General features: G+C 51.2%; 1 protein-coding gene across 1 annotated transcript; it reads right to left on the bottom strand.

Moving 5' to 3' along the window:
* Positions 1-30,998: 30,998 nt before the first annotated feature.
* On the bottom strand, positions 30,999-57,223 carry LOC119967881 (beta-1,3-galactosyltransferase 5-like). The gene is made up of 2 exons (XM_038800968.1): positions 57,202-57,223; positions 30,999-32,896 (listed from the first exon to the last, which is right to left on the bottom strand). The coding sequence occupies exon 2, from the start codon at positions 32,882-32,884 to the stop codon at positions 31,931-31,933; it is 954 nt and encodes a 317-aa protein (XP_038656896.1). The 5' UTR covers positions 32,885-32,896; positions 57,202-57,223; the 3' UTR covers positions 30,999-31,930.
* Between the last annotated feature and the right edge of the window lie 14,472 nt (positions 57,224-71,695).

The following is a 71,695-nucleotide window of genomic DNA, read 5'->3' as shown; positions in this document are numbered from 1 at the left end:
ACCCTCATCGAGGATGCGGACGATTTCGAGCCCGCGATGGCCGTGTTGAAAGGACAATATATTCGCCCAGTAAACCAGGTCTACGCCCGACATCTGCTAGCGATGGGGCGACATATCCCGGGGGGAATCGCTGGATGAATTCTACCTTGCGCTCCTGGTACTAGGTAGGAACTGTGACTGCCCGCACGTTTCAGCCAGCGACCACACAGAACCTTTTGCATCGTTGCAGGTCTGCTGTCCTCCCAAATCTGTCAGCGGCTGCCGGGGAAAGAGACACGAGGCCTCAAGGAGGCACGGGCCCTCGCTAGCTCCCTGGATGTGGCCGCTCGAAACGCCCGCGCGTACGTTCCCGACCGCGCGGCAGCTCCTTGGGCAGCGTGGACCCCCTCCCCCGCAGCCGACCCCGATGCACCACCCATCCCCCCACAAGCTTGTGCCGCGCGGCTACTAGGCAACCCCGGGGGGACCCGCTGTTATTCCTGCGGGCAAGCCAAGCATCCCCGGCAACGCTGCCCGTCCCGCTCCTCCACTTGCAAAGGCTGTGGCAAAAAGGGCCATTTCGTGGGGGTATGCCAGGCCCGGGCGGCCGCCGCCGTCTCCGGGGGCGAACCGGGGCCACCGCCACAACTCTCTCCGCGGGCCACGTGCAGGCAGCGGGCGCCGCCATCTTGGCTGGAGTCTCAGGACCCCGATTCGGATGACCACACAGCGCCCGAGGAAAATCTTCAGCTTCTACCACGACTCGCCTCGGTGACTCTGGACCAGTCTCGGCCCTGAACTCTCTCGACTGCGACGACGACCGTGCTCATCAACGGACACGAGACATCCTGCCTAATCGCCTCCTGGACCATAGAGAGCTTCATACAACCCAACACGGTAAGGCCCTGCTCTCTTCCCATCCACCCAGTTAACCAAATAATCTCCCTGGCATCTGGGTCTCACTCTGTAGAGATCAAGGGGTTCTGCGTAGCTAATCTCACAGTCCAGGGAAGGGAATTCAAACATTTCCCACTCTATGTCCTTCCTCACCTCTGCGCTGCCAGGCTCCTAGGGTTAGACTTCCAATGCATTCTCCAGAGTTTAACCTTTAAATTCGGCGGCCCAATACCCCCCCCCCCCCCCTCCCAACCCCCCTCACTGTCTGCAGCCTCGCGACCCTCAAGGTCGACCCGCCTTCCCTTTGTGCGAACCTCACCCCGGATTGCAAACCCGTTGCCACCAGGAGCAGAGGGTACTGCGCCCAGGACCGGACCGTCTTTAGGTCGGAAGTCCAGCGGCTACTGAAGGAAGGTATTATCGAGGCCAGCAACAGCCCCTGGAGAGCTCACGTAGTGGTTGTAAAGACCGGGGAGAAGCACAGGATGGTCATCGATTATAGTCAGACAGGTATACGCAGCTCGACGCGTACCCCCTCCCCCGCAGCATATCTGATTTATTCAATCAGATTGCACAATACAAGGTCTTTTCCACGATGGATCTCAAATCCGCCTACCACCAGCTCCCCATTCGCCCGGACGGCCGCAAGTACACTGCATTCGAAGCAGATGGGCGGCTCTACCACTTCCTGAGGGTTCCCTTCGGTGTCACAAACGGGGTCTCCGTCTTCCAACGGGAGATGGACCGAATGGTTGACCGGTACGGTTTGCGGGCCACGTTTCCAGACCTCGACAATGTCACCATCAGCGGCCACGGCCAGCAGGACCACGACAACAACCTCCAAAAATTCCTCCGAACCGCAAAAATCCTTAACCTAACCTACAACAAGGACAAATGCGTGTTCAGCACCGACCGTCTCGCCATCCTCGGCTACGTAGTGCATGATGGAGTTATAGGCCCAGATCCTGAACGCATGCGGCCCCTCATGGAGTTTCCCCTCTCCCACTGCTCCAAGGCCCTGAAACGCTGCCTGGGATTTTTTTCATAATACGCCCAGTGGGTCCCCAATTATGCGGACAAGGCCCGCCCACTAATTCAATCCACGGGCTTTCCCCTGTCGGCAGAGGCCCGCCAGGCCTTCAGCCGCATCAAAGCGGACATCGCAAAGGCCACGATGCACGCCATCGACGATTCCCTTCCATACCAGGTCGAGAGCGACGCGTCCGACCTAGCTCTGGCGGCCACCCTCAACCAAACGGGCAGGCCCGTGGCCTTCTTCTCACGCACCCTCCACGCTTCAGAAATCCGCCATTCCTCCTTTGAAAAGGAGGCCCAGGCCATGGTAGAAGCTGTGCAGCACTGGAGGCATTACCTGGCCGGCAGAGATTCACGCTCCTCACTGGCCAACGGTCGGTTGCTTTCAAGTTCGATAATGCACAGCGGGGCAAGATAAAGAACGATAAGATCTTACGGTGGAGGATCGAGCTCTCCACCTACAACTATGAGACATTATATCGTCCAGGGAAGCTAAACGAGCCTCCTGATGCCCCATCCCGTGGCACATGTGCCAACGCATAAGTGGACTGACTCCGGGCCCTCCACGAGGACCTCTGCCACCCGGGGGTCACTCGATTCTTCCATTTCATCAAGACCCACAACCTGCCCTACTCCATCGAGGAGGTCAGGACCGCCACCAGGAACTGCCGAATCTGCGCGGAGTGCAAGCCGCACTTCTACAGGCCAGAGAAAGCGCACCTGGTAAAGGCTTCCCGTCCCTTTGAACGCCTCAGTATGGACTTCAAGAGGCCCCTCACATCCACTGACCGCAACACGTACTTCCTGAATGTGATTGACGAGTATTCCCGGTTCCCATTCGCCATCCCCTGCCCCGACATGACCGCAGCCACCGTCATCAAAGCCCTCCACAGTATCTTTACCGTGTTCGGTTTCCCCACCTACATACACAGCGATAGGAGGTCCTCCTTCATGAGTAATGAACTGCGTCAATTCCTGCTCAGCAGGGGCATTGCCTCGAGCAGGACGACCAGTTATAACCTCCGGGGAAACGGGCAGGTAGAGAGGGAGAACGGTACGGTCTGGAAGACCGTCCTACTGGCCCTACGGTCCAGGAATCTCCCAGTCTCCCGATGGCAGGAGGTCCTTCCGGATGCTCTCCACTCAATCCGATCACTGCTGTGTACCACAACAAACCAAATACCTCATGAACTCTCCTTGCCTTCTCTAGGTCCTCCCCCCGGGACCACGCTCCCGACCTGGCTGGCAACTCCTGGATCCATCCTGCTCTGCAAACACGTGCGGGCGCCCAAGTCGGACCCATTGGTCGAGAGGGTCCACTCCCTTCACGCTAACCCTACGTTAGCGTAGACAGTACGCCTGGCGTACCCCGACGGCCGACAGGACACGGTCTCCCTACGGGACTTGGCGCCCGCTGGATCCCCACCCACACCCCCACCACCACCCCCACCCTCCCTCCTACCGGCGCACCCCACTGCCGCCCCCCTTCCCAGGGGGGGTCGGCCCTCCCACCGCTCCCATCCAGGGGTGATGAAGCTGCCGAAGAAGCCGAAGCCGTGGAGACGCTCCCGGAGCCACGGTTGCCCGAGTGGGCGCCTGCATCATCGCCGAAACTGTGACGTTCACAGAGGATGACCAGGGCCCCCAATCGACTAACTGCTTCATTTTGATATGTACATGTAAATAAATACTGGAAACAGTTGTGACATGTAACAAGGCAAAACACTGTACCACCGATGGAACCGCCATAATCTCAACCTCTACCACTGTATAACGCGAGACCACCACCCCCGCCGGACTCTTATTTTAAACAGGGGGTGAATGTGTTAGTCGGTATTCGGGGTATTGCGGTACCCAGGTTGAGGCTGTAAGACCATTGGTGTGGGAGGTACCTGAGACAGCAAGATCATTGGTGAAGCCTGCCTGCTGGTTCCGCCCAGTAAGGCGGAGTATAAGAATGTGTGACTCCCTAGCAGCTGCATTTTGTACCTGCGCTGCTGGGGGAAACATCTTGGGCGCGATTCTCCCAGAGAGGGAAAAATCGTAAGGCTGGCGTCAAATCTGGGCGGGTTTGACGCCAGCCCCCCCCTTCCCGACCAGATACCGATTCTGGTCCCCGGTCGGGGCTAGCATGCCGCCGCCGTAAACTCCGGCATCGTGGGCTTAACGAATTTTGTTAAGCCCGCTTGCCAGAGTTTGCGCCGGCTGACGCGTCACATGACGCCTCCAACCCGCGCATGTGCGGATGACGTCATCGCGCATTTGCGCGAAACCCGCGCATGCGCGGGCCGGGATGCCCCTCAGCTGCCCCGCGAAGTGATACAGCGGGGTGGCGGAGGGACAAAGAGTGCGGGACATCGGACCCGCTGCCCGCGATCGGGGGGCACCGATCGCGGGCCCATGGCACCCTTGGCACAGCCGTGGTACTGCCGTGCCAATCGGTGCCATGGTTGCCAAGATCGGGACTTTACGGCCGTTTTTACGAACGGCCAGACCAGGTGTGTTTGCCGTTCGTAAAAACAGCCGTAAAGGGCTGGGAACTCGGCCCATCGGCCAGCTGAGAATCGCTGCTGGCCGTAAAAAAACGGCCGCAGCGATTCGTATCGGGAGTCGGGCGTGGGGGGGGGGGGGGGGAGAATAGCGGGAGGGCGTCAGACTAGCGTGGCCGTAAAATTTTACGAACCCCGCTATTCTCCGCACCGTCGTGAGTGCGGAGAATTGCGCCCCTTGTTCAATAAAGCCTTTAATTGTCCTTCAATCTCGCTTCGAGAGTTATTGATCCTGCATCATCCTTGTTATAAGTGAGGTTGAGGGCTTGGGCGGTTTGGAGAAACGTCTGGAGGTTAGCGTCGTGGTCCTGCTGGTCGTGGCTGCAGATCGTTGTCCAGGTACGGAACTGTGGCCCGCATCCCGTACTGGTCCACCATTCGGTCCATCGTTCTTTGGAAGACCGAGACCCTGTTGGTGACGCCGAAGGGGACCCGGGGGAAGTGGAAGAGGCGGCCGTCTGCCTCAAAGGCCGTGAAGTGGCGGTCCTCCGGGCGGGTTGGGAGCTGGTGGTACGCGGATTTCAGATCCACCGTGGAGAACACTCGGTCATGAGTGACTCCCGGGTGGCAGAGGTCCTGGTGGAGGGCCCGGAGTCGGTCCACTTGTGCGTTGGCACATGTACCGCGGGGTAGGGCATCAGGAGGCTCGTTTAGCTTCCCTGGACGATATAATGTCTCATAGTTGTAGTGTTTGAGTGCGATCTGATTAACCATGCCCGCTATCCGGGGAAGCGGGTACGCATCGAGGTGCGTGTCCCGATTTATGGTTTGGCTGTAATCTACAACCATTCGGTTCTTTTCTCCCACGTGTCGAGCGGCGTTGCAGAGGGCGTCCAAGATGGCCGCATGTGTCGGGCGGCAAGGAAGATGGCTTCCAAGATGGCGACCCCCATGAATCGCACATGGTGGGCCGCGTGGGAGACGGTAGCCAAGATGGCGGCCCCCGTGGGTCGCACATTGTGGGCCGCGTGGGAGACGGTAGCCAAGATGGCGGCCCCCGTGAGTCGCACATTGTGGGCCGCGTGGGAGACGGTAGCCAAGATGGCGGCCCCCGTGAGTCGCACATTGTGGGCCGCGTGGGAGATGGTGGCCAAGATGGCGGCCCCCGTGAGTCGCACATTGTGGGCCGCGTGGGAGATGGTGGCCAAGATGGCGGCCCCCGTGAGTCGCACATTGTGGGCCGCGTGGGAGATGGTGGCCAAGATGGCGGCCCCCGTGAGTCGCACATTGTGGGCCGCGTGGGAGATGGTGGCCAAGATGGCGGCCCCCGTGAGTCGCACATTGTGGGCCGCGTGGGAGATGGTGGCCAAGATGGCGGCCCCCGTGAGTCGCACATGTCGTGCGGAGTTGAAGATGGCTGCCCCCACGGACAACATGAGGCAGATGACGTGTCCAGGAGGCGGGGGGAGGGTGGGCAGAGCTGACAGGCACACAGTGACACTGCGGGGTCTGCGGGCCTGTGAGTCCGAGGGTCGGGCCTGCGATTTGGAGGACTTGGACCTGGCCAGGCAAACTTTGGCAAAGTGTCCTTTCTTGCCGCAGTCGCTGCAGTTCGCGTTCCGAGCCAGACAGCGCAGCCTGGGGCGCTGGTGCTGGCTGCAGAAATAGCAGGGTAGCCCCCCCCCCGCTCCCCCCCCCGGGGTGGGCGGGCAGCCGCGCGGCACAGGCCTGGGGTAGTCTCTGGTCAGGGTCCGACGAGGGGGTCGCGTGATCGGACGGGAAAGCGTTGAGGCTTTGGAACGCTACTTCTAGGGAGGTGGCTAGTTTTACCGTCTTTCTAGGTCGAGGGCGCCCTTCTTGAGCAGGAGCAGTCTGACGTAGGCGTCCCGGACGGCGAGTTCCATATGTTGAGAGGCTGTGACGGTAATTGCAGCTCCGCACGAGGACTTTGAGGTCGCCTAGGTACTCCTCCAGCGATTCCCCGGGACGTTGGCGGCGAGTGGTGAGGAGATGCCGCGCGTACACCTCGTTCACTGGCCTCACGTATCGGCGCTTCAGCATCGCGAGAGCATCTGCGTATGTGGTCGCTTCCTCGCGTTGTACGGAGATTGGGTGGCTCCCCCGGGCATGGAGGAGGTTCAGCTTCCAATCGTCGGTGACGGAGGGCGAGGAGGAGGCGAGGTAGGCCTCGAAACATCGCAGCCAGTGTGAAAAAATCCCTTTGGCCTCCCACGGCCTGTGGGTCGAGTTCCAGTCGGTCAGGTTTGAGGGCTGATTCCATCGCGGTTTGTAGTTGATTAAATTGATGCGACCGTCAATTCACGCGAGACAGAGAGTAGAAGCGATCAGTGGCTTTAATCAACCGGAACAGTGCCTGCCTGCGACTGCTCTGTACTGAAAGCCGCCTACAGGGCAGCTGCTGTTTATACCTCCCCTCAAGGGGGCGGAACCAGGGGCAGAGCCCAAAAGGGCACCAACATGATACAATCGGTGTAGTACAGTACAATGGCCCATAGGTGGAGCCCACATGGGCAACAGCGCAGTACAATGTAGTACAGTGGTGAATGGTTACCATAATACGTTCACCACACCCTGCTATAGCCTGTTTACCATCTTGGGTCTTTAATCCTGTCCCCGGACCCTTTGTCACATCTACTGGTCTATTCTGATGTATATATTTCCCAAATCCATATTCCGGGTCAATCGCTAACTTTGTGCAACATTCCTTCTTCCCTTGTCCGATTGATTTGGGGGTACGATCTATCCCATGGCACGGTATCATTACAGTCATACACTCTCGAAATATGGTAAAGCAAACTCTGTGAACCTGTGCCATTCCAACATCATGCAGAATGTACACTCCCTCACTAATTGGGACTGTCACTCCTCCACAATCCTGCACAGCCTGTCAGAGTCACGTTGTCGTCGGCCAAAATTAACCTTGCGGTAATTACACGTTGTCATTCATCGACCATCCCACTTGGCATTGACACTTCCCGGTGTCGAAATCTACCCTGTGGTTGCAAACTTTAATCATTAAAGTTGCCGGATTTCTCACAAAACAATCGTGGCAACACGGAATGCTCCAAATCTCCGTGGGAGCCGCAGTATCTCCCCATCGCTGTGGTTGCAAAAGCATTGTGAATACCCAGTATCTGACAGTCGCCTGGGCTTCATATGACTCCTCCCTGTCAAAACAATTGGGCTACAAAATGCCCCACAGCCCTGACATGTTGTCTCCTGACGCTCACAATGAATCATTTTAAACTGAGGGCCATAAATAACCGCCCTTGATCTATTGTTCCGTATGCTTAGTTCCTTACTGATTATGTTCCTGCGCTCTGTTGTTGAAAGCACAACTATTTTTAGAATTCCCCCTATACCAAAAAGGGCCTGATGTACTCTGGATCTGTTGAGACTGCGTCTACCTCAGCAGTAACATAGACAAACTACCAACACTTGAAATAGTACAACACTATTTAATAAGCTAGAAACTGTTGAACATACTTTCACTGCGGGTCGACACTATGTTAGATTAAACTAAAGACCTATGCCTATCCTGACCAGTCTATGCACTCAGCACATGGTGAGGATCGGTGCTGTAAGCTGTGAGCTCTGTCCTTCTGAGAGGCTGCATCCCGAATGAGCGGGAAAACTGATGCCCTCTGTCTTTATAGTGAGTGTTGCTCTAACTGGTGATTGGCTGCTGTGTTGTGTGTGTTGATTGGTCTGACTGTTTGTCAATCAGTGTGTGTGTGTCTGGTGGATATTATGACACGGCCGACATTCTAAATGGTGAACAGGGATTCTCACTCCCTGACTCCGATGCAGGCTTCGGTGGGTACTATTCAGGTCAAACTATATTTTCAAGTTATCCCCCGGTAATCCCCCGGATTACCTTCACCGAAGATTTAATCTACTTACCCCTTAGTAGCATCGATCCTGGGTCCCACATTGCTAAGCAAGTAAAGTAGACTTAGGAATAACCACTGTTTCAGGTTAAATTAAGTTATTTTATTATTATATTTTTTCTTTTAAAAGCTGCAATCACTTTCTTTACAGAGAGGATCCTGCCAGTTGGTTGAAGGGACCTTCAGGCCCACCTTGACAATCAATCTTCTTTAAAGTCTGTTCTTCTTTCGATGTGGGCAGCACGGTAGCATTGTGGATAGCACAATTGCTTCACAGCTCCAGGGTCCCCGGTTCGATTCTGGCTTGGGTCACTGTCTGCACATCCTCCCCGTGTGTGCGTGGGTTTCCTCCGGGTGCTCCGGTTTCCTCCCACAGTCCAAAGATGTGCGGGTTAGGTGGATTGGCCATGGTAAATTGCCCTTAGTGTCCAAAATTGCCCTTAGTGTTGGGTGGGGTTACTGGGTTATGGGGATAGGGTGGAGGTGTTAACCTTGGGTAGGGTGCTCTTTCCAGGAGCCGGTGCAGATTCGATGGGCCGAATGGCCTCCTTCTGCACTGTAAATTCTATGTATTCGCTGGTTAGCTCGGTTGCTACGTCTTGTCGATCCCATGTACTGAGCTATGAGAGCTGGCTCTGCCGGCTATGAGCCTGAGCTGACTTTGCCTCCTGTTTAAATTCTAGTCCTCCTTAGATGTATTAGCTGTTTTAGCTCAGCTGCTGTCTTATCTTTCCCATGACCGAGCTGGCAATAAGCTGAATCTGCTTGCTTCTCTTGTTCCTTCTCTCCTTCTCTCTGAGCTCTGATTCTGGTATTTCCTGCTCTGCTCTCTGGGTTTATATTCTCTTTCTAACAGTTATTAAGTTTTTATGACCTTATTGTAAAGTAACTATTATTTCACTTTGATTGTAAAAAGTATCTTTGATCTAAACATTCTAATACAACTAAGTATTCATTTTCACCATGGCCTCACCTCTCAGGGTCTCTGATTATATTGTTTTCTTTGTGATGTTCAAAGTTCCTTTGTGATATTCAAAAAAGCTTTGGTTTCAATAGAGGTGTTTGGTTCCTGTTATTTCTAGTTTTATTTTCCAATTGTGTCCCCAGCTCATCATTTTGACTTTGATTTTGACTTTAAATTATGTTTCTTGTAGACTGATAGTCTCCAATTTTCTTGAATTTACTTGATATCGGCAGAACTTCACACTTAGAATTGTCAACAAATTCAGCAGATTCCCGTACCAGCCTGCTCGAACAGGCGCCGGAATGTGGCGACTAGGGGCTTTTCACGGTAACTTCATTGAAGCCGACTCGTGACAATAAAGAGATTTTCATTTCATTTCATTTCACCTGAACCACATCCTTTCCTTTCCAGCTGCTTACTAAGAGAGTTAATTTCAGTGAAGGTGTGAAACATTGCTTTTAGCTGTATGCTAAAATCCACTTGGTTATAACTTGAAAGACATAGAACATAGAACAGTACAGCACAGAACAGGCCCTTCGGCCCTCGATGTTGTGCCGAGCAATGATCACCCTACTCAAACCCACGTATCCACCCTGTACCCGTAACCCAACAATCCCCCCCCTTAACCTTAACCTTACTTTTTAGGACACTACGGGCAATTTATCATGGCCAATCCACCTAACCTGCACATCTTTGGACTGTGGGGGCACACCGGAGCACCTGGAGGAAACCCACGCACACACGGGGAGGATGTGCAGACTCCGCACAGACAGTGACCCAAGCCGGAATCGAACCTGGGACTCTGGAGCTGAGAAGCGATTGTGCTATCCACAATGCTACCGTGCTGCCCACTAAATCATATCCACTCATGTATATCATGAGATGCAGACAGGCAGTGATTGACACACAGGATAACCAATCAACACACACGACACAGAACAACCAATCACGAGACAGGACACCACCACTATAAAGCCCACAGGGCATTAAGGCTCTCTCTCTCTCAAAAGACATGACTAGGGAGATAGTCACAGTGCACAGGCCAATGAACATAGAATTCATAGAGTTTACAGTGCAGAAGGAGGCCATTCGGCCCATCGAATCTGCACCAGCTCTTGCAAAGAGCATCCTACCCAAGCCCACACCCTATCACCGTAACCCAGTAATCCCACCCAACCTTCTTGAACACTAAGGACAATTTATCACGGCCAATCCACCTAACCCACATATCTTTGGACTGTGGGAGGAAACCGGAGCACCCGGAGGAAACCCACGCAGACACGGGGAGAACGTGCAGACTCCGCACAGACAGTGACCCAAGCCGGGAATCGAACCTGGGACCCTGGAGCTGTGAAGCGATTGTGCTATCCACAATGCTACCGTGCTTAGTTTCTCTGTTCCTGACGGTCCCTTTCAGGTCGACTGAAATTAAGCGGTAAGTACCCGTCGTGGGCAGTTATCGTAAAGGTACCTGAGGCACTATCCTCCTGTGCTCATTAAGGGCCGATTGATTGATCCCCAAAGGTTTCTCGGCCTCCCTATTTCTCCTGGTTTCACCCTCACATCTGCCTGACTCCCAGGAGGATTTATTTTTGGCCTATTTCTACCAGTGATGGATGCAGAACACTCGGTACTTGTTACTAAGCCGCCCTGCAGACCTTTAGAACAAAGAACAAAGAAAATTACAGCACAGGAACAGGCCCTTCGGCCCTCCCGGCCTGCGCTGATCCAGATCCTTTATCTAAACCTGTTGCCTATTTTCCAAGGATCTACTTCCCTCTGTTCCCTGCCCGTTCATATCTGTCCAGATGCATCTTAAATGATGTTACCGTGCCCGCCTCTACCACCTCCGCTGGCAAAGCGTTCCAGGCACCCACCACCCTCTGTGTAAAAAACTTCCCACGCACATCTCCCTTAAACTTTCCCCCTCTCACCTTGAAATCGTGACCCCTTGTAACTGACACCCCCACTCTTGGGAAAAGCTTGTTGCTATCCACCCTGTCCATACCTCTCATAATTTTGTCGACCTCAATCAGGTCCCCCCTCAACCTCCGTCTTTCCAACGAAAACAATCCTAATCTACTCAACCCATCTGCATCGGCATGCTCAGAAAGCTCATCTGAAGAATACGACTTCCCCGGGCACTCACCACGCGGCCCGCAACTCAGCGCAGTCACCCTGGATCAATCCCGCCCCAAGCACCTACGAAGTTCGATGGCGGAGGTCCAGATCAACGGGTACAGCACACCATGCCTCTTTGACTCCGGGAGCACCGAGAGCTTCATACACCCAGAACTGGTAAGACGCTGTTCGCTTCCTATTTTTCCTGTGAGCCAAACTATCGCCCTCGCTTCGGGCTCCCACTCAGTCCAAATCCAAGGACGCACCGTCGCTACGCTCACAATTCGAGGCGCTAGCTATTCTAAATTTAAACTTTATGTCCTGCCCGACCTCTGCTCGCCACTCTTATTAGGCCTGGATTTCCAGTGCAACCTCAAGAGCCTCACCCTCAGCTTCGGCGGGCCCCTGCCACCACTCACTATCTGCAGCCTAGCCACGCTGCGCATCTCCCCCCCTCCTCTCTTCGCCAATCTCACTCCAGATTGCAAACCAGTAGCTACTCACAGCAGGCGATACAGCCTACAGGATAGGGTCTTTATCTGATCGGAGGTCCGACGGCTGCTCAGTGAGGGGATCATAGAGGCCAGTAACAGTCCCTGGAGAGCTCAGGTAGTGGTCGTCAAGACCGGGGAAAAATTCCGCATGGTCGTCGATTATAGCCAGACCATCAATCGCTTTACGCTCCTAGACGCGTATCCCCTCCCCAGAATTGCAGACATGGTAAACCAGATCGCCCAATATCGGGTATTTTCCATGGTGGATCTGAAGTCTGCATACCACCAGCTCCCAATCCGCCCGGAAGACCGCCACTACACGGCGTTCGAGGCCGATGGCCGCCTCTTCCACTTCCTCCGGGTTCCCTTTGGCGTCACTAATGGGATCTCGGTGTTCCAACGAGCAATGGACCGAATGGTAGACCAGTACGGGCTGCGGGCCACATTTCCGTATCTGGACAATGTTACCATCTGCGGCTATGACCAGCAGGACCACGACGCCAACCTCCACCGTTTTCTCCAAACGGCACAGAAATTAAATCTCACTTATAACAAGGAGAAATGCGTTTTCCGCACAAACAGACTGGCCATCCTCGGCTACGTCGTGGAGAACGGAGTCCTGGGCCCAGACCCGGACCGCATGTGCCCCCTCTTAGAACTCCCCCTCCCCCACGGCCCTAAGGCCCTCAACCGGTGCTTGGGGTTCTTCTCCTACTACGCCCAGTGGGTCCCTCAATATGCGGACAAAGCCCGCCCACTCTTTAAGGCCACACGATTTCCCCTGTCAGCTGAGGCTCGCCAGGCCTTCTGCTGCATCAAGGAGGACATCGCCAAAGCAGCCATGCGGGCGGTGGATGAATCCACTCCCTTTCAGGTTGAGAGCGACGCCTCAGAGGTAGCTCTAGCAGCCACTTTAAATCAGGCAGGGAGGCCCGTTGCATTTTTCTCCCGTACCCTATCCGCTTCAGAACTCCGACACTCCTCAGTCGAGAAGGAAGCACAAGCCATCGTGGAGGCTGTTCGTCACTGGAGGCACTACCTCGCAGGTAGGAGGTTCATCCTCATCACCGACCAACGATCGGTTGCCTTTATGTTTGACAACTCGCAAAGGGGCAAAATAAAAAATGATAAAATCCTTCGGTGGCGGATCGAACTCTCCACCTATAGTTACGATATTAAATATCAATTCGGGGAAGCTCAACGAGCCCTCGGATGCCCTATCCCGCGGGATAGCCATCCACGTTGATCTCTGCCACCCGGGGGTCACCCGGCTCGCCCACTACATCAGAGTCCGAAACCTGCCTTTCTCCAACGAGGAGGTAAAAGCGGTCACCAGGGACTGCCCGATCTGTGCAGAGCGCAAACCGCACTTCTATAGACCAGACAGGGCCCACCTGGTCAAGGCTTCTAGGCCCTTTGAACGCCTTGTGATCGATTTCAAAGGGCCACTCCCCTCCACTAACAAGAACATTTATTTCCTCAACATCATCGACGAGGTCTCCCGATTCCCTTTTGCCATTCCATGCCCTGATATGTCCTCCCACACAGTCATTAGGGCCCTGCATAGCATCTTCACCCTGTTCGGTTTCCCCAGCTACGTGCACAGCGACCGGGGTTCGTCCTTTATGAGTGATGAGCTGCGTCAGTACCTGCTCGACAAGGGCATCGCCTTGAGCAGGATTACCAGCTACAACCCCAGGGGGAACGGGCAGGTGGAGAGGGAGAACGCGACGGTCTGGAAGACCGTCCTACTGACCCTCCGGTCTAGAAAACTCCAAGTCTCCCAATGGCAAGAAGTCCTCACAGACGCGCTCCACGCAATCAGATCCCTCCTCTGTACAGCTACAAATCAAACCCCTCACGAGCGACACTTCATTTTCTCTAGGGGCACTACCACGGGAGTCTCACTTCCGGCGTGGCTGAGGACACCAGGCCCGGTCCTCCTGAGGAAGCACGTCAGGGGGCACAAAACTGACCCCTTGTTGAAAAGCTGCGCCTCCTCCATTCCAACCCACAGTACGCATTCATAGAGTTCCCGGACGGTCGCCAGGACACAGTATCCCTTCGGGACCTGGCACCCGCTGGATCCAGCCCCACCTACCCCCCGCTGAGGAACCCCTTACCCCGTTCCCTATGCTGCCGCCCCCTCGCGCCCCCGATTCTGAAAGCTCGCCCCACCGGTTCCACGCGCCAGCACCAGCCCGCCCCCAGCGCCCCCAGTCTCCGGTCGAGCCAGAGGTGTATAAAGTTTGGACGAGACCCGCCCCGGAGTCTGCCATCGTACCCCAGCTCTCAGCACCCACTCAGCCACCGCAAGAGGCTCCAACCCCGGTGCTCCGCAGATCGCAACGAACAATTCATCCAGCGGACAGACTAACTCTGTGAGCCACCACCCCCGCAGGACTCGATTTTTCCCAGGGGGTGAATGTGGTGAATGTGATTCACACCGGATTGTAATCTGTATATACATGTGTCTGTATTGTAAGTGCAGTTGCACTACCTGACCACAAGGGGGAGTAGCTCTGGGAATGCTCGAGTTGTATGGGGATTCTCCCTTGGCTCCGCACAGGACTCCTCCCCTGGAAGCTGCTGTATAAAGATCAGTGCCACATGGTCAGCCGGCCAGTTCACCGAAAGTTCAATGGCTAATAGGCTGGCTCATTTGTGAGTATATTAGAACCGCTATTCTAATCCTATAAGCACGTGTCCGTAGAATTGTTGGTTCCAGGACTGAGAGAGTGCTGCATTGTCAGAGGGTCAGTACTGAGGGAGTGCTGCACTGTCAGAGGGTCAGTACTGAGGGAGTGCTGCACTGTCAGAGGGTCAGTACTGAGGGAGCGCTGCACTGTCAGAGGGTCAGTACTGAGAGATTGCTGCACTGTCAGAGGGTCAGTACTGAGAGAGTGCTACACTGTCAGAGGGTCAGTACTGAGGGGCTGCTGCACTGTCAGAGGGTCAGTACTGAGGGAGTGCTGCACTGTCAGAGGGTCAGTACTGAGGGAGCGCTGCACTGTCAGAGCGTCAGTACTGAGGGAGTGCTGCACTGTCAGAGGGTCAGTACTGAGGGAGTGCTGCACTGTCAGAGGGTCAGTACTGAGGGAGTGCTGCACTGTCAGAGGGTCAGTACTGAGGGAGTGCTGCACTGTCAGAGGGTCAGTACTGAGGGAGTGCTGCACTGTCAGAGGGTCAGTACTGAGGGAGGGCTGTACTGTTAGAGGGTCAGTACTGAGGGAGGGTTGCACTGTCAGAGGGTCAGTGCTGAGGGAGTGCTGCACTGTCAGAGAGTCAGTACTGAGGGAGGTCTGTGCTGTCAGAGGGTCAGTACTGAGGGAGGGCTGTGCTGTCAGAGGGTCAGTACTGAGGGGCTGCTGCACTGTCAGAGGGTCAGTACTGAGGGAGTGCTGCACTGTAAGAAGGTCAGTACTGAGGGAGTGCCGCACTGTCAGAGGGTCAGTACTGAGGGAATGCCGCACTGTCAGAGGGTCAGTACTGAGGGAGCGCTGCACTGTCAGAGCGTCAGTACTGAGGGAGTGCTGCACTGTCAGAGGGTCAGTACTGAGGGAGTGCTGCACTGTCAGAGGGTCAGTACTGAGGGAGTGCTGCACTGTCAGAGGGTCAGTACTGAGGGAGTGCTGCACTGTCAGAGGGTCAGTACTGAGGGAGTGCTGCACTGTCAGAGGGTCAGTACTGAGGGAGGGCTGTACTGTTAGAGGGTCAGTACTGAGGGAGGGTTGCACTGTCAGAGGGTCAGTGCTGAGGGAGTGCTGCACTGTCAGAGAGTCAGTACTGAGGGAGGTCTGTGCTGTCAGAGGGTCAGTACTGAGGGAGGGCTGTGCTGTCAGAGGGTCAGTACTGAGGGAGTGCCGCACTGTCAGAGGGTCAGTGCTGAGGGACTGATGCACTGTCAGAGGGTCAGTACTGAGGGAGTGCTGCACTGTCAGAGGGTCAGTACTGAGGGAGGGCTGTGCTGTCAGAGGGTCAGTACTGAGGGAGTGCTGCACTGTCAGAGGGTCAGTACTGAGGGAGTGCTGCACTGTCAGAGGGTCAGTGCTGAGGGAGTGCCGCACTGTCAGAGGGTGAATACTGGGGGAGTGCTGCACTGTCAGAGGGTCAGTACTGAGCGAGTGCTGCACTGTCAGAGGGTCAGTACAGAGGGAGTGCTGCACTGTCAGAGGGTCAGTACTGAGGGAGCGCTGCACTGTCAGAGCGTCAGTACTGAGGGAGTGTTGCACTGTCAGAGGGTCAGTACTGAGGGACTGCTGCACTGTCAGAGGGTCAGTACTGAGGGACTGCTGCACTGTCAGAGCGTCAGTACTGAGGAACGCTGCACTGTCAGAGGGTCAGTACTGAGGGAGTGCTGCACTGTCAGAGGGTCAGTACTGAGGGAGGGCTGTGCTGTCAGAGGGTCAGTACTGAGGGAGTGCTGCACTGTCAGAGGGTCAGTACTGAGGGAGTGCTGCACTGTCAGAGGGTCAGTACTGAGGGAGTGCTGCACTGTCAGAGGGTCAGTGCTGAGGGAGTGCCGCACTGTCAGAGGGTGAATACTGGGGGTGCTGCACTGTCAGAGGGTCAGTACTGAGGGAGTGCTGCACTGTCAGAGGGTCAGTACAGAGGGAGTGCTGCACTGTCAGAGGGTCAGTACTGAGGGAGCGCTGCACTGTCAGAGCGTCAGTACTGAGGGAGTGTTGCACTGTCAGAGGGTCAGTACTGAGGGAGCTGCACTGTCAGAGGGTCAGTACTGAGGGACTGCTGCACTGTCAGAGCGTCAGTACTGAGGAACGCTGCACTGTCAGAGGGCCAGTACTGAGGGAGTGCTGCACTGTCAGAGGGTCAGTACTGAGGGACTGCTGCACTGTCAGAGCGTCAGTACTGAGGAACGCTGCACTGTCAGAGGGTCAGTACTGAGGGAGTGCTGCACTGTCAGAGGGTCAGTACTGAGGGAGTGCTGCACTGTCAGAGGGTCAGTACTGAGGGAGTGCTGCACTGTCAGAGGGTCAGTACTGAGGGAGTGCTGCACTTGCAGGGGGTCAGTACTGAGGGAGTGCTGCACTGTCAGATGGTCAGTACTGAGGGAGGGCTGTACTGTTAGAGGGTCAGTACTGAGGGAGGGTTGCACTGTCAGAGGGTCAGTGCTGAGGGACTGCTGCACTGTCAGAGGGTCAGTACTGAGGGAGTGCCGCACTGTCAGAGGGTCAATACTGAGGGAGTGCCGCACTGTCAGAGGGTCAGTACTGAGGGAGTGCTGCACTGTCAGAGGGTCAGTACTGAGGGAGTGCCGCACTGTCAGAGGGTCAGTAAAGAGGGAGTGCTGCACTGTCAGAGGGTCAGTACTGAGGGAGTGCCGCACTGTCAGAGGGTCAGTACTGAGGGAGTGCTGCACTGTCAGAGTGTCAGTACTGAGGGAGTGCCGCACTGTCAGAGGGTCAGTACTGAGGGAGTGCTGCACTGTCAGAGGGTCAGTACTGAGGGAGTGCCGCACTGTCAGAGGGTCAGTACTGAGGGAGTGCCGCACTGTCAGTGGTTCAGTCCGTGCCTTGGACAATAATGCCTGATACCCGCCCAGCCATCAAGCTACCCTCTCCAAATTGTCCACAATCGATTTGGTGATTGAAATCCTATCGATCCATTGGACCCCTACCTGACATCGCCCAAAATAGTGCGAAAGATCAAAAGATAGGAGGAACTACACCCCCAACATCCTGACTCTTTTGGGAATGGCTTCTGTCTACCAATTGCAGCACATTGACCAGCCAAGCCAAGGATCCGTGACATCGGCCTGAAAGACGACACTCAGCATAGAGGAACCAGCCAACCTTCAGCCGCCACACATGGGGAACCAGATAAAGGCCTTATCTGACCTGCACAGAGCCGGCCACTTGGAAGCTGAGTAATGGCCATTTCAACTCCTAGATGTGTAGTTGTGTGTAATTTATTAAGTATAGAACTAATTCTCTGTTCAGTAATGAACTGTGATTATACTAAATGCTTGTGTGGTCAATACACAGAACTTACTGGCACATTGTGGTTATTAATAAAATTAGAAGTCAACAACATGCATACACAGGTGTCCATGGCTCCCCTGATCGGACCCTCCAATTTGATTTGGTACCAGAAATTTTGTTTGAGCGTTTTTTTGCCTGGGGCACATTTTACTGACATTATGCGACAAACTTTAGACAAAACTAGCGGCAACTCCCCTCTATTTTTCATGTGTTTAGAAACCTCTTCTCAAGAACGTAATATTCGAAGATTGGCTGCAGCGCTGCTTTAAACAATAAATTAGGTAACGATATCTGGCCACTAGGTAACACAGGGATCTTGGAACTTTGACAATAGCATTGATTCAGAAAAAAAGCAATCTGGAAAAAAAAATGCCGCTTTCAAATTGTTTAATTTTACAGTGGAAAAAAAAAACAGTCCACTTAACACAACGAACAATCACAATGAGTTGGAGAGATTACGCCCGCAAAAGAGATATTAATGAGTGTCTGAACGGTAAAGCGAAAGATTGGAAGACTTTAAAATTGTAATGTGAGCTTTGGTATGGAAAACAGTCAAAATGATAAAAAGCAATTCGGCAATAAGAAACCTCCTCTCACCAGACAGATAGGGCTCGCTCGTAAGATTATAGGAAAGGAGGATCCTCCCAGTTGCTCTGGCATGCCGATGTTCCCATATTCAAGCGATACGGAAGACGAGGAGAATTTGAACCCTGGACCCCACCCTCATTTTGCGCTCCCCGATCTTGCAATTCCACTGACCTAAGTCCTGACTCTCACTTCTGATCCCATTACCAATGAAACTCCTGCTAACGTATCCCCCTTAGCGACACGTACTCGGTCACAGACGCAAGCCGTAAATATTGAACAACCCTTCTCTACGGAAAACATGATAATTGACTAAAAGGTGTTGATTAAAAGGTCCACAATAAGGAAATTATAGAAGTGAAGTTAATGAGCTATCAATTTAGAAGCATGCTGGCAATAATGACTAAAGTTTAACATTGCTTTTGAATGAAATTTAGTGGATCAGATGATGTAAACTGACTACTGCTTGGAATGTTGTGCTGGCCTTATTATGATAACAAGTGGTTCTTCTGAAGGACAACAAAATGCGTACTCGAATTGTTTTTAAACTAATGGCAAAACATTCATAATTCCTCTTGAAAATGTTCCAAAGTTGTTCAGTTCACACTATATCAGTTTAAAAGAAAGTAACTTTACGAATAAGAGTAATTGAAATATGAATAAGTTTTTAGATTGCGTGAAAAGACGTAAATGGCATCGCGCCAAGTTCTCCGCCCTTAGATTCTGCAGGAAACATTAACCATTTCAGCAGACAGTTGGTCTTTTCTGAATTGACAAACAAAGAAATACATCTCAGCGAACAGCTAATGCTTCTAAAATTAATCAGTGCAAATTGACTTAATTGGAATAACACAGATAAAGTTTTCGAAAGAGAATGAAAAATATTTGTTCAAAATTTGTCCCCGAAGGACAAGGGCTGAATCCAAGAGAGAGAAAGAGAGACAGAGGAAGAGATTGAAGGAAAGAGAGAGAGCCAGCGACAGAGACAGGAACTGTTAGAGAGAGTGAAAGAGAGCGAGTCCGGGAGAGGCAGAGATGGAGAGGTAGGCAGATAAAGAGAAAGAGCAACAAGAGTTCCAAAGACAGACAGAGTTATGTAGAGAGGGAGAGAGATAGATAAGAGAGAGAGGGAAAGAATTCATATTTCATTTTTCAGACTTTGACTTTAAAAATTATGTTTCAAGCTGTGATTATTTGAAAGAGGTAAAGAGATATCGATGCCAACATGGTCCTTGTTATTACCTGAAACCTTCGCGATAAAAGGTTCCCGTTAACTTTGTAAGGCGGGTGGCATAGAATCTTTACAGTGTCACCTTCGAGCTGTTAATTGGTTTGTACGGAGCGCGATTACTCCGTGATTTAAATTATAATCTCCTGCAGATGCGGATAACTCTGCTTAACAACACATAAACAGGGCAAAAGGCGTGCGGAGCCTGACATAAAACATCACACACATAATTTCCTTAATCAATTGTTAAAATTGTAATCGGAAGGACAATCTGGCATCAGACAAAGTGTGCAATGGGTAAAACTTTAGATACAACTTTTTAAAAATGGCAGCGTACTGCAAACGCTGTGTGAACAACAAAAGACCTATCAACAGTAATAGAAGCTCAACAAGTGATTTAGGAAAATAATAGGGCATCAACTACTAAAACGTTAGTTGCTCTATGGAGGGAATATTGTCCAAAATTGAAGGATACCTCCTTGTTAGCCAGCTGGCAGGATAAAGAAGTAAAATTGAGTATAGAATTGACAGGTCTTGAAAACGGAATGCGCATATGGAAAAGAACCAAGTTAGGCTATCCACCTTGATTAGAAAGTTGCTAAAACACTCCATTAGTTTTTGTTCAAGAATATCTGAGGATGACAAATCTCCCAAAATGAAAAAAAAGGGGAGCAGGGTCAAAACAAGATTACGGTTAGGAACTTAACAATGGATTCTTGTCTAAAATAACTTCAGATCGTTTCAGGCTGTCCAGATAGACTCGGCGGTGGTTCAGTTCATTTGAAATAAAAAGGAATAACAAACATCCAGTAATGTCTCTTTCCAAAAAAACCGGGTAAATAGCAAATATTGAAAATTGACTGAAATATGTCCCAGTCATAGTCTTCTCCCAGGAAGGATGTACCTCAACTAGCGACACCTGACCATATTAGGCAGACAGACACTGCAAATTCGGAGCGGTAATACAGTGCATTGATAATGGAATGTTTATAGAACTGTCTCAAATACGAGGTCACCAGCTGCAGAATTTAATAACTTCTGTGCCTGCGCCTTATTGCTCTGTGTTCTATGCTGGCAGCTAACGTTAACCCTGAGTACCACTGTTTAAAACACCCGATAGAGTCCAGATGAGAGAATATAGTGACCCAAGCCTTGATAACCGCATTACCATATCACCTATCCCGCAGACCCAGCTTCGAAACTTTCCCCTATTCACTACTCCACAGAGGTGGTCGATTGATTTTGATCCCTCACACTTTTCACCTCCCTTAGATATTCCCAATCCACATGTCACTCTTTGCTACGATCATACAGTATGCTCGTCCGATTTGGAGAGCATTTACCAAGACAAAAAAAGGGTCTGCCTTTCTTGTCGATTTACCCCACAGCCTATGGCGTCAGTCGAGACTTGCGTCACCCCACGTCCCTTTCTGTCAATGAAGGCTACAGTGCCAAGTCCTTGGGATTTCTGGCAGCTGCACTACGAGGACAAGCTGATCCTTTCCTTAATGATAGTCAAACCCTACCCGCAGGCACTTTAGATTATTTTAAACGCCCATTTGTCCACATTGGCACACTGCACCATCATCATTCAACCCAATTGACGACTCATGAACTACCCTCAGATTTATGGGCAGCCTCCAAACACGAAGTTGGTCTCACTAATGTCCCTCCCGTTGTTATTAGAGTCAAACCTGATATGCCCTTACCCTCTATTTCACAGTATCCTTTGCGGCCCGAGGCTGAAAAAGGAGTCTCGGTTATGATTCAATCGTTCCTTCAACAGGGAATTTTGATACCATGCCAATCGCCCTGTAACACCCCGATTCTTCCAGTTCCTAAGATAGGAAGACCATCCGAATAGCGTTTAGTCCAAGACCTCCGCCTTATTAATCAGATAGTTGAACCCTTACATCCTATTGTCCCAAATCCAGCGACAATCCTTAGCAATGTCCCACCGGAAGCGACTATTTTTACCCTTGTTGATTTGCAACATGCTTTTTTTGCGATACCCCTCGCCCCTGAATCACAGTATTTGTTTGCCTTTACATTTAAGAAGACGCAATACACTTGGACTCGACTTCCACAGGGCTTCATTCATTCTCCAACCCTTTTTCTCACAGGCATTGCACTCCCAGTTAGCGACATTAGCACCTCCTGGTGGCTCCACCATCATTCAATATGTTGATGACTTACTCCTTGCCAGCCCTGATTTCATCGCTAACCAGCGTGACACCGTTTACCAGCTCATCCGTCTCCATTTATGGGGATATGTGATCCCGCCCGCTAAAGTTCATAAAGGCCAACGACAGGTCAAATCTTTGGATGTCCTAATTAGTGCTACTGATCGCTCCCTTACTCAGGAATGCATTACTCCTATACTGCAGACCCCATTTCCTACATCGCCCAAGCAGGTGCGAGCCATTTTAGGATTAGTGAACTTTTGCAGACAATGGATTCCGAATGTTACTGTATATACTAAAGCATTAACTCCGTACTCCTCTCAAAATGCTCCTCTTAAGTTTGAACTACCTGATTCAGCAAAGCAATCTTTTATTACTCTGAAAAACACCCTGGCTACCGCCCCAGCACACGACCTATGTATGACAGACCTTTTCACCCAAATTCTTACTGCTGTCCATTTGTTAGTCCAGGCAGCCTCTAATCTAACCCTTCACCAACCAGTACAAGTGCATACTTCACACTCTATCGTGGCTCTCCTAACGTCTCAGCAAACCCAGCATCTGACTCAAGCGCGATCGAGCCGCTATGAGGTTTCACTATTGCAAAACCCCTACCTCTCTTTTCATTATTGTTCTACCTTAAATCCTGCTGTGTTCCTCGAACAGCCCCCCGATAACCTTAACCACCACACGATTGTTTACTTCGGAATCACTTCCTTACCGCACCTCGCCCAGATCTAACAGACAGGCCTATTGATAATCCAGATCTAATTTTTTATATTGACGGCAGTTCCTCCATTTCCCCATTTAGCGTCCCACAGTTGGGATATGCCGTGGTAACCGACACTGACGTGCAGGAAGCAGCAGCCTTCCAGACCCCTGTCTCTGCACAAAAAGCCGAACTATTTGCCCTTACTCGAGCATGTATTTTAGCCACTGACAAAATTGCTAATGTTTACACTGATTCTAGGTATGCCTTTGGCGTGATCCCATGATTTCGGCCGCCTCTGGCAACAGCGAGGTTTTCTCACCTCTGCGGGAACTCCCATTCAAAATGCTCTTTGGGTTAAAAATCTCCTCGATGCTATTCAGCTTCCCCGTCAATTGTTGTTAACGGAAGTCATTTCTCGTTTTGGGGTACCCAAAATGGTGAGCTCAGACAATGGACCACATTTTGTGGCTCGGATCAATACTGAATTGTGCAAAGCCCTTGTAATTAAACAGCAACTGCACTGCGCGTATCACCCGTAGGTAGCAGGAATTCTGGAAAGAGCCAACGGGACTTTAAAAGAAAAATTATCTAAATTAACTGAAGAAACTGGGTTAAATTGGCTAAAACTATAATCCTTGGCACTGTTTCACATGCGAGTGACTCCCCATTCGCGGACCGGACTGTCAGCTGCAGAGATAGTCTATGGTCAGCCAATGAGGACTCCCTGGGATGCCCAAGGAAAGCCCCTAGAGGGAGTAGACCTCCATGTGATGGGGGAACAAATGCAGAACTATTTGATGCAATTAACACTTTCTTTGAAGTTTCTCCACTCACAGGTAAAACAGGTACATCTCCCAGTAACGACAGGGACAGCCGTCCCTCGATATCCAGTGGTCAAACCCGGAGACCTCGTGTTGGTAGAAAAACTGGGACAGAAAGAAACTAGGACAACGCTGGAGCGGACCATTCCTCGTACTACTGACGACGCCAACTTCGGTCAAACTTGAAGGACGTTCAAGTTGGATACATCTATCCGATTGCAAGAAGATAGTCTCCAACCCAGACGAGAACACAGGATGAAGATCTTCAGTATAATTTTTGGACTTTCTGGACTACTTAGCCTTAATGGCCACTCGGTAGTAAAAAAACGAACTAAACGAGACCTGCCTTCCAATACCTATTTACATATGTCATATCTTTACGCCGAAAAATTGAATGTTAGCAAGTGTTGGGTTTGTACCCACATCCCCGTCCATTCGAGGGAAGGAATACCTCTCCAATCTCTCCCCTTTCATACCACAGAAACAGTTGAATGGATTTTACGACAAAATCAAACAGGCATCAGGGGAGATAGGGGGAATATGAAAATATGGAGATCTGTTGGCTATGACATGACTAAATTTTCAGCTTCTTATCAACCTACCTATAATCATGCCCTGACTCCACCCTCCCTCACTGTCCACTCGTATAATGTTCAAGGTTCCATATGTTTTAATAAATCAGGGAAAGGAAAGTTAATGGGGCAAAGTAGGTGCAACCTACCAATACAATCCCCTGGATGACATCAGCTGATGATTTTACAGCCTACAATGGAACCTATTTCATATGCGGCACTAAAGCATATCCGTGTCTCCCCATTGATTGGACAGGATCCTGCTTTTTGGGATATGTCGTACCCCAAATGCGCCACCTACCCACCCTTAAGCACTCCCCCTCGCGAGCAAAAAAACAATTTCTAAAACGGAACGGGCAAGGCATGAACGAACTGATCTACATGGCCTCAGCATTGGAACATCTGGCAAACGTAACTGCAACAGAAGCCAGGGACACTGGACAGGCACTGGCCGAGGTCTCAGCTGAGCTAGTGGCTGTCCGGACCGTGGCATTACAAAATCGACTGGCTTTGGATTATCTGTTAGCCTCGCAGGGAGGAACGTGCGCTATCATAGGCCAAGAGTGCTGTACTTACATTCCAGATGGCTCTGAAAATATCACTAACCTGGCCGACCATATTAAGAAACAGGCTGATCAACTTCAAGAGATTGGCAGTGAATTTCACGACTGTAACCCGCCGGGTTGGCTAGGGTGGTTGGGTCATGGATTATTTGATTGGATCTTTAAGGCCTTCATTCTACTACTACTAATGCTACTAGGGATAGGATTGCTTGGCTGCTTGTGTAAATGCATTTTCAAACGAATCAAATATACCTGTTTAGCTAGTTGTCATGATATGACAAAAGGGGGGAGTGTGGTATTGTGTGAAGCAAATAATGGCATGATGGGAAATCTAGTCAAGTCTTCTTGGTACAATTGAATTTAACCTAAGACACAGATTCAAAATACACAGATATACACGGCCGAGGTCGACTTGACCTAAGAACCGAGTGACTCTAAAATTCTAAGATAAGGTGTTTTCATCATGCGCCTAAATGTAGTCTCAATACATAACAAGCTGAACAACTGTCTCTTCCTGTTCCTAAACAACTTCTTCCCTTTCTTAAAACAAAGACAAGATAATGATATGAAACTCAAGTCCCCTGGAGGTCAGCAAGGTGACGCCATTGTAACGATTATTACTTATGTTTTACTTTCAATCAAATTCCTGACCAAGTTGTATTCATGTTATCTTGATCCTATAATGTATAAGAATCGCCTCCTTTTCCTGTAATATCGCAGACTTGGGACGGACTCAGCAGTTTGTAATTGACTGCTTTCCGACTCCAAGTATCAGCCATTTTCTGCTAGCAGTTCGAATTAGTGACTAAAGTTCAGTTTTGCTTATCTAATGAATGCTGTTTGAATTTCTCTATCACAGTCAAGACGCGGGGAAAATATAAAATACAACACAGAGGGAGTGCTGCACTGTCAGAGGGTCAGTACTGAGGGAGTGCTGCACTGTCAGAGGGTCAGTACTGAGGGAGTGCTGCACTGTCAGAGGGTCAGTACTGAGGGAGTGCTGCACTGTCTGAGGGTCAGTACTGAGGGAGTGCTGCACTGTCAGAGGGTCAGTACTGAGGGAGTGCCGCACTGTCAGAGGGTCAGTACTGAGGGAGTGCTGCACTGTCAGAGGGTCAGTACTGAGGGAGCGCTGCACTGTCAGAGGGTCAGTACTGAGGGGCTGCTGCACTGTCAGAGGGTCAGTACTGAGGGAGTGCTGCACTGTCAGAGGGTCAGTACTGAGGGAGTGCTGCACTGTCAGAGAGTCAGTACTGAGGGAGGTCTGTGCTGTCAGAGGGTCAGTACTGAGGGAGGGCTGTGCTGTCAGAGGGTCAGTACTGAGGGAGTGCCGCACTGTCAGAGGGTCAGTGCTGAGGGACTGATGCACTGTCAGAGGGTCAGTACTGAGGGAGTGCTGCACTGTCAGAGGGTCAGTACTGAGGGAGGGCTGTGCTGTCAGAGGGTCAGTACTGAGGGAGTGCTGCACTGTCAGAGGGTCAGTGCTGAGGGAGTGCCGCACTGTCAGAGGGTGAATACTGGGGGTGCTGCACTGTCAGAGGGTCAGTACTGAGGGAGTGCTGCACTGTCAGAGGGTCAGTACTGAGGGAGTGCTGCACTGTCAGAGGGTCAGTACTGAGGGAGTGTTGCACTGTCAGAGGGTCAGTACTGAGGGAGTGCTGCACTGTCAGAGGGTCAGTACTGAGGGAGCGCTGCACTGTCAGAGCGTCAGTACTGAGGGAGTGTTGCACTGTCAGAGGGTCAGTACGGAGGGACTGCTGCACTGTCAGAGGGTCAGTACTGAGGGACTGCTGCACTGTCAGAGCGTCAGTACTGAGGAACGCTGCACTGTCAGAGCGTCAGTACTGAGGGAGTGTTGCACTGTCAGAGGGTCAGTACTGAGGGAGTGCTGCACTGTCAGAGGGTATGTACTGAGGGAGTGCTGCACTGTCAGGGGGTCAGTACTGAGGGAATGCTGCACTGTCAGAGGGTCAGTACTGAGGGAGTGCCGCACTGTCAGAGGGTCAATGGTCAATACTGAGGGAGTGCCGTACTGTCAGAGGGTCAGTACTGAGGGAGTGCCGCACTGTCAGAGGGTCAGTACTGTGGGAGTGCCGCACTGTCAGAGGGTCAGTACTGAGAGAGTGCTGCACTGTCAGATGGTCAGTACAGAGGGAATGCCGCACTGTCAGATGGTCAGTACTGAGGGAGCGCTGCACTGTCAGAGGGTCAGTACTGAGGGAGTGCTACACTGTCAGAGGGTCAGTACTGAGGGAGTGCCGCACTGTCAGAGGGTCAGTACTGTGGGAGTGCTGCACTGTCAGAGGGTCAGTACTGAGGGAGTGCTGCACTGTCAGAGAGTCAGTACTGAGGGAGGTCTGTGCTGTCAGAGGGTCAGTACTGAGGGAGGGCTGTGCTGTCAGAGGGTCAGTACTGAGGGAGTGCCGCACTGTCAGAGGGTCAGTGCTGAGGGACTGATGCACTGTCAGAGGGTCAGTACTGAGGGAGTGCTGCACTGTCAGAGGGTCAGTACTGAGGGAGGGCTGTGCTGTCAGAGGGTCAGTACTGAGGGAGTGCTGCACTGTCAGAGGGTCAGTGCTGAGGGAGTGCCGCACTGTCAGAGGGTGAATACTGGGGGTGCTGCACTGTCAGAGGGTCAGTACTGAGGGAGTGCTGCACTGTCAGAGGGTCAGTACTGAGGGAGTGCTGCACTGTCAGAGGGTCAGTACTGAGGGAGTGTTGCACTGTCAGAGGGTCAGTACTGAGGGAGTGCTGCACTGTCAGAGGGTCAGTACTGAGGGAGCGCTGCACTGTCAGAGCGTCAGTACTGAGGGAGTGTTGCACTGTCAGAGGGTCAGTACGGAGGGACTGCTGCACTGTCAGAGGGTCAGTACTGAGGGACTGCTGCACTGTCAGAGCGTCAGTACTGAGGAACGCTGCACTGTCAGAGCGTCAGTACTGAGGGAGTGTTGCACTGTCAGAGGGTCAGTACTGAGGGAGTGCTGCACTGTCAGAGGGTATGTACTGAGGGAGTGCTGCACTGTCAGGGGGTCAGTACTGAGGGAATGCTGCACTGTCAGAGGGTCAGTACTGAGGGAGTGCCGCACTGTCAGAGGGTCAATGGTCAATACTGAGGGAGTGCCGTACTGTCAGAGGGTCAGTACTGAGGGAGTGCCGCACTGTCAGAGGGTCAGTACTGTGGGAGTGCCGCACTGTCAGAGGGTCAGTACTGAGAGAGTGCTGCACTGTCAGATGGTCAGTACAGAGGGAATGCCGCACTGTCAGATGGTCAGTACTGAGGGAGCGCTGCACTGTCAGAGGGTCAGTACTGAGGGAGTGCTACACTGTCAGAGGGTCAGTACTGAGGGAGTGCCGCACTGTCAGAGGGTCAGTACTGTGGGAGTGCTGCACTGTCAGAGCGTCAGTACTGAGGGAGTGCTGCACTGTCAGAGGGTCAGTACTGAGGGAGCGCTGCACTGTCAGAGCGTCAGTACTGAGGGAGTGCTGCACTGTCAGAGCGTCAGTACTGAGGGAGTGCTGCACTGTCAGAGCGTCAGTACTGAGGGAGTGCTGCACTGTCAGAGGGTCAGTACTGAGGGAGTGCTGCACTGTCAGAGGGTCAGTACTGAGGGAGTGCTGCACTGTCAGACGGCTGGTTTAGCTCACCAGGCTAAATCACTGGCTTTTAAAGCAAACCAAGCAGGCCAGCAGCACGGTTCGATTCCCGTACCAGCCTCCCCGGACAGGCGCCGGAATGTGGCGACTAGGGGCTTTTCACAGTAACTTCATTGAAGCCTACTCGTGACAATAAGCGATTTTCATTTTCAGAGGGTCAGTACTGAGGGAGTGCTGCACTGTCAGAGGGTCAGTACTGAGGGAGTGCTGCACTGTCAGAGGGTCAGTACTGAGGGAGTGCCGCACTGTCAGTGGTTCAGTCCGTGCCTTGGACAATAATGCCTGATACCCGCCCAGCCATCAAGCTACCCTCTCCAAATTGTCCAGAATCGATTTGGTGATTGAAATCCTATCGATCCATTGGACCCCTACCTGACACCGCCCACAATAGTGCGACAGATCAAAAGATAGGAGGAACTGCACCCCCAACATCCTGTCTCTTTTGGGAATGGCTTCTGTCTACCAATTGCAGCACATCGACCAGCCAAGCTAAGGATCCGTGACATCGGCCTGAAAGACGACACTCAGCATAGAGGAACCTGCCAACCTCCAGCCGCCACACATGGGGAACCAGATAAAGGCCTTATCTGACCTGCACAGAGCCGGCCACTTGGAAGCTGAGTAATGGCCATTTCAACTCCTAGATGTGTAGTTGTGTGTAATTTATTAAGTATAGAACTAATCCTCTGTTCAGTAATGAACTGTGATTATACTAAATGCTTGTGTGGTCAATACAGAACACACTGGCACATTGTGGTTATTAATAAAATTAGAAGTCAACAACATGCATACACAGGTGTCCATGGCTCCCCTGATCGGGGCTCTGCCATCAGCAGGGGTTCCTCATACTCACCGAAAGACTAATTGGTCCGACAGCCCCCCGCCCCCCCCTCAGCCTCGTGTGCATCATGACAAAAGGGGGATGAGGAATGGGCAGTAAATGCTGGACCGAGCCAACTCCACCAACGTATTGTCAAAGTATAAAGGGAATAGAATAGAACAGTACAGCACAGAACAGGCCCTTCGGCCCTCGATGTTGTGCCGAGCAATGATCACCCTACTTAAACCCACGTAACCCGTATACCCGTAACCCAACAATCCCCCCATTAACCTTACACTACGGGCAATTTAGCATGGCCAATCCACCTAACCCGCACATCTTTGGACCGTGGGAGGAAACCGGAGCACCCGGAGGAAACCCACGCACACACGGGGAGGATGTGCAGACTCCACACAGACAGTGACCCAAGCCGGGAATCGAACCTGGGACCCTGGAGCTGTGAAGCATTGATGCTAACCACCATGCTACCGTGAGGCCCCTAATACAGAATACAGAGCCTGGCTTGGCGAACTGAGAGAAAATCAACAGTCAACCATTGCTTGTTTTCGAGACAGTGAGTGGCTCCCTTTTCCTTCTTCCCAACCAATTTTCAGCTTCTGGCATGCACTACTCAACCTCATATTACTATCGCAGACCAAACCCCCAAAGACAATGGACAGAAACCGCAATATTTTATTTAATACTGCGAGGAAAGGACACTACTCCAGCAGTGATTATACACAAATATAGGGATATGGTATATTAAAGCAAACTTTATTATTAGCACAGTAATAAAATATCTTTAACTGTACACCAGAAAATAACTTACAATTTCCCCTTAATTAATACAGAGGTCAGAGTAACCCTTCACTGCTATCTTTATTCCCACTCAAACAACAAGAACAAAGAACATCTCACCTCTCAATCCTCTGGTGAAGTACAGTTAGCACTCGGGAATAGCGGCTTGGCAGAGATTCTGGATCTTTACTTTGAGACAAAGAGCTCTGTCGGCACTGCTTTAAAAGACAAGACCTGACTCCTGTCAGAACCACACAGAAACTCTGGCTGTACTTCTTCAGCAGCAGCTTCTACGCTTTGTTTCAGCACGCCCTCCAAGCCCACGATTCGGAAGTGCTTGGAAAGAAAGCGCGAATCGGTCCACAGACGCATCTTTAACTGAGCTGAGCCGGTTGACTTCTGCTCACTTCTGCGCGGTAGCACAGTGGTTAGCACTGTTGCTTCACCGCTCCAGGGCTCCAGGTTCAATTGCCGGCTTGGGTGAATTGGAAATTCTGAATTCTCCCTCAGTGAACCCGGACAGGCGCCAGAGTGTGGCAACTGGGGAATTTACAGTGTCTTCATTGCAGTGCTGAGGTTAGCCTACTTGTGACACGGATAAAGATTATTATGGTTATTATTGTTGTTATTTTTTTTATTTTTTTTTTATAAATTTAGAATATCCAATTATTTTTTTTCCAATTAAGGGGCAATTTAGCATGGCCAATCCACCTACTCTGCACATTTTTGGGTTGTGGGGGCGAAACCCACGCAGACACGGGGAGTATGTGCAAACTCCACACAGACAGTGACCCAGAGCCGGGATCGAACCTGGGACCTCGGCGCCGTGAGGCGGTTGTGCTAACCACTAGGCCACCGTGCTGCCCTATTATTGTCGTTATTAACACTCAAGTAAAACTGCTTTTCTGTAAAATGCCTGATACCTGGGCTCCTCCCATTAATTAAATCACCTTGCCAAGCTGAAATCTAATTAATTCTGCAGGGAATCTCCTTAATCCAAATAATGTACCATTAGCATAAACATTTTATGATGCTTTAATCACAATTCTGGCTCCCAGAATCTTTCAACCCAAGATTGTTTAAAAACACTGCTAACCCAGGCTTTTAATCCTCACTGCACCAGATATCTATCAAATAATATATCTGAAATCCATACAGTCATCACACACATTTTAAAGACACAATCAGTTTAACGCATGTTTTAATATGGCTTTTTTAGCTGCTATTTTGTTTTAGCTCCAGGGTAAAGTGCTTTGAAAAGTTCATACTGGACCCCTGCCAGACATTTTCAAGATTTACTTGTTGCGAAACAATCTTAGCTGCTTGTGCAAAGCTGTGCAAATACGTTTTAATCCATGCTTGGGCCACGACACCAGAAGACGCTGGAGCAGAAGGAAGCCATTCGGCCCAGCGAGTCTGCTCCGCCATTCAATGAGATCACTTCGTAGCATCCGTAGAATCGCCGCAGTGCAGAAGGAGACCATTCGGCCCATTGCTTCTGGGGCTAGCCATCAGATGGAGCATCCAACCTAGGCCCTAGTTCCCCCGCCCTCTCCCTGTCACCCCACCGAACCTTTGGGAAGCAGGGGGCAATTTAGCCAACCTGCACGTCTTTGGTCTGTGGGAGGAAACCGGAGCACCCGGAGGAAACCCGCGGAGACACGGGGAGAAAGTACAGATTCCGCACAGACAGGCACCCAAGGTCGGAATTGAACCCGGGCCCCTGTGACACCAGAGCAGTTTTGCAAAGAATTTATCAGTACTCCCTGACCACCTTGAAGCTAATGTTCTCCACTGGCCCAACGGCCGTCCACCAATTCAACCCACTGACCAATCAGAAAAGAGGAACATGCAAAGCCAGATTATAGAGGTGAAGGAAACGCTGGGCATTGAGTTGCAATAAACTGAACATGTTGCCCGATATCACATTAACATTTGAAAGCACCCATAGAGGTAGAGGTAGTAAGTATAATGAGTATTTTGCCCACACAGCATCAGCACCGATGATGGGGGCTTACAAGGTTGTAAGGATGTTGAAGAGCACAGGGATTAGGGGAAGTGATGGGGTCAGCGTGAAGCCTCCCCCAGATAGCCTCCCTCCTTCACACATCTCCAGGGCAGTGCTTATCTGCTGTATCTTCCATTGCTTTCCAGTAGATCAGCAGCTCGGAGGGATTCACCTGGTGCACGGTGATGAGTTTGCGAAACTTGCAAACAGAAAACGGCACCTTCCAATTGAAGAACTTCTCCTCCGAGTGGATTTCCACTGGATCAATCTTCAACTCCGCCAAGCACAGCCCGATGTAGACGTCCTCCAGTTTAAAGTAGGGGACGATCCTGGAAATGTTCCAGACTCGATTGGCAACATCGGCCGACATCACGTACCCAGTGCCGGAGCAGAATGGTGGATATTTTTCCTGAGGGTATTCCTGCTCACTGATGTACCATTTACTGGAATTGTTCCTATCAGGCCCAAAATTTCTCATGACGAATCCGGTGAAGATGTCCTTGTGATTCATTCGCAACAAGAGCTCGGTCAGATAATCCACGTTCACAAACATGTCGGAATCGGTTTTCATCACGAAGGATACGGACGGACAGAATCGGTTCACCCATTCCAGGCCCATCAGCACCTTGAGGGTCAGGTTGTAATAACTGTCAGTGAAATTTTTCTGGATGATGTCCTTGTGCAGTGAACTCTCTTTCTGCAGCTGTTCCTGATGCTCTCGGCTGTACCCCAGCAAGAAGTAGGTCACCACCCTCTGGCCGTGGGCGGTCCTCACTCTCCCCCACGTCTGGCGAACGGCCGAGCGAGCTACTAACTGGTCCTGGGCACTGGTGACCAGGAGGACCAGGAATGGGGGCCGGGTCTGACAGCTGCTATTCGGCAACATGAGGAAGGAGTGGTCACTTAACTTTGCAACATGCAAATAGACAGCCCTGTACTGGCTTAAATATCCAAGTATAATTAATGTTAGTAATGAGGGAACTAAAAACAAAATAAATTTGTTTTTTCGAAGCAATTTGAAACAACTTGCAGCAAGAAATCTCTTCATTCTCCAAGTCACCTGTAACATAAAATAAATAAAACAAGTTGATTTTAGTGGAGTCCAGAAAATTCAAAGGGACAAATTCAGTTTAAGATTCTTTGGTCAATTGGGAACAGAGGAATACAAGGCTATTCAGCCCATTTAACCTACTGTACAGGGACAGCAGGAGACCATTCAGCCCATTGAACCTCTTGTACAGGAACAGCAGGGGCCATTCAGACCATTGAACCTCTTACTGGTTCAATTCAGCCCCTCAAGGCTGTTACACAGGAACAAGAGGAGTCCATTCAGCCCCTTGAGCCTTACACAGGGACAGGAGAAGGCTATTCAGCCCCTCAAGGCTGTTACACAGGAACAGGAGGCCCCGTTCAGCCCCTTCTCCAGCCTGTTACACAGGAACAGGAGGAGGCCCCATTCAGCCCCTTCTCCAGCCTGTTACACAGGAACAGGAGGAGGCCCCATTCAGCCCCTTCTCCAGCCTGTTACACAGGAACAGGAGGAGGCTCCATTCAGCCCCTTCTCCAGCCTGTTACACAGGAACAGGCGGAGGCCCCATTCAGCGCCTTCTCCAGCCTGTTACACAGGAACAGGAGGCAGCCCCATTCAGCCCCTTCTCCAGCCTGTTACACAGGAACAGGAGGAGGCCCCATTCAGCCCCTTCTCCAGCCTGTTACACAGGAACAGGAGGAGGCCCCATTCAGCCCCTTCTCCAGCCTGTTACACAGGAACAGGAGGAGGCCCCATTCAGCCCCTTCTCCAGCCTGTTACATAGGAACAGGTGGGGGCCCCATTCAGTCCCTTCTCCAGCCTGTTACACAGGAACAGGAGGCCCCATTCAGCCCCTTCTCCAGCCTGTTACACAGGAACAGGAGGAGGCCCCATTCAGCCCCTTCTCCAGCCTGTTACACAGGAAGAAGAGGAGGCCCCATTCAGCCCCTTCTCCAGCTTGTTACACAGGAACAGGAGGAGGCCCCATTCAGCCCCTTCTCCAGCCTGTTACACAGGAACAGGAGGAAGCCCCATTCAGCCCCTTCTCCAGCCTGTTACACAGGAACAGGAGGCCCCATTCAACCCCTTCTCCAGCCTGTTACACAGGAACAGGAGGCCCCATTCAGCCCCTTCTCCAGCCTGTTACACAGGAACAGGAGGCCCCATTGAGCCCCTTCTCCAGCCTGTTACACAGGAACAGGAGGCCCCATTCAGTCCCTTCTCCAGCCTGTTACACAGAAAGAGGAGGCCCCATTCAGCCCCTTCTCCAGCCTGTTACACAGGAACAGGAGGCCCCATTCAGTCCCTTCTCCAGCCTGTTACACAGGAACAGGAGGCCCCATTCAGCCCCTTCTCCAGACTGTTACACAGGCACAGGAGGCCCCATTCAGCCCCTTTTCCAGCCTGTTACACAGGAACAGGAGGGGGCCCCATTCAGTCCCTTCTACAGCCTGTCACACAGGAACAGGAGGAGGCTCCATTCAGCCCCTTCTCCAGCCGGTTGCACAGGAACAGGAGGCCCCATTCAGCCCCTTCTCCAGCCTGTTACACAGGAACAGGAGGAGGCCCCATTCAGCCCCTTCTCCAGCCTGTTACACAGGAACAGGAGGCCCCATTCAGCCCCTTCTCCACCCTATTACACAGGAACAGGAGGCCCCATTCAGCTCCTTCCCCAGCCTCTTACACAGGAACAGGAGGAGCCCCATTCAGCCCCTTCTCCAGCCTGTTACACAGGAACAGGAGGAGGCCCATTCAGCCCCTTCTCCAGCCCGTTACACAGGAACAGGAGGAGACTCCATTCAGCCCCTTCTCCAGCCTGTTACACAGGAACAGGAGGCCCCATTCTGCCCCTTCTCCAGCCTATTACACAGGAACAGGAGGCCCCATTCAGCCCCTTCTCCAGCCTGTTACACAGGAACAGGAGGAGGTCATTCAGCCCCTTCTCCAGCCTGTTACACAGGAACAGGAGGAGGCCCAATTCAGCCCATTCTCCAGCCTGTTACACAGGAACAGGAGGCCCCATTCAGCCCCTTCTCCAGCTCGTTACACAGGAACAGGAGGCCCATTCAGCACTTCCAGCCTGTTACACAGGAACAGGAGGGGGCCCCATTCAGCCCATTCTCCAGCCTGTTATCCAGGAACAGGAGGCCCCATTCAGCCCCTTCTCCAGCCCGTTACACAGGAACAGGATGAGGCCCCATTCAGCCCCTCCAACCTATTACGCAGTAACAGGAGGAGGCCCCATTCAGCCCCTTCTCCAGCCTGTTACACAGGAACAGGAGGCCCATTCAGCACCTCCAGCCTGTTACACAGGAACAGGAAGAGCCCCATTCTGCCCCTTTTCCAGCCTGTTACACAGGAACAGGAGGCCCCATTCAGTCCCTTCTCCAGCCTGTTGCACAGGAACAGGAGGCCCCATTCAGCCCCTTCTCCAGCCTGTTACACAGGAACAGGAGGGGGCCCCATTCAGCCCCTTCCCCAGCCTGTTACACAGGAACAGGAGGAGGCCCCATTCAGCCCCTTCTCCAGCCTGTTGCACAGGAACATGAGGAGGCCCCATTCAGCCCCGCCGCCTCATTGGGAAAGCTCATACTCAGGATTTTGAAGTGAATCTCTGTGTGTCTCTGTTGCTGCTACTGTTTCCAGTGTTGAGCTGCACGGAGGAAGGAGAGAATGTGAGAGAGAGGAGGAGAGCTGGAGCAGATATGTTGCTGGAAATGGCAGACCCGGGTCAGATTCATGCCAAGGATGGAAGGCCTACTTGGCGCTGTTTTGGTAAAGATTGTACCCCGCCACCTGCAGCTCGGGGTGAATTGATGATGGTCTGCTGCTGCTCCTGGAAGCTCCAGGGCTTGGCCCCTTGGACTCGATTTGGGATTTTGGTCCCTTTTTCCTGATTTTTTTGTCTGTTTTGGAGAGTCTGTCTGGGGTTTTCCCCTCGACGTTGCCACGTCACCAGGTGGACTGTTTCTATAGGTCGATGAATTGTTTTGATGTTGACAGACTATATACATGCTGGGAGGGAACAGATTGGCTTTTAGCCGCTGGCCTGTCCCCATGGCTCATTGTTTTGAGCTGCATTGGGGCCCCTCTTTGGGAGATGGGGGGGTGGGTATTTTCTACTCTCTCTCTCATACTGTGCCCTATGTTGACCTACCCCTTTGCGCTTTGTGACAATTTTTGATATGTAACATGCCGAATTGTTAATAAACCAAAATATTGCACAGCAAAAAGAGGAGGCCTTAACTCCGAACACCCCATCCCATCTCCGATCTGTCAATCCCCGATCCGGACCCTTCAAGTGTCCCGCCAGCCTCACCAGCCTTTGAGGGACAGAGTTCCAGACTTTCAACTCCTCTTTGTTTGAAGAAGTACATCCTAATTGGCCGGGTTCTCATTTAAAGATTCTGCCCCTCACTTACATGTCGCCTTCATCAGAAATGGTTAATTTCTATCGTCATGGGCAACATCATCATTTTACATGCATGTGGTTCAGGCTCGAAGGGCCGAATGGCCTGCTCCTGTGTCTATTTTTGACGTTTAATTCAACATGAAATGGAATCCAGAAGGTTTCTATAACTGCTTTAATAGTAAAGGAGGGGGGGGGGGAGGGGGAGTGGGGCTTATTCTGGTTCCATGGGCCAGGGTTTAGAGAACCCCAAAGTGTATCATGGTGTTCACCTGACCCACAACTTTGAATAGATTGTGGTATGGGGAGCACACGGCCCACTCTGGAGTCTGTCATCGCTCTCTTTGTGGAGTCTTCCATCGCTCTCTCTCTGGTCTTTCATCGCTCTCTCTGTGGAGTCTTTCGTCGCTCTCTCTGTGGAGTCTTTCATCGCTCTCTCTGTGGAGTCTTTCATCGCTCTCTCTGTGGAGTCTTTCATCGCTCTCTCTGTGGAGTCTGCCATTGCTCTCTCTGTGGAGTCTGCCATTGCTCTCTCTGTGGAGTCTGCCATTGCTCTCTCTGTGGAGTCTTTCATCGCTCTCTCTGTGGAGTCTTTCATCGCTCTCTCTGTGGAGTCTGCCATTGGTCTCTCTGTGGAGCCAAGCAGCATCCTCGCTGTAGAGTCGATCTGTGCTCTCTCAACGGAGTCGTTCTGTGCTCTCTGTGTGGCGTGGTCTTCTTCTCGGGTATTGCTGTCATCCAATGTATCGATGATCTACCATGGCACCTTGGTATTGGATTCATCTACCATGAGAAGTGTTGAGCGTTTCAACCGTGTTGCTGTTGCAATGATCATCAATTCCGAATAACCCATCCATGTCTGAGCGGTCGTCTTCAATGAAAAAAATCATCTGTTTGTTTCGATTTTGTCATTGTTCTTTCTATGTTCAATGAAGTAATCATCTTCTGAATAGTATTCTTCCCTGTGCTCTCAGCTTTGGGTGGGGGAAACTGCTTGTGCCAGGGTGCTGCGAAGGTTATTTTTAACCTTTGGTGTAAGTTCGGGCATTGTTCTGTCTTTTGATGGAAGAAAATTTGGTTCTGCAGCTTTAAATGTCTTTTTGTTCATTTTCGTGCATTTCCCTTTTAAGTGGGCGTGCTCCGGGTCCTCTGACGTCACGCCACTCGTGATGTCATGCGTAGGAATCGACTGTGCATGCGCAATTCGAGTTTCCTTTACTGTGCGCTTCTTTTCGCAACTGCGCATGTGCGGCTTCGCGAGTGTATTTTGCCGTTTTCCTTTTTTTTGAGAAGTGCGCATGTGCGTACTGGCCAGAACGCTCTCGCTCAAAATGGCTGCCAATAAAAAAGCGCTGTTGCATCGAGTGAGATCCTGCCTCTGCCTCGTGGTGAGTGTTCGCGCCATTTTTACCGATTTTGCTTTCTCAATACTGATTCTGTGTTTGTAAAGACTCACAGTATTGATTCTGTTTTTGTTCATAAGCAAGGCATTTTTGTATTGCAGTTTCCAGAGTTCAGTACTTATCGTGTGAAAGTTCTTCCTTCAAATTTTTGTCAGATAGTCCAGAAATTCATTGAGCCATTATCATAATGTCTCTGAAATCAGCGTAATCACAGCCTTGTGGTATTAACTTGAGATTTGTGATAAAAATCAGTGATGGACCCTCCATTTCTCTGGCATTTATGACAAGGGTTAAACCTTTCCAGCATCTCTCCAGACTGACTGTGTTCATAAATTTTTTTTAGTATTACTTCTATTTTGGTGTTGTCTTCACCTTCTAAGTAATTAAAGCAATTATAGATTTCTCTAGCTTCATGCCCTCCTATTGAGAGCAATAGTGCTATTTTTGTTGGGTCAGAGACCATGCTTAAATCATTAGCTGCAATAAATATAACTTAAATTACTGGTTGTTTCCAGCTGCCCTAGAGGTCCAATCAGTCCCATAGTTAGTCATCGAGGATCCATTTGCTGCAAAGTCTTCCACAGTCGAATATCCAGTCTGAGTTTTCTTCACTTTTTGTCTAACCTAATCTAACTGGTTTTGTTGAAGCCAACATGCCTGGTACCATGTTTTGTTACCTGTGTGGTTGGTAACATGTGCTACTCAATCCTTGGCTAATGAAGAGGTCTTCTGAATCTCAATGAAGAAGACTCAAACTCATCCAGTAGTAACAAAAGGTTTATTGAGTAACTACAACAATATTTACATGAGTTATTTACTTTAACTTTGATACTAGTGATAAGGTTAACAAGATCTAACTACAGTAACTATACGTAACTCCACTCGCCATCTGAACTACTCTGCTATTGCCCTGGTCACAGTGCACCCCCGAGAGAGAGAGAGAGACAATGTGGCTGCCTTTTATACCCCTGTTGGTCCGGCCCTCTAGTGGTCATGTGGTGCTACTGATTACACATTAACCCCTTATGTGCATGCACATATAGAGATAACTACAGGGTTCTGGTAAAGCTGAGCTGATGGACTGGTCAAGGCTCATTACTATAGGTTTTTGTTTCATAGAATTTACAGTGCAGAAGGAGGCCATTCGGCCCATCGAGTCTGCACCGGCTCTTGGAAAGAGCACCCTACCCAAGGTCAACAACCCTACCCTATCCCCATAACCCAGTAACCCCACCCAACGCTAAGGGCAATTTTGGACACTAAGGGCAATTTATCACGGCCAATCCACCTAACCTGCACATCTTTGGACTGTGGGAGGAAACCGGAGCACCCGGAGGAAACCCACGCACACACGGGGAGGATGTGCAGACTCCGCACAGACGGTGACCCAAGCCAGAATCGAACCTGGGACCCTGGAGCTGTGAAGCCACTGTGCTATCCACAATGCTACCGTGCTGCCCTCCCTTTAACCTGGACCGTACGTAACCTTTTGCTGGCGTACACTCTCAAAGAAATTTTGCGGGTCTGCGGTGGGCTCGAATGGATCAATTTTAGCGCTGGCGTCTCTCAGTTGGGTGATGGATAATGGGGTAGTGTAAATGCAATCGGGCTCCTCCAGATCCGATGATTCCCGCTGTGTGGGGACCGGATTCACGGGAGTGTGTGCTGCCTGTGCTGTCGGTGGTGTGGGTTCATTCCTTTTCGGGGCCTGGGGGGGGCTCTATTGTGATTTTCTGTGTCCTCCATACATCTCTGGGCGGTTTCATTTAGTTCTTATCTTCGTTATCTAAATTTTGTCCAAAGGTATATCTAAATCCATTCTGCAGTGAAAGCAGTGACTGTATCTTCTCTATTTGTTGTCTACACTTCGCGTGGTCTACTGTGCTCTGTCTTTCTTCTGTAGCGGAGCTATGGCGCGCTCGTAAAGCTGCCTTTAAATCCACGCATTGACTCGTTAACTGTGCTACCTGCTGTTCTGTCTCTTCTCGTACCAGGACTGTGGGCTGTGTATCTTGGTCGGCTTTATCGTACTGGGTCTGAAAGCTGCTAAGGTGAACTAAACAAGATTGGTGTGCCCGTTTGACATCAGCCATCTCTTCATCTTTAGCTGCCAACTGATCCCGGAGTTGCTCAATTATCTTTTTGCTTTCACTACTGTTTCCCTCATTCTTCTCTTCTTTCTCAACCAGCTGCCTGCAGAGCGTCTTCACGACCGCCTCTGTGCCTCGCAACTGTGCCAAACAGGACACTACTGCCATCGGCCTTCGCTGCAGTTTTCTTCTGCACCTCGGTTAGGTTGTCCCAACAGGTTTGTCCTCGGCTTCCTGGACCTGACTCTTCATTTGAACAGAAATTGGACCCAGGAAATTGGACCAATTTCCCCTTTAAATACCTCCTCAACTCTTCTTCCCATATGGGGCACTGCCCTGCTCTGTTGGTCGCTGTGACCTCGGGTTCCTGTGGGTTCATTAAACGTTCCATCGCTTTTACGGCCATTACTTCTAATATCTCTTTCTGAATTTATTTTTTCTCTCTTTACCGACCGTTAATTTGGGACAGTGGGATAAGGCGGTGATTTGAACTGCGGGGTACGGCCTGAGCTATTTTCCGGTTCACAATTCCCTCGGTAGTTTTGACACAATCTAACGAGTTTATCTGATATCCATGTTAGTACGCATGCAGGTTAGTACACACGTCCGAAATTCAGTGATTTGGTCGATATGGGCTTGCACTTGTGGTTCTTTCTCTTGCATGCAATTGGATTTCAAAGTTTGTGGGTTCTCTCGGAGTGACAAAATCACTTCTAATTCGAGTCCTGTCAGAGTCGCCAATAATGTTGCCAATTAATAATGATGCTCTTTCGAGTCACCAGTTATCAAATGATACCATCGCAAGGCTTTACAGGATATCGATCAAAGACCCACACAACCAGTTAGTCAGATCAAGTTCAAAGATGGTTTATTTACACACAAGGATTACTTCGACACGCAACACAAAACACTACACCTAACAACTATAATAACCTGTACTTAACTTCAGGGCAACCGGTTCTATGCAGATGGATAAGGCCTTTGTCCGGATCTTGCGTGGCTGGGTGGAAGAAGTGGCTCTGTTTCTGCTGGGCTCATCCGTCTGGCAGCGATCGTTGGTCTTGAACTTGTCTGTCTGGTCGTTATGCTGCACTTGGGTTGGCATAGGCCGGATCCAAGAGAGACTGAGCACATGGCTGTGTCTCTTCTTATCCCTCGGGGATTTTGCGCTATTTGGGGCGGTCCTTAACTTGGACCCAATAATTCGACAGGCTTCGATCACTGCCTTCCATTTTGGCCAATAAAGGGGCGGGTGCCTTGATGGCTGGGCATGTCCTTAGCGGTCATTAACCTTGGCTGTTTGGGCTCCCTGAGCAAAGGGAGTGGCGCTGATTAGTCTGTATCTGTATCGGTTATGTGAGTACAGTTCTTTTGTTCTGGGGAAATGGGCCATTAGAAAGCAAACGAGCGGGGGTTTCGATCGCGTCCAGCTATCTGGGTTGCAAATACACACACACAAGCTCTGAGCCTGTCTGAGTCCTGGGTTGGCCATAATTCCCATGGTCCTTTGCAGGTGGCCATCTGAGATGGCTACACTTTGTGCAAGCGCTCTGTTGTAGCTTTGTGTTTATGCCGATATTCTGTAGCATTGAGGTGCTTGTGTGATCGGCACAGCGCCTATTACTTGTCAGTTCATGGCTAATGTGATCTGTTCAGCTGTTTGTTTGTGTCTATTTTGCAAGATTTTGTTGGCCGTGTAATAAACAAACCATTCTCAAGTGGCTGCAGGTTGTGTCTGCCGTGCGCTCCTGCTTGTGGCTGCAAAATGCCTGAAGGCTGAGTGTTTGTTTGCTGCTGCCTCTTCTGCTTCTGCGGCCTGGAGTAAGGAAAGGGAGGGACTGATATGAAGCTACTGCCAAGGGGAAGGATGGTGACCCGATTCAGCTGATCAACTTGTTGAAGGCATGAAGAACTGCTCTTCCAGCTTGTTTTGTACTGCTGACTGTTTCAATGCTTAACGTCTGGAAGTCCGTATGTTTGCTTCCTGCCGCCCCTTTCAGTTCTATGTCCTGGACCTGCTGCATGTACTGGAGGAGGGGAAAGGTGGCGGGTGGCCCCATTCATCTGAGCAATTTGCTGCAGGTAATGAGGAGCTGCTTTTGCAGATTGTTGGTGACGTTATTGCATTGCTGGCTGTTCAATTTTTAATGTCTGGAGACTGTGTGATTGTCTGCTGCCGCCTCTTCTGCTTGTGTGGCCTGTAGTGCCTGGAAAAGGAGCAAGTAAGTGGGCCCCTCCCAGCGCTGGAGAGGGGGAAGGGATGGCGGGCCAATCGACTACACTGTACTGTTGATTGTTTACTGTTTAATGCCTGGCAGCCGTGTGTTTATCTGCTGCAGCCCCTTTTGCTCCTGTGGTCTAGAGTCTGGAACCAACTGCCTGTACTGGAGTGGGGGGGGGGGGGGGAAGGGGCGCTCTCTAACTCTTCCACCATGCTCTGCATCAGTGTGACTTTCCGGTGTGTTGTTACGCTATCCGCCGAACGATTTGTCACCGATTCGAGTCTGCTGCTGGGAGCTGTGGGATGGGAGGGAGTGGTGGGTTGATTGGAATGCGGCTTACTTCATTCTACCTTTGTCTCTTTAATGTTTAACATGCATTCTACTTTCCTTCCATAAAGACACCGTTGTGGCTTTGTGTATGTGGCACAGTGCCTTTTCCTTGTTGGTTAATGGGGACTGTTAAATAGACAAATAACAGGAGGTTTTAGTTTGGACAGTCACCATGATCAGTGCAGGCTCAGAGGGCCGAAGGGCCTGTTCCTGTGCTGTACTGTTCGTTGTATCTTTATATCCCAATCGGACTGTGAAGCCTGGACCCTCAACCCTGTCGGCGTCAACTTGACAGGGGCAGCAGCCAACAATCAAACACCCACGAGTTAGGCTTCAGCACGGGGCCTACCCCCATGGCCAGAGGGTGAGGGTGTGGATCAGGGAGGGAACCTGAGCCTGGTCCTAGTTAGGTTCCTGGCAGGGATCCGGGATCTGGGATCCGGGGTCTGGTGTCCGGGGCAGTACGGAGACTGGTGACCGATGTGGAGATCGGATATAATGAGGCCCGTGTGAGCAGGGCAGGGTCTCCTCGCACAACAGGCCCATCGGAGGACACCCTGAGAGAAGGTGGGGAACGTAAGGTTGGGGTCGGCTTGGGAGACTCGATGACCCCGGGGTAGAAACGGGAAACGAGAGTCGGTCTCTCACCCTCACCCTCTCCCTCACACATATCACAATATGGATGGTATTGTGGACCCTCCCTCAGCTCCCCTTAGACCACCCTGAGGACCCAGCCACCCATCAGGCCAGAGAGGGAGGCCAGCCGGAGCCCAAGGCCGCTCGAGGAGATATCGGACAACATGTGACTCAGGAGGCTCCGCCTCAATGAAGGGAGGGTGTGGCACCTGTTCCATGTTCTCGCGGACTTGGCACCACATGGAGGAGGAGGACGCCCGATCCCGGTGGACGTCAAGGTCCCCGCAGCCCTGAACTTTTACCCTTGGGGCTCGTTTCCGGGGCTTGAGTGGGGTCTTGAGCGGCATTTCCCGGCCTACAGCCCACAAGTGGGTCCGTGAAGTGACGTCAATATACTGGGCAGGAGGGTGACGGTAACCCGCTGGGAGGTGGGCGCTGGAGCTCCTCAATCTGAGCCATAGTCTGACTCCTGTCTGTCTACTGACAGGGAGCTCACCCCCTTCACCTGCACCGTGAGGCTTGGCGGGGGGGGGGGGGGGGGGGAGATCTGGGACCACTGTGCCCGTGAGGCTGGGGCTGGGGAGGAGCAGAGGGCACCAGGGGATGGGGGAGGGGGGGTGCCAGGCACTACGGAGCGTGGAACAACGTGACAGAGGCTTCACGTGTCCCGGGTGTAGCGTGTTTTAATAGTGAGCAATCGAAAACTGACTGCCCATCGCCACCGACCAGTACGCCCCGGCCAGTACGCCACTACTCCGCAGTGCCGGGCAATGTCCGCCTGGGACTGGGACATGCTCCACAGCGACCCCGTCCTTCGCCAGTACCGTTGCTGCTTTGTCCTCACTCAGGGAGTCTCTCTCTCTCTCTCTCTGGTGAGGCCACACTTTGCAGTAATTTCCTGCTGGCCAGCTGAACTCACCCGCTGGACAGGCCGTCTGCAGATCGGGCTGCCACTTTGGCCAGCTGCCCATCTTCCGAACCCACCCCCCCTCACTTTATTGACGACCCCCCCCCCCCTCCCTCCCACCAACCTTGGGAAGGCTCCTGGGCCCCCCTAACACACACTCCCCCACAACCTCCCCCCCCTCCAAGTGGCAAGGCCCCCACTGGCCCGACCCCTGGCACTGCCAACCTGGCACGCAGAGGGGAGATAAAAGAACATTTTAAAAAGATGATATCCTTGGATTTATCAATAGATTAGGGTACGAAGGCAAGGCAATATTGAGTATTAACGCTGCATAAACCTCACCTGCAGACTTGTGTCAATGCCGACACCACAGTTTTGGAATCTTGTCAATGCGTTGGAGGGGCTGCAGTCAGGAAGAAACAGAATGGGTGAGATTCTCCGCTTCCCCCAGCCACGTGTGTCTCACGCCTTTCGCTGGTGGCAGGATTGTCTCCTCCCGCAGCTTGCCAATGGGAATCCCATTGAAGCCACGCCCACACCGCCGGGAAACCCGAAGGCAGGGATGTGCTGCGGGAAGGAACTGAGAAATGAAACGAAATGAATGAAAATTAAAATCGTTTATTGTCACGAGTAGGCTTCAAATGAAGTCACTGTGAAAAGCCCCTAGTCGCACATTCCGGCACCTGTTTGGGGAGGCTGGTACGGGAATCGAACCGTGCTGCTGGCCTGCCTTGGACTGCTTTAAAAGCCAGCGATTTAGCCGAGTGAGCTAAACCAGCCCCTAAATGATTCACCTGAACCCTGGACCCTCAGATTAAAAGTCTGATGCTCTACCGACTGAACTATCCGGGCCCTCGATAGCCGGAGAATTCCAATCCAAATGTCTCTCATCCTGGGGTTGATTCCACTCTCTGATTGGTCAAGTAGGTCATGTGACCCTTACTCTGCTGTGTTGCCCTTAAAGGGACAATCGGCACATAACGTCCCCTTTAAGTCCTTCATCCAATCAATAACTAATTCACTCCCCACTAAACATTCAAGAAACGTTACGTATGTGAGTTGGAGGATGAGGATTTGAGGCCTAAATTCTCCCAGGTAATGGTCATTTTGAGCAGGTTTGGTAATTCCTGCTGGATGTATGGATTCAATTTGAACCCGTATTGACACACTTTAATTGTTTTGGCGCCTGGGGAGTTTCTCACTGGAATATCTCTTGGAGAGCACGATTCAGCGACCCCATTTGCGACCATTGCCCGCGAGCCCCAAATCGAGCTCCGCGCCCGGTACAGCTCCGATCACAAGTCACCTGACTCGCTCTCCCCGAACCGATCGGGATTGCGCCCTCGCTGGCCGAGATCCAGGTCAGTATATACGTTCGGCAGATTCACCCGGGACCCAGGATTTACCGCCGACGCCTGTCACCAGGGCGCTGTTTCGTGCTGGTCCATGCAAACGTGGACCAGGCATGATGGCACCTCAGGGGGGGCCATGGAAGACCCCGCGGGGTGGTCAGAGATAGGGCAGGGTGGCATCCTGGCACTGCCAAACTGGCCTCTGTGCGCTGCCACCCAGCTACATAGGATTCCCTGATGGCACTGCTCGGATGGCAGGGCCAGGTACCAGCTTGCCTGTGCCAGGGATCGAGCCTGGAGGCGGGGTGCTTTGCCCAGAAGAGGTTTGGGGAGGGGGGGGGGGGGCTCGAGGAGCCCAGACGTTGGCTGGTGGGAGGGTCCGGACGCCATGGCGGGGGGCACTGAGCGGCTTAGAAAGATCGATGCTGCCTTTGAAAGGGGCGTCCCGATCAGCGAGTCGCCTTCCCGCGTGTGAAGGCGTTCCTCGCCAAGGCCAAAATAACCGGCAAAGTGCCATTGAATAGCCGGAGCTGAGAGAGAAGCACCCCGCTGAGCATGCGATAAAGTCCGCAGACTCGCACCCAATACTTCAGATCAACAATCAATAAAGAACATTACAACACAGGAACAGGCCCTTCGGCCCTCCAAGCCTGTACTGGTCATGATATCACCCTTGGCCCAAACCCTCAGCACTTCCTTGTGCCGTACCCCTCTATACCTGTCCTATCCATGGATTTGTCAAGATGCTTTTTGAACGCCGTTAATGTATCTGCTTCCACAACCTCCCCTGGCAACGTGTTCCAGGCACTCACCACCCTCTGCGTAAATAACCTGCCTCACACATCTCCTCTAAACCTTGCCCCACGGACCTTAAACCTCTGCCCCCTGGTGACCCCTCCACCCTGGGAAAGAGTGCCTGCCCATCCACTCTCTCCATGCCCCTCATAATCTTGTAAACCTCAACCTCCGTCTTTCTAATGAAAACAGTCCGAGTCTATTCAGCCTCTCCTCATAGCTAACATCCTCCAGACCAGGCAACATCCTGGTAAACCTCCTCTGCCCCCTCTCCAAAGCTTCCAAATCCTTCTGGTAGTGTGGTGACCAGAATTGTGCGCAATATTCCAAGTGCGGCCTTCCCAAGATTCCATAGAACTGCAGCATGACTTGCCAGTTTTTATACTCAATGCCCCGTCCAATGAAGGCAAGCATTCCGTCTGCTTTCTTGACTACCTTGTCCACTTGTGTTTTGCCACTTTCCAAGACCTGTGGACCTGCACGCCCAGCTCGCTCTGACTTTCTATTTCCTAAGAGTTTTGCAATTTACGGTATATTTCCCCCCTATGTTAGACCTACCAAAATGCATTGCCTCACCTTTGTCTGGATTAACCTCCATTTGCCATTTCTCTGCCCAAGTCTCCAACCAATCTATGCCCTCTGACAATCCTCAACACTATCTGCCACTCCACCAACCTTGGTGTCATTTGCGAACGTACTATTCAGACCGGCTACATTTTCCTCCAAATCGTTTATGGACACTACAGACAACAGAGCCCCCAGCACCGATCCCTGTGGAACACCACTAGTCACAACCTTCCATTCAGAAAAACACCCTTACTGCTACCCTCTACCTTCTGTGACCCAGCCAGTTATATATATCCATATTGCCACCTCACCTCTGACCCTGTGTGACCTCACCTTTTGTACCAGTCTGCCATGAGGCACCTTGTCAAAGGCTTTACTGAAGTCCATGTAAACAGCATCCACCGCCCTTCCCTCATCAATCATCTTAGTCATCTCCTCAAAACTCAGTCATGTTAGTGAGGCACGTCTTCCCCTTCACCAAACCATGCTGTCTATCGCTAATGAGTCCATTTGTTTTCAAGTCGTTATAAATCCTGTCGCTGAGAATTCTCCCCGATAATTGACCTACTTTTAAAACAACCCAATACCTTCTCCTTTTTGATGTCAACATGACCCAGACTGTCCACACACCCTCCCAAGAATCATCTTCCACCAAGTCCTTGGGCGGATGCTCCGCTGCCCGACGCTGAAATCGGGAATGGAGAATGGCTTCCGACGGCGGAATTGGGGCAGGCTATTGACGCCGGGTCGTGATGCTCCGCAACTTACAAATTAGCGTCACCGTGATGGGCCCTGCACGCAGTCGCAGTGCGGTCGGTATGTCATCAACCGGCCCACCCGCAGTGCTATCCTTCCGATGGGCCGAGTTCCCAACTGCGCGGGCCGCGTGTGGCATCAGCGGTCACCAGCGGCGGGCGAGAGGGGGCACGTAGACAATGTCCAGGGCCACCACGCTCGGCCGGGATCTTTGCTGCTGGCCGGGGCCATCTGCAAGGGCTGGGGGTGGGGGTGGGGGGTGGTGGGGAGTGGCCAGGAGGTGGGCTCTGTGGTCGTGGTGGGTGGTGCTGGCCTGCGCCATCTTTTCTAGCACAGCCGGTGCGTGTGTGTGGGGAGCGCCGGCGTGTGCGGCTGCAGCTTGTCAGCCCTGCGCATGCGCAGCTCGAGACACGGCGAATCTTCGAGCATTTCCCGCGCATCCCGCAGGTGCTTCAGGCGAGGCCGGTGCTAGCCCCTCACCGATAGCAGAATCGGCCAGGGTTTCACGCGATTTTCCCATCGTGGAACAATATGGATTCCTCCATTGGAGCTTTGCCTCAGGAACGGAGAACCCAGCCCCTTTTCTATGCTGAACACTGATGCAAGGTACTCATTAAGTAGCTCGTCCATTTCCTCTGGCTCAAACGCACAGACTCCCCCCCACTGCCCTTTATCTGGCCACCCTCTTGCTTTGGGATTCTCCTTAATCCGACTTGCCGAGGACGTTTCATGGCCCCTCCTAATTTCCCGCACCTTGCTACTTTCTTTCAGGCTCCCTAGGAATTCCGGTGGCCCTCGCAAGCGGAGAGGCCGCATTAAGAAGAGGCCCCTGCCAGCGGACATTAGTTTTGGCGCTTTTGGAGGGCGGAGGGGGGGGGGGGGGTTCCATTTTATTCTCTCTCCGACTTGTTTCGGCCTTTCGGGCCCAATGGACAGGCGCCAAACCAAATCGCTTTAAAACTGGTGAAGAATCCTGTCAGGAGTGTCGGGAATGTCGGACAGCCGGAGCGCAGACGTCGAGCCTGGAGTGTGCGGCAGTTGGAGTGGCAGTGCAGGGGGGCCTAACACAAGGCAGTATAGGTGGAAGGCCCGAATCTGGGCGGTACCTAAATCTGAGGCAGAGAGGGACATTTGAAATTGCCGCTTGAAAATGCTCCAATTAACATCAATTTTACCAGAAGTCCGGAACTGTTTCAGAGTCTGCAGTTTCTCCTCGAGGTCTGGACTTGTCTGGATGAGTTTGATGTAACAGGTCTGGAAGCAATCTTGCTGTCAAAGTCTGAGCACGGGCCTATCTGGGTCTATCTAGAGTCTATCTAATTTTAGCCAAATTACTTCAGTAATTACCTGGCGCCGTGAAATGTCCCCTGATAGCCAAAAGTCGTGGGGCGTGATTCTCCGCCCCCCCCCCCCCCAACGCCGGGTGGGAGAATAGCGGGAGGGCCTCCCGACATTTTTCACGCCCTCCCGCTATTTCCCCCCCCCCCCGCCCCCACGCCACGAATCGCCGCTCACCGTTTTTTACGGTGAGCGTCGATTCTCCGAGGCCGATGGGCCGAGCGGCCGGGCCTTCACGCCCGTTTCAACACGGCAGCAAACACACCTGCTGTTTGGGGCATCTGGGGGCCCGATTGGCACGGCAGTACCACGGCCGTGCCAAGGGGGGCATAGGCCAGCGATCGGTCCCCACCGATCGCGGGCCCTGCGTCCGTAACGGACGCACTCTTTTCCCTCCACCGATCTAGCTGCTACGTCTTGCGGGGCAGCTGAGGGAAAAGACGCCAACTGCGCATGCGCGGGTTGGCGTTGTCCAATCTGCGCATGCGCGGCCGACATCATCGGCCGCGTCAGCCGGCGTGACTCTTGACGTGCGGCCTTGATGACCGTCGTCAAGGCCGCGCCGCTGTGACGCACGGGGCAGCGCTCCTAGCCCCGCCTGGGGGGGGGGGGGGGAGAATTGGCCCCGGAAGTGGGCGTGAAGTTTGCCGTGGGTCACGGCCTGTCCCACGGCAGCCTTTACAATTCTCCGCATTTGCGGAGAATCTCGACCGAAGTGTTTACAAAGAACATCAAGCTATGTATTTAAAACAAAGCTAGTTTATTTTACACAACTTTAAATGGTTTGTACACTCTACTGAGTAATAGCTAACAACAAAACAGTATTAAATCTAGGTTACAGTAATCTATTGTGTCTCTCTAATACAACCAACACTATCTCAACCTCGCACTATCCTTCCCCATAAGCTGCTCCCAGAATGCTTAGAGACGCAGCCTTTTATACGACTACTCAGTGATGCCATCTAGTGTTGATATACATGAACATCAACTTGTTAACCCTTTACTCTCCTTTAGATTATACATATTATTACAGGTGGGAGGGGAGGAAAGGCAGGGGCCCCCGCACCAGCTAACTTAAGTCGGATAGTAGGACGGGGGGGGGGGGGGTGGGGGGGCTAATGGAAATGGGAGGAGTGGACCCTTGGAGGTTCTTGCACCCGGGGGAACGGGAGTATTCTTTCTTCTCTTCCGTTCATAAGGCCAACTCGCTGGTGGATTTTTTTTGAGGTGGGAAAGTCGCTGTTGACCGGGGTCAAGGGGTCGGAATATTTGTCAATCGCCATATCAGACCATGCGCCACACTGGGTTGCTATGGTGTTGGAGAAGGGAATAGTGCAGAGACAGGGGGTGGGGATTGGATGCCGGGCTGTCGGGGGACTGAGGGTTTTGTGTTACGATTGGAAAGGTGATTGAGGAATGCGTGCGGGTTAATTGTACGGGTGAGGTCTCGCAGGCGGTGGTACGGGAAGCTCTGAAGGCGGTGGTGAGGAGGGAGGTGAGATCGGTTAAGGCAAAGGTGGATAAGGAGGAGAGGGTGGAATGGCAAAGGTTAATAGACGAGATGTTGGAAGTGGACAGGAGGTGTGTAGAGGACGTGGATCCAACACTATTGGAAAGGAGGAAGGAGTTGCAGGCGGGTTTTGACAGGCTGGCCACAAGGAAGGCGGTGTGCCAATTGAGGGGGGCAAGGGGAACGGTCGACCAGCGTGGAGAGAAGGTGGGACGCATGCTGGTCAACTTTGGAGTGAGGCAGCGGCGAGGGAAATTGTTTAGGTGCGGGATAGGGCAGGGAAGTTGGTGATGGCTCCAGATCAGATTAATAGGGTGTTTGAGGAGTTTTATGAGAGATTGTAGGTCGGAGCTGATGTGTTGGGTACTCTGGATCTGTGGAGACTGCATTTACCTTAGCAGTAACATAGACAGGCTACCAACAGTTGTAGAAATACAACTCTATTTTATTTTACTATGAGCTGTTAAACATACTTGCACTGTGGGTCGACACTATGTTTGATTGGCTGAAGACCTATGGCTAACCTGACCAGCCTCTCCTGCTAGCACATGGTAGAGGTTCGTGCTACTGACTGCGGGCTCTGGCTGTCTCAGGGGCTGCATCCCGAATGGGCGGGGAAACTAGCGCCCTCTGGCTTCATCGTGACCGTGCCCTGACTGGTGATTGGCTGCTGTGTTGATTGGTCATTCACTGTGTCAGTTAGCGCCTGTCTCTGCACCATCAGATACTGATGTGTATGTTACGGCAGGAGCCACCTGGGGAGGATCGGGAGATTCCTGGATGGGGTTGGGGGAGGGAGACAGGGGCCATAGTGGAGGGGGGGCGATAGCAGAGCAGGAGATAAAAGGTGCGATTGGAAGGATGCGGGCGGGGAAGGTAGCAGGGAGAGATGGATTTCTCGTGGACTATTAAAAGAAATTTGAAGATAAGTTGGCGCCGCTGATGACGGGGATGTTTGGGGAGGCGATAGGTAAGCGGGTGCTGCCACAGACTTCGGGGCAGGCATCAATCTCCCTGTTGCTCAAGAACGATAAGAATCCGACAGAATGTGGGTCCAAAAGGCCCATATCACGTTTAAATGTGGACGTGAAGGTGTTGGTGGGCCGGTTGGAGGAATGCCTCCCGATGGTAATAGGGGAAGATCAGACGGGGTCTGTGAAGGGGAGGCAGCTCTGTTTGAACATTAGGAGGGTATTGAAAGTGGTTATGCCGCCGGTGGAGGGGAGGGAGACAGAGGTGGTTATGGCATTGGACACCGGGAAGGCGTTTGACCGAGTGGAGTGGGGGTATTTGATGGCCGTTCTGGAACGGTTTGGGATTGGGCCACGCTTTGTAGATCGGGTACAGGGAGCCGAGGGCCAGTGACCGCACGAATAAAGTGAATTTGGGTTATTTGCTCTGCACCGTGGGACCAGGTAGGGATGTCCTATGTCCCACCCCTGTAGTTCGTGCGTGCGAGTGAGCCGTTGGCCATCACGTTAAGTTTGGAGGTGTGGAAAGGGATAGTGCAGGGTTGTGGAGGGGGGGGGGGCGGGTACGGTAGAGCACAGGGTATCTTTGTATGTGGACGACTTGCTGCCGTACGTATCAGAACCGAGTGTGCCGATGGGGGGCACATTGGAGCTGGATCGAGTGCGTGGGTCTTCTTCAGGCTACAAGCTACATTTAGATAAAAGTGACTATTTTGAGGTGTCTCGGCCAGGGATGGGGATTGCTACCATTCCGTAGGGCGGGTTAGAGGGGGGGGGTCTCACAGTGGGTTAGATTGGAGGAGAGCCTGTGCAGTGCCACTCCCAATGGGAAATACACAGGGAGTCCGGTAGTAGCAGCGACGTTGAAGATCTGGAGGCAATTGCACTTTAGGCTGGGGGCAGGGTCAAGGGGCATGCCAATCCAGCGGAATCACAGATTTGAGCCAGGGAAGTGGGGTGGGAGTTTTCGGAGATGGGAGGAGAAGGGAGTCAGGGCACGAAAGGATTTGTTTCGAGAGGGCCGGTTTGCGGGATTGAAGGAGCTGAGGGCGAAATATGGATAGGGGGGGCAGAGGTAAATGGTTAGGTAGACGCATGTCCGAGATTTCGCTGAGAAGGTGATGCGGAGCTTTACGGTGGCTCCGGCCTCCACAATGTTGGAGGAGGTGCTGACATAAGAACATAAGAACTGGGAGCAGGAGTCGGCCATCTGGCCCCTCGAGCCTGCTCCGCCATTCAATTAGATCATGGCTGATCTTTTGTGGACTCAGCTCCACTTTCCGGCCCGAACACCATAACCCTTAATCCCTTTATTCTTCAAAAAACTATCTATCTTTACCTTAAAAACATTTAATGAAGGAGCCTCAGCTTCACTGGGCAAGGAATTCCATAGATTCACAACCCTTTGGGTGAAGAAGTTCCTCCTAAACTCAGTCCTAAATCTACTTCCCCTTATTTTGAGGCTATGCCCCCTAGTTCTGCTTTCACCCGCCAGTGGAAACAACCTGCCCGCATCTATCCTATCTATTCCCTTCATAATTTTATATGTTTCTATAAGATCCCCCCCAACCCCCATCCTTCTAAATTCTAACGAGTACAGTCCCAGTCTACTCAACCTCTCCTCGTATTCTAACCCCTTCAGCTCTGGGATTAACCTAGTGAATCTCCTCTGCACACCCTCCAGCGCCAGTACGTCCTTTCTCAAGTAAGGAGACCAAAACTGAACACAATACTCCAGGTGTGGCCTCACTAATACCTTATACAATTGCAACATAACCTCCCTAGTCTTAAACTCCATCCCTCTAGCAATGAAGGACAAAATTCCATTTGCCTTCTTAATAACCTGTTGCACCTGTAAACCAACTTTCTGTGACTCATGCACGATCACACCCAGGTCTCACTGCACAGCAGCATGCTTTAATATTTTATCATTTAAATAATAATCCCGTTTGCTGTTGTTCCTACCAAAATGGATAACCTCACATTTGTCAACATTGTATTCCATCTGCCAGACCCGAGCCCATTCACTTAACCTATCCAAATCAATATATGGATATATGGATAAAACTCTGCAGACTTCCAGTATCCTCTGCACTTTTCGCTTTACCACTCATCTTAGTGTCATCTGCAAACTTGGACACATTGCCCTTGGTCCCCAACTCCAAATCATCTATGTAAATTGTGAACACTTGTGGGCCCAACACTGATCCCTGAGGGACACCACTAGCGACTGATTGCCAACCAGAGAAACACCCATTAATCCCCACTCTTTGCTTTCTATTAATTAACCAATCCTCTATCCATGCTACTACTTTACCCTTAATGCCATGCATCTTTATCTTATGCAGCAACCTTTTGTGTGACACCTTGTCAAAGGCTTTCTGGAAATCCAGATATACCACATCCATAGGCTCCCCGTTATCTACTGCACTGGTAATGTCCTCAAAAAATTCCACTAAATTAGTTAGGCACGACCTGCCCTTTATGAACCCATGCTGCGTCTGCCCAATGGGACAATTTCTATCCAGATGCCTCGCAATTTCTTCCTTGATGATAGAGGGGGGGGGGGGGGGGGGTGGGGGGGGGGGGGGTGGGGGGGGGGGGGGGGGCTGCAAACCACGTTCATGTGTTTTGTTCCTGTCCAAAGCTGGAAGAGTTTTGGAGGGAAGTTTTCAGGGTAATTTCGAAGGTGGTGCATGTGAGGCTTGAGCCGGGTCCTCTGGAGGCCATATTGGATCGGCCGGGGTTGATAGCAGATGCGGAGGCAGATATTTTAGCCTTTGAACATAGAACATAGAACATAGAATGATACAGCGCAGTACAGGCCCTTCGGCCCTCGATGTTGCACCGACATGGATAAAAACTAAAGGCCACCTAACCTACACTATGCCCTTATCATCCATATGCTTATCCAATAAACTTTTAAATGCCCTCAATGTTGGCGAGTTCACTACTGTTGCAGGTAGGGCATTCCACGGCCTCACCACTCTTTGCGTAAAAAACCCACCTCTGACCTTTGTCCTATATCTATTACCCCTCAATTTAAGGCTATGTCCCCTCGTGCTAGCCACCTCCATCCGCGGGAGAAGGCTCTCACTGTCCACCCTATCTAACCCTCTGATCATTTTGTATGCCTCTATTAAGTCACCTCTTAACCTTCTTCTCTCTAACGAAAACAACCTCAAGTCCATCAGCCTTTCCTCATAAGATTTTCCCTCCATACCAGGCAACATCCTGGTAAATCTCCTCTGCACCCGTTCCAAAGCTTCCACGTCCTTCCTATAATGAGGCGACCAGAACTGTACGCAATACTCCAAATGCGGCCGTACCAGAGTTTTGTACAGCTGCAACATGACCTCATGGCTCCGGAACTCAATCCCTCTACCAATAAAGGCCATCACACCATAGGCCTTCTTCACAACCCTATCAACCTGGGTGGCAACTTTCAGGGATCTATGTACATGGACACCGAGATCCCTCTGCTCATCCACACTACCAAAAATTTTACCATTATCCAAATATTCCGCATTCCTGTTATTCTTTCCAAAGTGAATCACCTCACACTACTCCACATTCGCTGATCGCCCGATGGCTGGCAGGGGAAGGGATCTGCTGGAGTTTTTACACTCGAGAAGGTGAAGTTTGAGTTGAGGGGAAGGACGGAAGGGTTGTAAAATTCATGGGCTTTGTTTATTATGCACTTTCCAGAATTGGATGGCATTGAATATTAGCGGGGGTGGGGGGGAGGGGGCGGGGGGGTGGTGGTGCGGGCGGCTGGGAGGAGGGGGGGGGGCGGGTACTATGTGTGTTGTTGGTGACTATGAATGGATGGATGGTGGATTCCTGAATCCTTTTCTTTGATGCTTGTGTTTCCAATGTTGAGGGTTGTTTGGGGGTTGGTGGGAGGGAGGGATTGTCGGCCAGGGGATCGACATTATACTTGTTACCGCCGATTGTTTGTTGGTGAACGGAAATTTCAATGAAAATGTGAAAACCGAGGAGAATAAAAATATTTGTCAAAGCAAAAATCGAAGGCTCCCTAAACTTCCCAAACTCATCCTTCGTTCTCTCAGGCACATGGCTTTCCTGAATCCTAATCAACAGTCACAGGAAAGACACCCACATCTCCGATATTGAGTTACCCTCCAACAGCCGCACCCAATCCAAATTCTTCAATTCCTCTCTAACGTTACCATAATTTGTTATTCCCCAGGTTCGCACCTTAACCCACATTCCGATCCAAAAGTACCCGCAAAACGTACCGAATTGTGGTCACTACCCCCAAAATGTCTCCCGACTCAAACCTCAACCACCTGTCCAGGCTAATTCCCCAATACCAGGTCCAGTACTGCCCCTTCCCGAGTTACATAGAATTTACAGTGCAGAAGGAGGCCATTCGGCCCATCGAGTCTGCACCGGCTCTTGGAAAGAGCACCCTACCCAACGTCAACACCTCCACCCTATCCCCATAACCCAGTAACCCCACCCAACACTAAGGGCAATTTTGGACACTAAGGGGCAATTTAGCATGGCCAATCTACCTAACCCGCACATCTTTGGACTGTGGGAGGAAACCGGAGCACCCGGAGGAAACCCACGCACACACGGGGAGGATGTGCAGACTCCGCACAGACAGTGACCCAAGCCGGGAATCGAACCTGGGACCCTGGAGCTGTGAAGCAATTATGCTAACCACCATGCTACCGTGCTGGTCTATCTACATATTGCATCAGGCAGCCTTCCTGGTTACACCTTACAAACTCTGCCCCCATCCAAGCCCCTCACACTAAGTGAGTCCCGGTCAGGATAGGGGAAGTTAATCTTCAGATCTGCCGAGTGTGTCCATGATTAAATTATTACTGACCCTTCACTCATGGGAAACATTCTCTCTGTATTTTTGCCATTCCCAACACCTCCATCAAATCTTCTTTTAAATAGAATTCACATTAACTGAAGTCCCTCATTCCTGGCATCATGCTGGTCAATCTCATGTCCACTCTGTCCAAAGCCTTGACCTCTCTCCCTCAAGCCTGGGTCCCAGAGTGGGACAGAGTGCTCCAGCTGGGAGCTATCCAGTATTTTATAAAGGTTCAGCATAACATGTTCGTCTTTGCACTCAATTATAACGTTAATAAAACCACATTTTAAAAATACAGACTCCTCGACTTGTCCTCCCACCTTCAAGAATGAGCGCACACTCCCCTGGGTCTCTCTCTGTCCCCAGCACCGCTTTTAAAATTGTACCAGTTAGTTCCCGTTGACTTTTCTCATTCCACTGAAATCGATCGCTTTACATTTCTCTGTATTAAAGTTAATCTGCCAGCTGCCTGCCCATTTCACCATCCTGTCCGTGTCCTTCCCAAGTCCGTCCTCACTTAATTTCTGAATTCTGTGTAAACTACAAACTTTAAACTGTCTGTCCCGTAAATCCAAGCCAGTGATATAAATCAAACAGAACTTCTGTCTAATACTCACACTGTGAGAGATTTTCACTGCAACATCATTTAAAAACAGAGACACAAACAGGAGTTGGGTGTCTCCCGTCTCGAAGTTATATTGCACCCAAATTGTTTCATTTCCTGGAGCCATTGCCAAGTCCCACAGAATTTGACCTCTGTCTCTTTTATTTGAACTCCCGGGTGATGTCCTGCTATTTAAAACTTGACCTTCCTCCCAGGTTTATCAATGAGGAAAAGTCATGGAGACTCTTGAGTATTGAGGAGGGGGAAACAGGAGTAGATTGCTGATTAAACTATCTGACAAAGGCACGATACTGTGGGTGCTGAAAATCTGAGCTAAGAATGGAAAATACTGAAAATACTCAGCAGATCTGGCAGCATCTGTGGGGAAAGAAACGGAATGGATGGTTCGGATCGACAATCTTTCTTCAGGACTGCCGTGTATTTCCATCATTAAAAAAAGCAAAGTCGTGCTCTACATCCTGAATTCAATCATGAAGAAATACATTTTGCCCCGGGGCTGGAGTGATATTTTAACACCGTCATTACCTTCCCTCTGTACCCAGCAAATCTGAACACGTTTAACTCACCACACTTTCTACAACATTTCGCTCTGACATACCTGACCAAGTCTTCAGCAGCCTGTCTCTGAATTACTTTGACCGAGTCTCTGTAGAGGAAGCAAAAGCTCTATATTGGGTGGCTTCATCCTGATTGGTCACTGTGGATCATACCTGTAACTACCTACAGGCTCTGGAGTGTTTACAATGAAGATGCAAATAACCTCACCCACCCCATCAACTCATTCACCACACGGAACGTCCCACTCACATCGGTTTTCTGTGCATTATTTCAATGCTTGGTCTACGCTTGAAAAACAACATGCCAACCTTCACCTCAAATGCCACACCCTTCTTTATACAAATGCAGGCAGCTCACCCGTTGTTTACATGATCAAATCATTGGGCCTGTACCAATGCTGTGAAAAATTCGAATCATTGACTCCCCCCCACCCCCCCACACCCTCTGTGACTCACCTCCCTGCGAGTGCTTTTGCAATTCCATTTGGAAAATTCCTATTGACTGCTTCGACTGCTCTTCTGTCCTTTGGGGGCAGCAGGGTAGCATGGTGGTTAGCATAAATGCTTCACAGCTCCAGGGTCCCAGGTTCGATTCCCGGCTGGGTCGCTGTCTGTGTGGAGTCTGCACGTCCTCCCCGTGTGTGCGTGGGTTTCCTCCGGGTGCTCCGGTTTCCTCCCACAGTCCAAAGATGTGCGGGTTAGGTGGATTGGCCATGCTAAATTGCCCCTAGTGTCCTAATAAAAGTAAGGTTAAGGGGGGGGGGTTGTTGGGTTACGGGTATAGGGTGGATACGTGGGTTTGAGTAGGGTGATCATGGCTCGGCGCAACATTGACGGCCGAAGGGCCTGTTCTGTGCTGTACTGTTCTATGTTCTATGTCCGGTTAATTCCGGGTTGTGGCCGGGAATCCCCCGTTGTGAGGTCACTCCGCTGTCGCTGCCAGGGAGAGAACTGTGGTGCCCCGTTCGCAGGTGGTGGGATTCTCTACCCCCATTGAAGCCACCCCACATGCCAGGAAACCCGTGGGCTGGAGTGCCCAACTGGCAGGATGGGAGACAGCAGGGTAGCATTGTGGATAGCACAATTGCTTCACAGCTCCAGGGTCCCGGGTTCGATTCCCAGCTGGGTCACTGTCTGTGCGGAGTCTGCACGTCCTCCCTCTGTGTGCGTGGGTTTCCTCCGGGTGCTCCGGTTTCCTCCCACAGTCCAAAGACGTGCAGGTTGGGTGGATTGGCCGTGATAAATTGCCCTGAGTGTCCAAAATTGCCCTTAGTGTTGGGTGGGGTGACTGGGTTATGGGGATAGCGTGGAGGTGTTGACCTTGGGTAGGGTGCTCTTTCCAAGAGCCGGTGCAGACTCGATGGGCCGAACGGCCTCCTTCTGCACTGTAAATTCTATGAAAGACATCCCGCTGCCAGAACGGCCAGAGAATTCCCGCCCATATGCCATCGTGTATTTAACATTGTTTCTCATGTCCTCTCTGGCTCTTTGCCAATTGCTTTCCTCTGCTTACTGACCCTTCACTCATGGGAAACATTCTCTCGGTATTTATGCCATTCCCAACACCTCCATCAAATCTTCTCCACACCTTCACTGCTCCAAGCAAGAGAACCTCAGCCTCTCCTGTCTCTCCACATTAACTGAAGTCCCTCATTCCTGGCATCATGCTGGTCAATCTCATGTCCACTCTGTCCAAAGCCTTGACCTCTCTCCCTCAAGCCTGGGGCCTAGAGTGGGACAGAGTGCTCCAGCTGGGAGCTATCACGCCTATTGCCCTGGGTCCCTCTCTGTTCCAGCGGCAAACATTGTACCAGTTCGTGCCTATTGACTTGCCTGGGTCCACTTTGCCTATCCAGACTGGAGAAATCAATTCATGTGGGCCAATCTATTAGCTTGGTCTGAATTGATCTGATAATCAGTGTGTTTCCCCCTATTTCACGGGGACAGTTTTTTTGTGATCCAATGGAAACAGTTTCGCTGACACCAGAGGAAGGCATGTCAACTCTGCTCCCGTGTCACCGCCCAGCCTCAATAATACGTACAGTCGATCCCTCCTGTGGTCAATCAAGGCGTGAAGAGAGGCCGGGCAGGCAGATTGAGAGCGGGCTGTTCTTGTTTTTTGACAATTCCATCAGTGCAGCCTGGCGCTGCGGCGACAATTTCCTGAATCCATCCACCATTCCAGGCTCCTCCTCAGGCCTGTACACGGACTGGTGGATGGGGTAGAGGCACGTGCAACTCTCTACACGGCTCCCGGTAATACATGCCTCTGGGCAGTGACAGCCGTCCGGACTTGGACATCTCTCTGTACGGGGACACTGAGAGGGGTCAGTACGTTTCTCTTGTGCGGCTCTCTGCATGTCGAGTCATGTCCCTGGCTGCCTGGCACGATCTGGCCCAATGGCCGTCCTTCCCACAATTGTGGCATTTTCTCTCCACTTGTTTGAGCTCCTGTGGAGCAATCGAATCAGGTAGAGCATTAGTTGTTGACTAAACGGTAAATCTTTAGGCTGCAACCTGTTCTGGAGAGCATGAATCTTAGGCCGCATATCCCGGACAATTTGAATGCGCCGATCTATTGTCATGTGAGGGTACCTTTAAGAAATGGGTGTTTAGAAATGGGTGTGCATATAAATTTCTGTCGTGAATGTACCTTTAAGAAATGGGTGTTTATTACTGCAGTGATGTCAGAGTGTGGGTGGAGCTTTGTTGTCTTTCAGCTTTTAGTTTCACTTTGAGAAAAGCGTGGGTGTGTCTGTTTTTTTGGTTTCGTTTCAGTGTTGGAGCTGAAGCCAGACGGAGCGGGTGTGCTGCTGATCTCTCTGCCATGAAAAGACTATCTCTTGATCATTTGGTGAATTCAGAATTATAAATCATAGAATTTACAGTGCAGTACAAAACAGTACATTCGGCCCATCGAGTCTGCACCGGATCTTGGAAAGAGCACCCTACCCAAGCCCACACCCCCACCCTATCCCAATAACCCAGTAACCCCACCCAACACTAAAGGCAATTTTGGAAACTAGGGCAATTTATCATGGCCAATCCAGCTAACCTGCACACCTTTGGACTGTGGGAGGAAACCGGAGCCCCCGGAGGAACCCCACGCAGAAACGGGGAGAACGTACAGACTCTGCACAGTTAGTGACCCAAGACGGGAATCGAGCCTGGGACCCTGGAGCTGTGAGGCAGTTGTGCTAACCACTATGCTACGTGCTGCCCATTTTAAATTTTTTTTCAAAGGGCAATTTAGCGTGGCCAATCCACCTAACCTGCACATCTTTGGGTTGTGGGGGTGAAACCTACGCAAACACGGGGAGAATGTGCAAACTCCACACGGACAGTGACCCAGAGCCGGGATCGAACCTGGGACCTCGGCACCGTGAGGCAGCTGTGCTAACCCATTGCTGCCCTCAAAATATTCTCATAAATGTTCTCAGTAGTGAATGTAAACCTGATGTGCTTCTGTTAAAAGGTGTTTCTTCTGCCTTCTGGATGTTGTTTGGGAAGGTATTAAGGATTACTTAGTGTTGTATTCTTTGGGGGTGTATTTGAATTGATGGTTGCTAAGATGTTCACTGTATGTGTTAAAGGTTAACTTGAGTTCAGAGAATAAACATTGTTTTGTTTAAAAAACTACTTTTCCATTTCTGCTGTACCACACCTGTAGAGTGGGCCGTGTGCTCCCCATACCACAATCTATTAAAAGTTGTGGGTCAGGTGAACTCCATGATACACTTTGGGGTTCTCTAAACCCTGGCCCATGACACTATTAATATTGTGTATATACCCGGTCCCACTCGGAAAACACCAATTTTAATGCATTCGGCAAATCCGTTCCTCAAAGCAGCAACGCAGGCAACTTTCAACGGTCCAAAAGTACTTGTGTCCCAAGTCGCCACCCCCCCCCCCCCCCCCCACCCCCCCCCCCCACCCCCGGCAATTCCATTCCTGACTTTCCAAACCCATTCTTCATATTCTTATACTCCCTCTGTCTTCTTCCGAATGCAGGCGTTGACCTTTGTTCCGTCAGTTTGTGGTGGGTTATATTTTGACAGCCATTGCTTGACTCGAGTCCACCCCTCTTCGATCCATTGCTCTTCGTCCCCGAGTGCATCTTTAACATCTCCGGAAAACGTCCGCTGTCCCGTCGCTACGGTTTCCGAGGATTCCGAATCAGTTACAAAATCGGATTCTATGACCCCCCCCCCCCCCCCCCCCCCCCCCCCCGGGCCTCAAGTTGTAAACTATTCTTTATTCGGAAGGATCGCAATATATATATACATAATATACATGACCAAATAATACATATATACCATCATCAGATGTTGGTCTGTTACTGAGATTGGGCCAATTTCAAGCTGGTCATGTTCGTAAGGAGTGCGGAGGAAGTTTCCCAACTCTAAATGGTCGCAGATATATGGGTCACTTACCTTGGTTCGGCAGATCCGCTGCCCGATACCTCGGTGTGGTGCTCAGTCTCCTCCTCCTGGTACTCCTGCTGACTCGCCAAATTGTCGGGACTCTCCTTTTACCTTCTTCTAATAAGACTCGATTGCCCGGTTGATTGGAGGTGTCGAAAATGCAACTTTATTGCCAATTATTCAGCTGATAACACTTGCATAAGAACTGAATCAAAACTTAGAAACAAAATATAAAACGATACATAAGCGGGTCAAATAAACGGCAGAGAAAAGCATTAAACATAAAAGCATAAAACAATCATTAAACATAAAAGCATAAAACAATCATTAAACATAAAAGCATAAAACAATCAAATAGGGTGATTCAAGAAATCAGGAAGACAGAAATTCAGAAATGAGACCTCGACCACGATGTCTTACTTTAAGGGAATCCTTATCAATGGTCTTATCCCTCATTTTCTCGCATTGGTTTCTAATTATCAGCTGAGACCTCCTGGTTTGTTGAAATGGATGTCCGTAGGGCTTTGCCCCTGACGATGTCTCGGGTGCTGATCTCCTTGATCCTTAAGCGAGACAAGGATCCCCTGCAGTGTGGGTCATACAGGCCGATCTCACTCCTGAATGTGGACGCCAAGTTGTTGGCAAAGATCTTAGCCACGAGGATATAGGACTGTGTGCCGCAGGTTATCCACGAGGATCAAACGGGGTTTGTGAAGGGGAGGCAGCTGAACACTAATATACGGAGGCTCTTGAACGTTATTATGATGCCGGCGGTGGAAGGGGAGGTGGAGATAGTGGTCGCGCTAGATGCGGAGAAGGCCTTTGATAGGGTCGAGTGGGGGTACTTGTGGGAGGTGCTAGAAGGTTCGGGTTTGGGGAGGGGTTTGTCAGTTGGGTGAGGCTGTTGTATGAGGCCCCGATGGCGAGTGTGGCCACGAATAAGAGGAGGTCGGAGTATTTTCGATTATATCGAGGGACGAGGCAGGGGTGTCCCCTGTCCCCCCTACTTTTTGCGCTGGCAATTGAACCCCTGGCTATGGCGCTGAGGGGGTCGGGGGATTGGAGGGGGCTGGTCGGGGTGGGGAGGAGCACTGATTGTCGCTCTATGCGGACGACCTATTGTTGTATGTGGCGGATCCGGTGGGGGGAATGCCGGTGGTGATGGGGATTCTCCGGGAATTTGGGGATTTCTCAGGGTATAAGCTTAACTTTGGGAAAAGCGAGCTGTTTGTGGTACACCCGGGGGACCAGGAGGGGGAGATTGGGAGGCTCCCACTGAAAAGGGCGGAGAGGAGCTTCAGTTACTTGGGGGTTCAGGTGGCCAGGAGCTGGGGGGCCTTGCATAAGCTAAACCTCACAAGGTTGGTGGAGCAGATGGAGGAGGAGTTTAAGAGGTGGGACATGCTGCCACTGCCTCTGGCAGGTAGGGTGCAGTCAGTCAAGATGACGGTGCTCCCGAGGTTTTTGTTCCTGTTCCAGTGCCTCCCCATTGTTCTTGAAAATACAGAAAAATGTGTCATTTGAAACATGGAAGTCTGGAAATATCTGGTCTGAGAGGATACAGGGAAAGATCCCACAAAGGGTTAACAGCAGCTGCAAAGAGCAGGATTATAAAATGCAGATTCTTTCTCACAAACAGGCTTATCAAACACACAGGATCCATGTAATAAGCTAAAACAATGGCTCACACCTTTATTGAAAGTAACTATCTTAGGAAGCATCTGGAAAAGCATGGATGAGAGTTTCAATTGCATTAAGTGACGAATGTTTAAAACAGGCAGGTCTTTCAAGTCATAACCAAGTTAAATTTTAGCATACAGCTAAAAGCAAAGTCTCACACCTTAATTGAAATGAACTCTCTTAGTAAACAGCTGGAAAGGATGGATGATGCCCAGTCGAATTTGGTGTCAATTCTAAAGTGTAAAATTCTACGAACATCAAGTCGATTAAAAGAAAATTAGAGACGACCTGTCTACGAGAGACAGAATTTAAAGTCAAAATCAAAGGCAAAGTTATGAGCTGGGGACAATTATAAAATTAAATTATTCGAAAGACAGAAATTAAAAGTTACACCTCTTGAAACTAAAGGAACTTTGAACATCATAAAGCATTTTGTAATCAGATCTGAGAGGAGACGTTGTGCCCAAAATGAATAATTAGTTGTATTCAAATGTTTACATCAAAGATACTTTTTAACAATCAAAGTGAAACAAGCTCATTTACAATAAAGTCGTTAAAACTTAATAACTCTTAGAAAGAGAATATAAACCCAGGGAGCTGCAATAGCAAACAAAAAAAGAAAAACAGCAACAGGAGAAGGGGAGGAGAACTCAGAGAGAGAGAGAGAGAGAGAGAGAGAGAGCTCGGTTATGGGAAAGACAAGGCAAACAGCCGAGTTTAAACAGTTATACATCTAAGGAAGACTAGAATTTAAACAGGAGTCAGAGTCAGCTTAGAGATAGCTAGCAGAGTTAGCTCTTATAGCTCAGTACATGGATCGACAAGACACCGCAACAGAGCTAACCAGCGAATACATCCCAAAATGACCAGAATTTCAAGAAGATTGAGTGTCAAGGTAGGCCTGAAGGTCCCTACAACCAACCAGCAGGATACAGAAGCAAGATCTTTTTACCTTTCTGTAAAGAAAGTGTTTGCAGCTTTTAAAAGAAAAAATATAATAATAAAATAACTTAACTTAACCTGAAAAAGTGGTTTATTCCTAAAAGTCTACGTTACTTACTTAGCAATGCAGGACCCAGGACATCGATGCTACTAAGTGGTAAGTAGATAAAATCTTCGGTGAAGGTATGGGTTATACCGGGGGATAACTTGAAAATATAGTTTGACTTGAATAGCACCCACCGAAGCCTGCATCAGAGTCAGGGAGTGAGAATCCCTGTTCACCATTTAGAATATTGGCCCCTTTTGGTATAGGGGGAATTCTAAGAATAGTGGTGAGTTTTCAAAAACACCATCCTTATCCCGAAGGCCTTCTTCAGGCGGGTTAACAGGAGCATTACGGGGTTTGTGTGGACACACGGGACTCCAAGGGTGAGACGGGTGTTCTTAGAGCGGGGCAGGGATGGGGAGGGGGGGGGGGCGCTGGCATTGCCCAACCTCTTTGGGTATTATTGGGCTGCCAACGCAGCGATGGTGCGTAAGTGGGTAATGGACGGGGAGGGGGCAGCATGGAAGAGGCTGGAGATGGCATCCTGTGTGGGCACGAGCCTGGAAGCGCTGGCAACGGCGCCGCTGCCGCTCCCTCCAACGAGGTATACCACGAGCCCGGTGGTGGCAGCTACCCTCAGAATTTGGGGGCAATGGAGGCGGCACGGGGGGGGGGGGGGGGGGCCTCGATGAGGTCCCCGATACGGGGGAACCACCGGTTTGTTCCGGGGAGAATTGATGGCGGGTTCCTGAGTTGGCACAGGGCAGGTGTCAGGAGGCTGGGGGACCTGTTCATAGACGGGAAGTTTGCGAGCCTGGGTGAGCTGGAGGGGAAGTTTGGGCTCTCCCCGGGGAGCACCTTTAGGTACATGCAAGTAAGGGCGTTTGTCAGGCGGCAGGTGGCGGGGTTCCCCCTGCTGCCGCCGCGTGGGGTCCAGGACAGGGTGCTCTCGGGGGTGTGGGTCGGAGAGGGGAGGATCTCGGAAGTGTACCAGGTGATGCAGGAGGTAGACGAGGCCTCGGTGGAGGAACTGAAAGGTAAATGGGAGGAGGAACTGGGTGAGGAGATTGAGGAGGGGACGTGGGTGGATGCCCTAGAAAGGGTGAACTCCTCCTCTTCATGTGTGAGGCTTAGCCTCAGACAGTTTAAGGTACTGCATAGGGCCCACATGACCGGGACAAGGATGAGCCGGTTTTTTGGGACCGAGGACAGGTGTATTAGGTGCTCGGGGAGCCCAGCAAACCATGTCCACATGCTCTGGGCATGCCCAGCATTGGGGGAGTTTTGGAAGGGGGTAGCAAGGACGGTATTGAGGGTGGTAGGATCCAGGGTCAATCCAGGCTGGGGACTCGCAATATTTGGGGTGGCAGTGGAGCCGGGAGTGCAGGAGGCGAAAGAGGCCGGCGTTCTGGCCTTTGCGTCCCTAGTAGCCCGGCGGAGGATCTTGCTTCAGTGGAAGGATGCTAGGCCCCCAAGCGTGGAGACCTGGGTCAACGATATGGCGGGGTTCATTAAATTGGAGAGGGTGAAATTTGCCCTAAGGGGGTCAGTGCAGGGGTTTTTCAGGAGATGGCAACTATTCCTAGATCTCCTGGCAGAACGGTAAAAACAAAAGGCCAGCAGCAGCATCCCGCGGGGAGGGGGGTTGTCTCTTTGTTTTTGTTTTGGGTTGAATATCTGTTTTTTGCCAATGACGGGCGTTAATTTATTGTTTCTCTTTTGTATTTACGGCGGTGGGGGGGGGGGGGGGGGGGTCTGTTTTTTTTTGTTCTTAGAATTTTCTGTTATTGTTTTCTTTTTTGTGCAAATTTGAAAATTTGAATAAAAATGATTAAAAAAAACAGAAATGCATGTCCGTTACTTAAGAGGGTGATTTATTGATCAAACATTGGCCATTGCTTAAGATTGACTGGTGTCTGTCAAAGTTAGTTCAGCATCTACATGCAGTCTCATGAAAATAGATTTCTCACGCCACAGCTGGCCAGAGACCTTGTTATAACAAATTAGTAGATACATTTTTATTGCTAAATGCACTGAAATACAATAGTCAATTCATTACATGAAACATTCACTGAAAAAATGTCTAAATTTTCACAGTCAAGACACTGGTCAATAGTTGATTCATTATCTACAACAACGACTGAATTCTCACAGTCAAGACATCTTTAATAATCTCACTCTTCAGCTATGAATTCAATTAGCACCGAAAACCATGAATGCATCAATAATCTATTAGTGCATTTATAAAAATTGCTAAGAATCAATGTGGACATGCCGAATTTCCTTAGTTTCCTGAGGAGGTATCGCCGCTGTTGTGCTTTCTTGGTGGGAGAGTCGACGTGGGAGGACCAGGACAGGTTGTTGATGATGTGCACGCCGAGGAATTTAAAGCTGCCAACCATCTCCTTCTCGGCATCATTGGTGCAGATAGGGGTGTGTACGATACTTCCCTTCCTGAAGTCAACAAACAGCTCATTAGGCTTGCTGACATTGAGAGGTTGTTATCATTACACCATGCCACCAATTTGTCATGATATGCAGACATGCAGATAATGATATACAGAGAACAGAGAGACCAGGACGTGACCAATCAGCAGGCAGGACACTCAGGGGTGGTATCTCACTATAAAAGGCACGAGGCACTCACACTCCGCCTCTTTCCACTGATGAACATCGACAGAGTGAGTCAGGGTGTATGTACAGTATCACACCTCCAGCACGTGGCTAAGAGCCTGTCTGCTTCAGTCAGACAGAGTAACCACACTTAGGTTAGCAGAGAGCCGAACTCATAGAGAACTCTGCTAACTGAGCGACTGGTTCAATAAATCAGATCGAACTAACTTCAGGGTCTTTTGGTTAAAGCTGAATCCAGTTGCAGCCTGTGTTATCCCAGAGTACATAACACGACATAAGTTCTCTATCTCCCTCTGTAGTCTGACTCATTGTTGTTTGAGATCCGACGCACTACGGCCGCGTCACCAGCAAAGTTGTAGATGGAGCTGCATTTTGCCACACAATCGTCTGGGTATAGGGAGTATAGTAGGGGGGCTAAGTACGCAGCCTTGCGGGGCCCCGGTATTGAGGACTATCGTAGAAGAGGAGGTGTTGTGTACCCTGACTGATCATGGTAAGGAATTCAAGGATCCAGCTGCAGGATTTGGAGTTTTCATGTGAGCTAGACTGGGACAAACTCATGCGAACATTAAATTTCATATATGTCTATCAGCTGGATAGGGCGGATTCAGAATTGGCTCAGCTGTCGGACACAGAGGGTGATGACTGACGGCTGCTTTCGTGACTGGGAGCCTGTGACCAGCGGAGTATCACAGGGCTCTGTGCCGAGTCCCCTTGTTGTTTGTTCTTTATCGATGACTGTGTGTGGGATGGAATCAGTTAGCTTGCGGATGATACAAAGATTAACCAGGTGGTTAACAGTCAGATTGAGAGACTTGGGTTACAGAGAGATATAAACGGGACGGGCAAATGGGCAGAAAGGTGACTGACTGGCATTGAACCCTGAAAACAGCGAGGTGATAGACTTGGGATGGAGTAAATTGAAAAGGACGTATACCATGAAAAGTCTGACACTGGGAGGTTTAAAGGAACAAAGGGATCGGGGAATGTTTGTCTCTAGATCTCTGCAGGCAGCAGGTTAATCGGGTGGGGAGAGAGGTAGATGGGACACGCCTTTGTCAAATAATGTGGAGATGGGGCCTTGTCCTGGGGAGAACACAGGAAGCCTCACAACAACAGGTTACAGTCCAACAGAATGGCTGGGGGAAGGTAGTGAGAGGGGAGAGAGACCGAGTGAAGTTAGTGTGAGGGGTGAGGGACGGAGTGAAGTTAGTGTGAGGGGTGGGAGACGGAGTGAAGTTAGTGTGAAGGGTGACGGAGTACGTGAAGTTCGTGTGTATGGCTGATGTGGCGGAGTGAGGTTAAGTGTGAGGGGGTGAGGGACGGAGTGAAGGTTAGTGTGAGGGGTGGGAGGGAGTGAAGTTAGTGTGTAGGGGTGAGGAGTAGAGAAGTTAGTGTGAGGGGTGGGAGACAGAGTGAAGTTTAGTGTGAGGGATGAGGGGCGGAGAAAGAGGTTAGTGTGAGGGGTCGGGAAGTGAAGTTAGTGTGAGGGGAGAGAGACCGAGTGAAGTTAGTGTGAGGGGTGTAGGAGTGAAGTTAGTGTGAGGGGTGGGAGACAGAGTGAAGTTAGTGTGAGGGATGAGGGACGGAGTGAGGTTAGTGTGAGGGGGTGAGAGACGGAGTGAAGTTAGTGTGAGGGCGTGAGGACGGAGTGAAGTTAGTGGTGAGGGGTGGAGACGGATAGTGAAGTTCAGTGTGATGGGTGAGGGACGGCGCATGAAGTTAGCTTGTGAGGGGTGGGAGACGGAGTGAAGTTAGTGTGAGGGGTGGGAGACGGAGTGAAGTTAGTGTGAGGGGTGGGAGACGGAGTGAAGTTAGTGTGAGGGGTGGGAGACGGAGTGAAGTTAGTGTGAGGGGTGGGAGACGGAGTGAAGTTAGTGTGAGGGGTGAGGGAGTGAAGTTAGTGTGAGGGGTGAGGGACGGAGTGAAGTTAGTGTGAGGGGTGAGGGACGGAGTGAAGTTAGTGTGAGGGGTGGGGAGTGAAGTTAGTGTGAGGGGTGGGAGACGGAGTGAAGTTAGTGTGAGGGGTGAGGGAGTGAAGTTAGTGTGAGGGGTAGGAGACGGAGTGAAGTTAGTGTGAGGGGTGAGGGAGTGAAGTTAGTGTGAGGGGTGGAGACGGAGTGAAGTTAGTGTGAGGGGTGGGAGACGGAGTGAAGTTAGTGGAGGGGTGAGGGACGGAGTGAAGTTAGTGTGAGGGGTGAGAGACGGAGTGAAGTTAGTGTGAGGGGTGGGAGACGGAGTGAAGTTAGTGTGAGGGGTGAGGACTGAGTGAAGTTAGTGTGAGGGGTGGGAGACGGGAGTGAAGTTAGTGGAGGGTGAGGGAGACGGAGTGAAGTTAGTGTGAGGGGTGAGAGAGACGGAGTGAAGTTAGTGTGAGGGGTGAGGAGACGGAAGTGAAGTTAGTGGAGGGGTAGGGAAGCGGAGTGAAGTTAGTGTGAGGGTGGAGACGAGTGAAGTTAGTGTGAGGGTGAGGGACGGAGTGAAGTTAGTGTGAGGGGTAGGGAGACGGAGTGAAGTTAGTGTGAGGGGGTGAGGGAGTGAGTTAGTGTGAGGGTTGAGGGGAGTGAAGTTAGTGTGAGGGGTGAGGGACGGAGTGAAGTTAGTGTGAGGGGTGGGAGACGGAGTGAAGTTAGTGTGAGGGGTGAGAGACGGAGTGAAGTTAGTGTGAGGGGTGGGAACGGAGTGAAGTATGTGTGAGGGATGGGAGACGGAGTGAAGTTAGTGTGAGGGGTGAGAGACGGAGTGAAGTTAGTGTGAGGGGTGAGAGACGGAGTGAAGTTAGTGTGAGGGGTGGGAGACGGAGTGAAGTTAGTGTGAGGGGTGAGAGACGGAGTGAAGTTAGTGTGAGGGGTGAGAGACGGAGTGAAGTTAGTGTGAGGGGTGAGGGAGTGAAGTTAGTGTGAGGGGTGGGAGACGGAGTGAAGTTAGTGTGAGGGGTGAGGGAGTGAAGTTAGTGTGAGGGGTGGGAGACGGAGTGAAGTTAGTGTGAGGGATGAGAGACGGAGTGAAGTTAGTGTGAGGGGTGAGGGACGGAGTGAAGTTAGTGTGAGGGGTGGGAGACGGAGTAAGTTAGTGTGAGGGGTGGGAGACGGAGTGAAGTTAGTGTGAGGGGTGAGGGACGGAGTGAAGTTAGTGTGAGGGGTGGGAGACGGAGTAAAGTTAGTGTGAGGGGTGGGAGACGGAGTGAAGTTAGTGTGAGGGGTGAGGGACGGAGTGAAGTTAGTGTGAGGGGTGAGAGACGGAGTGAAGTTAGTGTGAGGGGTGAGGGACGGAGTGAAGTTAGTGTGAGGGGTGGGAGACGGAGTGAAGTTAGTGTGAGGGGTGAGAGACGGAGTGAAGTTAGTGTGAGGGGTGAGAGACGGAGTGAAGTTAGTGTGAGGGGTGGGAGACGGAGTGAAGTTAGTGTGAGGGGTGGGAGACGGAGTGAAGTTAGTGTGAGGGTGAGAGACGGAGTGAAGTTAGTGTGAGGGTGAGGGACGGAGTGAAGTTAGTGTGAGGGATGGGAGACGGAGTGAAGTTAGTGTGAGGGGTGGGAGACGGAGTGAAGTTAGTGTGAGGGGTGGGAGACGGAGTGAAGTTAGTGTGAGGGGTGAGAGACGGAGTGAAGTTAGTGTGAGGGGTGAGAGACGGAGTGAAGTTAGTGTGAGGGGTGAGAGACGGAGTGAAGTTAGAGTGAGGGGTGGGAGACGGAGTGAAGTTAGTGTGAGGGGTGGGAGACGGAGTGAAGTTAGTGTGAGGGGTGAGAGACGGAGTGAAGTTAGTTGTGAGGGGTGGGAGACGGAGTGAAGTTAGCGTGAGGGATGAGGGACGGAGTGACGTTAGTGTGAGGGGGTGAGGACGGAGTGAAGTTAGTGTGAGGGGTGGGAGACGGAGTGAAGTTAGTGTGAGGGGTGAGGGACGGAGTGAAGGTTAGTGTGAGGGGTGAGGGACGGAGTGAAGTTAGTGTGAGGGATGAGGGACGGAGTGAAGTTAGTGTGAGGGGTGGAGGACGGATGAGTGAAGTTAGTGTGAGGGGTGGAGACGGAGTGAAGTTAGTGTGAGGGGTGGGAGACGGAGGGAAGTTAGTGTGAGGGGTGGGAGACTGGAGTGAAGTTAGTGTGAGGGGTGAGAGACGGAGTGAAGTTAGTGTGAGGGGTGAGGGATGGAGTGAAGTTAGTGTGAGGGGTGAGAGACGGAGTGAAGTTAGTGTGAGGGGGGGACGGGAGTGAAGTAGTGTGAGGGGTGAGAGCGGAAGTGAAGTTAGTGGAGGGGTGGGAGATGGAGTGAAGTTAGTGTGAGGGGTGAGGGACGGAGTGAAGTTAGTGAGAGGGGTGGGGAGTGAAGTTAGTGTGGGGGTGGGAGACGGAGTGAAGTTAGTGTGAGGGGTGAGATACGGAGTGAAGTTAGTGTGAGGGGTGAGAGACGGAGTGAAGTTAGTGTGAGGGGTGAGATACGGAGTGAAGTTAGTGTGAGGGGTGAGCGACGGAGTGAAGTTAGTGTGAGGGGTGAGCGACGGAGTGAAGTTAGTGTGAGGGGTGAGGGATGGAGTGAAGTTAGTGTGAGGGGTGGGAGACGGAGTGAAGTTTGTGGGGGTGAGTGACGGAGTGAAGTTAGTGTGAGGGGTGAGTGACGGAGTGAAGTTAGTGTGAGGGATGAGAGACGGAGTGAAGTTAGTGTGAGGGGTGAGAGACGGAGTGAAGTTAGTGTGAGGGAGGAGAGACGGAGTGAAGTTAGTGTGAGGGATGGGAGACGGAGTGAAGTTAGTGTGAGGGGTGGGAGACGGAGTGAAGTTAGTGTG

The sequence above is a fragment of the Scyliorhinus canicula genome, chromosome 6 (assembly GCF_902713615.1).
Source record: "Scyliorhinus canicula chromosome 6, sScyCan1.1, whole genome shotgun sequence".
Taxonomy (NCBI): Eukaryota; Metazoa; Chordata; class Chondrichthyes; order Carcharhiniformes; family Scyliorhinidae; genus Scyliorhinus; species Scyliorhinus canicula.
The sequence above is the reverse complement of the archived record's forward strand: the minus strand, read 5'-3'. Positions and strand labels throughout refer to the sequence as shown.

What these genes read in the sequence shown, in the direction of transcription:
- LOC119967881 (XM_038800968.1), bottom strand. Translation starts at nt 32,884, where the DNA reads ATGAAGAGATTTCTTGCTGCAAGTTGTTTCAAATTGCTTCGAAAAAAC.